At 32.5% G+C, this 66,041-nt stretch overlaps 4 protein-coding genes and 1 non-coding gene across 9 annotated transcripts; 2 read left to right on the top strand and 3 right to left on the bottom strand.

Annotated features, from left to right (window-relative positions):
- Positions 1-7,046: 7,046 nt before the first annotated feature.
- On the bottom strand, positions 7,047-8,597 carry LOC107874703 (nuclear transcription factor Y subunit C-1-like). 2 transcript variants are annotated; one of them, XM_047413950.1, is made up of 2 exons: positions 7,692-8,597; positions 7,047-7,221 (listed from the first exon to the last, which is right to left on the bottom strand). In XM_047413950.1, the coding sequence occupies exon 1, from the start codon at positions 8,431-8,433 to the stop codon at positions 7,696-7,698; it is 738 nt and encodes a 245-aa protein (XP_047269906.1). In that variant the 5' UTR covers positions 8,434-8,597; the 3' UTR covers positions 7,047-7,221; positions 7,692-7,695. The 2 variants fall into 2 exon arrangements, with proteins under 2 accessions (XP_047269906.1, XP_047269905.1); XM_047413949.1 differs by having other exon boundaries at positions 7,700-8,594.
- Positions 8,598-15,748: 7,151 nt separating this feature from the next.
- On the top strand, positions 15,749-15,830 carry TRNAS-UGA. Its single transcript has one exon. It is a non-coding gene; the product is annotated as a tRNA-Ser (tRNA).
- Positions 15,831-20,809: 4,979 nt separating this feature from the next.
- On the bottom strand, positions 20,810-21,865 carry LOC107875861 (copper transporter 5). The gene has a single exon (XM_016722728.2). It carries the CDS (start codon positions 21,574-21,576, stop codon positions 21,118-21,120), a length of 459 nt encoding a protein of 152 aa, XP_016578214.1. The 5' UTR covers positions 21,577-21,865; the 3' UTR covers positions 20,810-21,117.
- Positions 21,866-23,111: 1,246 nt separating this feature from the next.
- On the bottom strand, positions 23,112-30,815 carry LOC107875860 (CBS domain-containing protein CBSCBSPB5). Of its 4 annotated transcripts, none has more exons than XR_007056795.1 (16): positions 30,435-30,815; positions 30,155-30,306; positions 27,748-27,916; positions 27,456-27,588; positions 27,208-27,378; positions 26,973-27,054; positions 26,769-26,882; positions 26,594-26,660; positions 26,263-26,368; positions 26,119-26,177; positions 25,157-25,263; positions 24,941-25,074; positions 24,054-24,139; positions 23,858-23,947; positions 23,454-23,680; positions 23,112-23,352 (listed from the first exon to the last, which is right to left on the bottom strand). XR_007056795.1 is itself a non-coding variant. In XM_047413951.1 (15 exons), exons 2-15 carry the CDS (start codon positions 30,304-30,306, stop codon positions 23,519-23,521), a joined length of 1,632 nt encoding a protein of 543 aa, XP_047269907.1. In that variant the 5' UTR covers positions 30,435-30,815; the 3' UTR covers positions 23,112-23,518. The 4 variants fall into 4 exon arrangements, 2 of the variants coding, with proteins under 2 accessions (XP_047269907.1, XP_016578213.1); XR_001675898.2 differs by having other exon boundaries at positions 30,155-30,313; positions 30,435-30,814; XM_047413951.1 differs by having other exon boundaries at positions 23,112-23,680.
- Positions 30,816-48,597: 17,782 nt separating this feature from the next.
- On the top strand, positions 48,598-49,068 carry LOC107874702. The gene has a single exon (XM_016721460.2). The coding sequence runs from the start codon at positions 48,763-48,765 to the stop codon at positions 48,970-48,972; it is 210 nt and encodes a 69-aa protein (XP_016576946.1). The 5' UTR covers positions 48,598-48,762; the 3' UTR covers positions 48,973-49,068.
- Positions 49,069-66,041: the final 16,973 nt, after the last annotated feature.

The following is a 66,041-nucleotide window of genomic DNA, read 5'->3' on the forward strand; positions in this document are numbered from 1 at the left end:
GTGGAAAATAAGTCATATAAAACCAACTGATTAGAAAGAACAAAAAATTTGACATACGCAGGCATATTACCAGCTTTTGTCATCTTCACGAGATTGCACGAAAACAACAAAACTATAAACACTAATCAAGAACTAAAAGTTCTGAAATAGGAAAAGTAGTAAGGAACGAAAAACGGGTATATGTGAACATAGCTATATCAGCATATGGCACTGGCAGTTAGTAACCGTAAAAGATTTTTATCGAGTGAAGTCCAGGATTACACAAAAGAGTCGATTTTTATTTAGACACAGATTCAAGTCGTTAAACCAGTACATACACAACAACTTTTTAATGATTATCTAAATTTGGCAGATTTGATTAAACAGTTTAACCTATAGTATTGAACATTTAGAAATCACCTATGTGAGGGATAAGTGAAAGCTACTTCAAGGAGAATGTTACTAAAGGCATATTCTCTAAGCTCTCATGAAATCGGGACACGTTCATGGCTGAAACGAACAAAATCATAAGAAACATACACAATAAAAAGTTGGTTGTGTGACATGTATTGTCTAGGTGTACAATAAAGTTCGACGGTTCAAAGATATCTAATCTACTGATTGACCGAGTGCATCCGATGCATGTTCACTACGGAAAGTTCAAAGGAAAATTCACTTATCCTAATGCAATCAATCTTTGCATGTAGATCACATACTTGTCTGTAAGGTTTTATAAAGAGTAGTTATTCCCCATTCATGTAGGGGATTGTTGGTTCAATTGGTGTGAATGAAAAATGGAGGGACGCAACCCTTCGAGGAAAAGATACATGGTTTTGAAAAAGGGGTGACTGTTTGGTCGGATGTGACTGTTCAGAAAAGTCATATTGTTTCTGAATGGACAGACATGACTGTTCCAAAATGATACCCTTCCATTTACCATTGCATTCTTTCTGAAGGGACATTGGATGGCTATAAATACCTGAACTTTTTTCCTTAGGAAGTACGAAATTTTTGCATTAAAAACATTCTTATACTTCTAAAATACTCTTTGTGAGAATCTACCATTGAATGTTTTCGAAGAATCAGAAGGTTTGAGGTACCACTACATTCTTATTGTGGTATTTTATCCTTGGAGAAAAATATGCAACCTCGAGTACTTGATGGAAATTAATTGTTTAAGGACACTCCATGAAATCGGAGGACTTGGTTTTATTTGTTCTTCATCTTATTTCTTTAAATAACATACTTCTTTGATAGTTCTTGAAGAACTTATGTTGAAGGTGTTAAAAACTTCATAGGTATTCTTGATATAGACTTGAACTTGTGTTGAAGTGTCTGTGCAAACATATAGATTGTGTACCCAAAAACAACAGAAGCCTAAGCCAAGAAGGTACGAATGAAATGAAAGGTGAACAAAGTCCTAGTTTTAAGAGTTCCCTGGGTTTTTAGGCTGGAGATTGCTCAAAGTCGTTCGAGCTTTTCCTGGGAGTTTTGAATGGGTAACTTCAGCGTTGTAGCACCTGGTATTTGAACATTGTCTGAGGCATTTTATCTACCCCTTCTTACCCTGAAAAAGCAGGGACAGCTAACGTTCTTGAACCGATAACCATCTTTAAGCTAAGCTAGAATTCTCCGTCCCTCGGGACTAACAAGGGGCAGTGCAGGATTATTCACCCGTTGTCCATCAACTACTCCTTTCGGCCTGATCTTAGGCCTTAACTCACCCTCAATACAATGTTAAAACGCTGTTAGCGAACAAAAATATAGTGGCACTCCCCCATTTTGAAATAGTTAATTACTAAACTTAGATTAACCTTCCAAATCCTCCAAAATCTTAGATACTATCCAACTATACACTTCGAAATCCTCCAAAATCTTCTTTCTTTCTAGAATCTCTTCCCTTCCAAAACCTCCAAATCATAAAAACCCTAGCAGCTAGAGGTTCTATTGACACAAGTCAAAATGTCGGAGACGTGGTAATCCAACAGATGGTTAGTGACATCGATCACAGCACACAAGCTCTTGTACGTTACCATTTCTGAGACTAATTTGTAAAAACCATCTACCGTGGAAAGATGGTTGCATGGTAGAAGAGCAATTAGAGGGTCCCCGTCGTTGATGAGTGATATTCATTAAAACTATGTATTTAAAAGTTCCAAGCTCCACCCAAATCCATAACCATACAAGAACGGGTGGGTGTTATGAAAACGGCCAAAAAGTAAATATCATAAGATCAGTAAGCTAAGCCCTACACACCGGTCACCGAGTGTTAGCTAGGTCTGGGTACTGGATATTCTGCATATTAAAGGAAGTGGTATGGCATGACATGCGAACAATGTGCCGTAAAAAAGGCAATAAAAATAAGACCTCATTTTCAGGTGCTTTGAGTGTCCATCATTGTGGCTGTTAGGATTCAAACATAATAAATAAACCACAAGTAAAAGAAAAACAAGAACAACACACAGATTTATGTGGAAACCCTTGCAGGAAAAGCCACGGGCAGAGGCAGAGGAGGTTTCACTATAATGGAAAGAGAGTACAATGTGGAGAAGGCTAAATTTTCTGGATAATAAAATAACCCACTAAATTACACTTATATATTACGTGCGTACAAATACGTCCTAGGCCTAAAAACAGAAAGGTCCATCAACAAAAAATCAAGTCACAACTCTAACAATTTCCACCTTGACACGAATTCTAATTCAGAACTCAAATCCATTTCAAAACAAACTCTCCACCTTGACACGAATTCTTATTCGGAACACAAATCCATTCCAAGACAAATTCTCCACCTCTTCCACAAAAACCCCTAAAGGCTCATCTTAATAGCTAACACTAACCAAGTCCAAGCAATTCTTAAACTTGTCACTTGGTTGTGTCTTGGTCATTATATCAGCGGAATTATCATAAGTACTAATCTTGCTCACCACAATATCACGATGAGCAATAATTTGATGCACAAAATTATACCGAACATCAATGTGCTTTGTCCTCTCATAAAACATCTGATCTTTCGTAAGGAAGATAGCACTCTAACTGTCGTAAAAGACCGTAGTAATCTGTAAGTCTTTGCTAAGTTCACCAAACAGACCCTTCAACCAAATAGCTTCCTTGAAAGCCTCTGTAATAGCTATGTACTCTGCCTCAGTAGTTGACAAAGCAACCGTAGTCTAAAAGGTAGCTTTCCAACTAATAGCACAACCGCCAATGGTGAAAACATAGACTGTAAGGGACCTCCTTTTATCACGATCTCCTGCAAAATTAGAATCAACATACCTAATTACTCCATCACTATTTCGCCCAAACTGCAAACAAACATCAGCAGATCCATGCAAGTATCTAAAAATCCACTAAACTGCTTTCCAATATTCTTTGCCAGGATTTGCCATGTATCTACTAACTACACTGACGGCATAAGATAAATCTGATCGAGAGCACACCATCGCATACATAAGAGACCCGACGGCACTAGAGTATGGAACTCGAGATATATAGTCACGCTCATCATTTGTTTTTGGAGATAAAATGGCCGAGAGTTTGAAGTGAGCTGCCAATGGAGTACTTACAGGTTTGGCATTTTGCATATTGAACCTGTGAAGTACTTTCTCAATATAACTTTTTCTGATTCAAATATAACTTACATTTTTCTCTATCCTGCATAATTTCCATGCCAAGGATCTTCTTTGCTGCTCCTAGATCCTTCATCTCAAACTCCTTACTGAGCTGGGATATGACTTTTATTATCTCTTTTATATCCTTTGCTGCAATCAACACATCATCAACATACAAGAGAAGATACATAAACAAACCATCACTTACCTCCTTGAAGGAGACACAACTATCATAACTACTTCTCTGAAATATATAAGAGTTCATAAAAGAGTCAAACCTCTTATACCACTGCCTAGGAGACTGTTTTAAGCCATAAAGAAACCTTTTTAGCAAGCATACATAGTCCTACTTTCCTGAGACTACAAAACCCTCTGGTTGCTGCATATAGATATCCTCCTCAAGTTCTCTATGTAAGAATGCAGTTCTGACATCCAACTGCTCAACATCAAATCATGCATGGCCACAATACCAAGCAAGGCTCAAATTGAACTATGCTTTACAACTGGAGAAAATATATCTATGAAGTCAACACCTAGGACCTGACCTTAACCTTTAGCAACTAGTCTTGCTTTGTACCTAGCATCTTCAACTCCCAATGTTCTTCTTTCTTTTTGAATACCCACTTGTAACGGACAGCTTTCTTATCTTTAGGCAATCTCACCAAAATCCCATGTACCATTCTTATGAAGTGATTCTATCTCCTCCTGCATAGCAATCATCCATCGACCAGAATTATCACAACTAACTGCCTCTGAGTAAGAAGAAGGTTCTTCACTGGAATCAATACCTTTTGCTATATTCAATGCATAAGGAACCAAATCAGCTTCAGCATTCTTCTGGGGAGGTCTAATATCTCTTCTAGGCCTGTCTTTAGCAATAGAATATTATGGCGTTACTGGTGGTGAAGAAGAAATAGTACCACTCTGTATCTCCGGGCTAGACTGAGAAGTAGGCACTGGTGTAGTCTCTGCTCCAATCTGCAATTCAACATAGGTGCTTGACTGCAGCAGATTCATGTCACTAAGCTCATATGGAGGCAAAGCACTAGATTCAAATGAAGCCTGAAGTGTGGCAGTTTCATCAAACACAACATCCCTACTAATTATAACCTTTCTACTTTCTGGACACCAAAGCTTATAACCTTTAACACCAGGCTTATAACCCATAAATAAGCACTTGACAGATCTAGGTTCCAACTTTCCATTATCAATATGAGCATACGCAGGACATCCAAATATCCTCAAATCAGAATATCTAGCAAGAGTACCAGACCATACCACTTGTGAAGTCTTTTTATCAATCGGGACTGAGGGAGAGCGATTAATAAGAAGACAAGTCATAGAAGCATCTTTGGCCCAAAAATACTTGGGTAAACTAGCATTAGAGAGCATACAACACACCTTTTTCCATTATAGTCCTATCATTCATTCGGACAAACTATTCTGCTGCAGAGTATGATGAACTGTCATGTGCCTCACAATTCCTTCTGACTTGCACGAAGCATTAAATTCATTAGAACAAAACGCTAAACCATTATCGATCCAAAGGCATTTTACCTGCTTCCCTGTCTGCTTTTCACTCATAGTCTACCACTCCCTGAAAGTAGGCAACACATCATTCTTTTGCTTCAGAAAGAACACCCAAACTTTTCTGAAATAGTCATCAATAATAGTCAACAAGTAATTAGCGCCTCCTCTAGAAGGTACTCTAGCAGGACCCCAGATATCAGAATGACTGTAATCAAGTATGCCCTTAGTTGAGTGGATGCCTTTAGCGAATCTGACTCTCTTCTGCTTCCCGAATACGCAGTGCTCACAGAACTCCAATTTGGTAATACTCTTCCCATCAAGATGTCCTCTCCTGCTTAGTTCAGTCATCCCATTTTCACTCATATGCCCCAGGCATATATGCCAAAGTTTAGCAACGTCACTTTCTGATAGAGAGGAAGTAGAAACATCTGCATCACCTGTAACAGTAAAGCCTTGCAGGATATATAAATTTGCAGACTTTCTATGTCCCTTCATCACAACAAGAGCACCTTTAGTAACCTTCAGGACTCCACCTTCACCGGTTTACCTATAACCGTTCGAATCAAGGGTACGCAAGGAAATAAGATTTCTCTTCAGGTCTGGGACATACCGCACATCACCAAGTGTCCTCACAACCCCATCAAACATCTTGATCCCGATTGTTCCAATACCAGCTATCTTACAAGGTATGTTATTTTCCATAAAACACAGCACCTTTAGAAACTGTTTCATATGTTGTAAACCAATCCCGATTACGACACATATGAAACGTACAAGCTGAATTAAGAATCCAATCCTCACGGGATTTGGAGTTACCATCAGACTACCAAGAGTTCTTCATCACTACTGCCATCTTCCACAAAACTGGCTTCACCGGACTTCTCTGGTTGGCTTCCCTTCGGTTTTGAAGCTTCTCTTTTCTCTCTATTATAGCTTCCAACACTCAGATTTGATATGGCCTTTCTTCTTACAGTAATTACAGGTTTTATTTCTGTTTCTGGATTTCGACCTATTCCTATCATCACCCCCAGAATTCCTCTCATGAGTCCTTTCTCCTCGAACAATGAGACCATCTCCTTGAGTCTCCGACCCATTCATAAGATGATTCATCTTCTCCTTAGAGAACAACACATCATAGACTTCATCTATGGTCAGGGTATCACGACTATATAAAATTGTATTCCTAAAGGTCGTGTATGATGCAGGCAGCGAACACAACAAAATCAACCCTAAATCTTCCTCATAGTTCTTAACCTCCAGAGTCTCTAAATCAGAAATGATTTTTGTAAAGACAGATAGATGATCTTCCAAAAACGCAGCCTCAGACATACGATGGGAATATCATACTTCATGGTTGCCATCCCCGAGAGAATAATCAACCAAGCTCTGATACCAGTTTGTTAGGATTCGGACAGAATAAGCAAACTACAAGTAAAAGAAAAACAAGAAGAACACACAGATTCACATGGAAACCTTTGCGGGAAAAACCACGAGCAGAGGCAGAGGAGGTTTCACTATAATGGAAAGAGAGTACAATGTGGAGAAGGCTGAATTTTCTGGATAATAAAATAAACCACTAAATCGCACTTATATATTACGTGCATACAAATAGGTCCTAGGCCCAAAAACATAAAGGTCCATCACCCAAAATTCGGGTCACAACTCTAACAGTGGAAAATAAGTCATATAAAACCAACTGATTAAAAAGAACAAAAAACTTGACATACGCAGGCATATTACCAGCTTTTGTTATCTTCACGAGATTGCACGAAAACAACCAAACTATAAACACTAATCAAGAACTAAAAGTTCCGAAATGAAAAAGTAGTAAGGAACGAAAAACGGGTATATGTGAACATAGCTATATCAGCATATGGCACTGGCAGTTAGTAACCGTAAAAGATTTTTATCGAGTGAAATCCAGGATTACACAAAAGACTCGAGTTTTATTTAGACACAGGTTCAAGTCGTCAAACCAGTACATACATAGTAGCAACACGGTGGATTTACAATTGACAAAGAAATTACATTCCCTTCCATAACTTCTAGCTTCACTTCTGCTGTTAAAGCCTCCAAACCAGCAGCAAACGAGATCATTTAACTGCAGCAAAAGAAAAGGGAGAAATTTAGTACTAAGTTTTAATGGTTACCCAAAATGTTAAATTTGTTGCCATGCCCAACTAAATAAGATACATTGAGAAACTACAATCAACAAACGGATAAAATTGTGAAAACCGAAAGCAAAATTTGAGACAACATCAACCTTGGTGTTCACTGCAGGTACACCTAAAGATAAAAAATGTTGATTCTTGTGCCAGTTTTGTACTTCATCATGTCATTACTCTTTCAATTATATTCAACCAATTTCCATTTCATTCAATTAGAGACAATTTCATTCCAACACTTAGTAAGTCCAATTTTAATAAGAAAAGCTAATGTACTTGACTCTAATACTCATGAAGAAACAAAGTGAAGGAACAAAATCACCATCTTCCAGTATACAAAATAAGCATTTTCATTCCCAAACAAAATTTTCAAACTCTAGCTAACTCAGATTTGAAAGTCACAAACCTACTTACATTTGGCTGTCATCGGTACCCTGTCCACTGCTACTTCCACCTCCACTAGGATACGAATGATCCTCTGATGTCTGCCACATTGATTGCCACACCTGGAACGGCAGATGAGGCACATACATTGATGGATCAACACCGGGAACAGCACCAGGAACAACACCAGGAACAGTGCCCGGAACAGTACCAGGAACAACACCAGGAACAGCACCAGGGACAACACCAGCAGGAACAGCAGGCCTACCAAGCATTACCCCACCCGGAGCCGGCTGGCCCAACGGAGGGTAATAATACGGCACACCACCCGGCGCTAGCCCAAGCCCAACTCCCTCATCCTTTACTTCGTCCCTGGGGATAATGTCAACAAGGAAATCAAAAGTATCAGTGCGACTGATCGCGGCAGCGATATCATTCTTCTGCAACGTTTTACGCTTATTCTCCTCAGAGTGAATCCAAGAACGAAGAGTGAGTTCTTGAATAAACATCTCACAGGCTTTAGCAAAAAGAACAGGAGTTTCAGCTGAAATCATACGAACATCTTCATCAGCTTTCATTATCTTTTTAATACGAGCGAGGGGAAGTTGGTGGTTTTTGAAATCGGTAGCTTGTTCGATTTCTTGACGTTGGTAATTCCAGAACATTTGCAATTGTTGTTGAAGGACATGGTCGTAGGGTGTCTCTGGTGGATATGCGGCTGAAGCTTCAGCTGGAGATTGGTGAGTGTTGTTGTTGTTGTCCATGGTGTTTTTGTGGAAAATGGAAGCTAAAAATATTTGTATACAGAGAAAAATGGAGGTGTAGTGGTTCTCTGTTCTAACTCTCCACTACTACTATTTATAGACGGTTACATTTTTTCTATGAAATTTTATAAAAATGGACTTTTCTCAGCAAACTCCAAAGTAATCATGTCATTTCAATTTATTAGATATTTTTGCTTATTGCAAATTTATTTTGCTTAGGGAATGGCACAATCAAACTATATTGTAGGTGTTTAAACAATACAAAGTCTTAATTGAAGTGTATAAATAAAATTCCATTCCAATTTTAGATGTTTACCTACAACTTCAGCCTTCGAATGAATTTATATTATTTACTTAAATCTACCCTCTAATAAATTCGATATAGCAACTTTTTTTTTATTTCTTTGTTTGACATGTGGTTTGACACGACTTTTATTAACATTTTTTTTGGTTGTTCGTCCTGTGAAAACTATACAAGTTCTAGGAACTCTTTTGGGTTGTTAGTCGTGTGAGTGATGATTAATTTTGTTTACTCGATTGTTTGCACGCATTAAAATTTAATATTGAAAAGGCCAAAACCGAAAAAATAAAAAAGCAATAAATTCAAGATTGAAACGGTTAAAATTGAAAAATTAAAAGCACTAAGAATTGAAAATTCACGTGAAAAAACCTTGAAAATGAATATGCATTAAAAATTGAAAAACGAAAAAGTGAGGCAGGATGTCTAGCATGTCATGCATGCTTTGTGGTGGTAATAGGCACGCATGATGTGTCGTTTAGGGATCCACACCTAGAATGTAATGCAAACTCCCACGTGCTACCTTAAATATAATATATTGGGAATCACATTAATTATCGTGACCCCTTATTTGTTTGAGTCCCTACTTCTATTATGCACAAAAGCAAAAAACTCAAAATGAAAAACGAATCCTCTACCAAAACACTTAAATAGAAAAGCAGTAAATTCATGACTGAAACAGACAAAATCAAAAACAGAAAAAGCACTTCACGTGAACAACCTAAATTAAAAGCCAATAAATTTAACACTGATCGAAACAGCCAAAATCAAAAATTGAAAAAACTCTTCACGTTGAAAATTCACGTGACCATCCTAGGAAATAAGCGTAGATTGAAAATTCACGTGAACAATCTAGGAAATAAGCATAGATTGAAAATTCACGTGAAAAAAACCTCCGGAATGAATATGCATTGGAAGTTGAAAAAGGAAAAGTGATGCAAGATGCCTAGCGTGTCGTGCATATTTTATCATGGCAATAGGCACGCATGGTGTGTCGTTTAGGGACCCACACCTAAAATGTCATGGAGGCTCCAATGTGTTGTCTTAAATATGACATAGTGGGAGTCGCATTAATTGTCGCGACCCCTTATTTGTTTTAGTACACTTCTATTATGCACAAAAGCAAGAACCTCAAATGAAAAAGCACTAAATTCTAAATTGAAACGGCCAAACTCAAAAACTAAAAGAGCACTAAGTATTGCAATCACGTGAACAAACCTCGGGAAAGAATATGCATTGAAAGCTGAAAAAGGAAAAATGATGCAGGATACATAGCGTGTCATGCATGTTTTGTCGTGGTAGTAGGCACGCATAGTGTGTCGTGGAGGGACCCACATATAAGAATGTCATGCAGGCTCTCACGCATTGCGTGAAACATGACATATTGGGAGCCACATTAATTATCGTGACACCCTTTTTATTTGAGTTTCCACTTCTACTCTATACAAAAGCAAAAAATTTAAATGAAAATATTGTCCTCTTGCAAATAACTTAAACCAATAACAGCACTAAATTCAAGACAGAAACAATCAAAATTGAAAAATGAAAAAACACTTAGCATTGAAAATTCACATAAACAACCTAGGGAATAAGCATGGATGAAAATTCACGTGAAAAAAAACTCGGAAATGAATATGCATTGAAAACTAAAAAAGAAAATGTGATGCAGAATGCCAAGCGTGCCGTGAATGTTTTGACATGATAATAAGTACGTATAGTGTGTCATGCAGGGACCCACACCTAGAATGTCGTGCAGGCTCCCATGTGTTGCCTTAAATATGACATATTGGGAGGCATATTAATTGTTGCAACCCTTTATTTGCTCGAGTTCTCACTTCTATTCTACACAGTACAAAAAATCCAAATGAAAAATTTATTCTCAAACTACTGCCAACTATGGGATTTCTTGTTTAACCTTCATTGCTATATTGAGGAATGTTTTTTTTTTTTTTGGTAAAAAGGAATATTACTATATAGAAAGGTGAAGAAGTGACCGACCAAGGGCATAAATGTAATTTTATATTTCATGGTATTTTTAAGGGTATAAATGTAATTTTATACTCCATGATATTTTAGTTTACTGCACTAAAACTCTAGAGAAGTATCCAGATCCATTCTCTCTTAATTGATGAACAGAGTAATTGATAGAAATATCGAATTATCATCTCTTTCAATGGCTTCTGCAAATCTCTCCTCTCTTTGTACGTCCAGAATTCATCTATCTTTCTAATCTTCTAACCTTCTCCCAGACTGATTCATCTTCTTATTTTCTCAAAACCTGTTGCTTATCAAATCGCTCTTTCAATTTTCAATTTCTGGTAAACTCTTTATCGATTTTTTTATTTTCTTTCATGTTCAATTTTTTTCACGTTTTTATTTTTTTATTTTTTGTGAAATTTTATTTGTCATTATTTAGTACTTTCTTCGGTTCAATTTGTTTGGTTTATTTTTTTATTTTTTGGCAACATTTGTAATTTTAACTTTTCACAAGTCACATTCAAGATTATAAGATTAAGGAATATTTTAGTATATTTTACATATCTTTTATTTAATATCACAATATTAAAAAATATTTTACTTTTTAAAATTTCGTACCAAATTAAAATGACCAAACAAACTGGAACAGATAGAGTATTAACAGAATGGTGCATTTCTAAGAAGAAAAATACAAAACTTGTAGATGTTAAATTGTGCTTCTGAATATGTATATATGTATTTTCAAAATTCAAACTTCTAAAATTATGTTTTAGCCAAAGGCTATTTTCATAAGCTTCTAATAATTATAACAAACTTATAAAATTCATTGAAATTAATTTATAAACCATTACGGATATTATGTCATACCAAAGTTGAATTTCTTATTTAAAATTTAATTCATTATATAATATAGTATTATTGATGAGTAAAGTTTTAAACTATGGCTTGAGATTACTTTTAATTAAGATATTGCAATGAAATAAAAAATTACAATGGGATTGAACTAATATGGAAACAATTGACACGTTTAGTTCATAGTCAGAGAAAAGAGTTTTATTAGTCAGTGTTATTTATTTATCTGATTTTGATTTGATATTGAATTTTAAAATTTTAAAAAGAAAATTGAATCTTATATTAATAGGTGAAAGATATGTATACTGTATCAAAATATTCTTTAATTTTGCAGAATTGATTAAAAAATTATCAAAAATAAAGAGACGTTCTCCTTTTAAATGGACCAAAACGGATGGAGTACTATATTAATAATAAAAAAAAAATACTGATAAATGATGAAAAAGTATTCATTTAATTTTAAAATTATATATACTAAAGATAATTCTAAAACTATAATTTATTTAATTTAATTGGTACATTTGTTCATATTATATCATGACGTTATAATTGATACACTTAACTACACATATCTTTTTACAACAGATTTACAATCTTCAAAATAAAATATATTATTTTGAGGTAGTATATTCTCTCATCAGGTATATAAATTATTTTTTAAAAAAAATATACTAAATTATCCTCTTGATTTTATAGTATATAAAACAAGTGTGAAACAACAACTTTTCCATTTTTAGCACTTTGTAAAGAATGATATGATTAATTTTAACTTTCATCAAATAGGTTGAATTTCATTTGCTAAACCCCTTCAAAATAAATTTATAGATGGATCATTTTTTATTTTTTAGTTGTTTTGTATGTTTCTATTAAAAAAAAAAAAAACATTAATATAATTGACACTTTATTATGACGTGTATCTTTATCATTATTTTTTATTGTGCTAATTTGAAAATATTGATGATCATTTAAAAAATTAATTAAATATCTATAAATATTTATTACAGAAATTAGCATCCTTAAGATTATAATTACAATAAATACCAACACTTTTTCAAAATTACAACTTATAACAAAAGTAGCAATATTTTACCCACTTCATAGTAATAGAAGAATATGTATTTTTCAGTTGTGCATATGTATTTATGAATAATACATATATATTTGTATATGTATTTATATAGCAACATTTTACTTAAATACAAATACAATTTGCTATTTTTTATAATTATGAAATTGTTATTATAAAAGTTACAATTAAAACTACAGAATTACTATTTCTCAAATTTTTCCTTTAAAATATTAGTATTAGTTCCGTAGAACGGTCCTTCATTATCTAGTGTTATATATACAATTGCATAGTTACAGATGTGACAGCGTAACATTATTATTGATAATAGTACCGGGGGTATAAAAACAGATTACTAAAACAGACGAACGTATTAGATGTAGACCATAAAATATATAAGTACATGTTTTATGTTTTGTATGTTTATCTTGTTTAAATTTAAAATATAGTATGTACTATTTTTATAATTTTGTGGTTGCCTTCTTTTTTTTTTTGTATTTAGATATTTTATATCAAGCTCAGCAACTAAAGCTACTTTGAGGTATTTTGACATTTTATATGTTTATTATCTTGTTTTACAATTATAACATGGTGTGTATTATTTTATATTTTTAAAATAAATTTAATACTCTAGAATATAGTTTTCTTGTAAATCGCTCATTATATATATTATTCTGTACAATAAAATGAGTTTTTTTTTTCTTTTAATGTAGTAAGACAAATGATTTATTATTATTATTATTATTTAAAAAAAAAATGAGAGAGAACTTTTCGGGGTCTTAATTTTGTCTTGAAAAGTATATATTTTATGTGACGTAGATAAAGAGTAGAATATAAAATTCTTTGTTATATAATTATACTAATTCATTATTATTCATCTTCATCTTATTATATGCAAATTACAGGGATCAAGTGTTATTCAAGTTTCAAATATGGCCGGAGATGTTTGTTTGTTCATGCTTTCATATGGTGAGATTTCAAAGGAAGAATGATGAGCTTAAAAAGAAGGTGAAAGTGGAATTGTTGCAGAACCTCATTAATAATGCAAATGATAAAGGATGGAGACATCAACTTTTCCTGCATCTGGAGAAAAAAAATCTCTTACAGACACCTTCGCACCTGTCATTTGAGATGTATAATCTACCTCCAGTTTTCCCAAAGGAAGTAGAGATTGAATCTCTGCATAGGAATGAGAGTCAGATGCATCGATTGCACAGATGAGACAACTCCTACAAAGAAAAATATCTTGGAGTGGTTCTTGAAGAAGTAGAGCTTGAACCTCCGGCTGAAGATGAGGATGAGCAGCTTTCTTCGGACAATAGAGATTTCAATGATGGAGAACCTCAGAAGAAAGGAATTAAAAAGAAAAGATGTACACAGCAGAAAACAAAGAAGCAAAGAAGAGTCGAAGTTGTCGCAATCCTGATGGTATTTTTAAGCTCCTCCTCTACCATATCTACACTTACATATACCTAGAAAACCTTCAGTGGCTTATTGGACTAAATTTTGATAAGTTCAGGATAGTTTTGGCAAGATGCATGAGAAGGAAAAGCAGGTTGCAAGGACAGCTAAATATCTGGCAAAACTTTTTCAGATATGTCTGAATTGTGATGATGCTCATGGATTCTTCTGCAAAGGTACTTTTTGAATATATGCCATTTATCTATATTTTCCTTTAGTTTATTAAGTTAACGTCACTCTTAATTAAGTACGCAGTCCTAGTTTTACTTCCAATTCATTTTACCATCTCTTCCTCTCACTCGATGAACTGCGATTAGAAGGCACTGGACTGGATGATCTGGAAAATTTACTCGTTAAAGCATTGTTTGAGGTGTGATTTCTTTCAATGAATATGAATAAGTTCGTTTGAAAACTAGTAGTGCTATATATGTGGGATTTCTGTTCCTTTCTTTTTTTCTATATATTTTGTTGTAAACTTTAGTCTTTCCATTTCATTCCAATTTTTCAGGTTGTATCCAGAGAAGGTAGAAATTCGCCAGTCATACTGAGAAGACTATGGCAGGAAATTCAGGGTCATATTCAACTTACAAAAGTCGGCTTGAGAAGATTTCAGATAATGTGTTGGAAAATACAGTACAGATATATGAATTATTTGGTTTTAGGCACCACAATCTCGTCGTCTAACCTTCATATTTATTCTGCATAAGAAGTAGGGCTTGAACTTATGGCTGAAGATGCGAGGGACGTCAATAAGATGCTGTAAATATGATGCACCAATGCGTAGATGAGACAACTCCGATCCCACAAAGAAAAATATTCCCCAGCAAGTAGTAGAGCTTGAACCTCTGGCTGAAGACGATAACGAGCAGCTTTCTTTTGACAATATAGAGGTCGATTTCAGTGATGATGGAGAACCTAAGAAGAAAAGATGTACAAAGCAGAAAAGAAAGAAGCAATGAAGAGTCAATTCAAAGAAAAAAAGGAATTTGTTGGATAGGGATCAAAAGAGCTCTAATTGACTTTCTTCGGTTTAATGGTCACACTCACAATACTAGAGAAAAATTATCCCAATATGATGTGACATTCATAGTAGGTAAATATGTAATAAAATATAACCTTTGTCATCTAGTTAAAACATACACAAAATATTTGTTTGATGGGTGCCAACGATATAACATCTCGTAGTCACACCACTTATAACTCTTCTCATTGAAGTTTTTCTCCCCATACGAGTTACGACTACTCCCGGATGATTGCAATCTCGAACCTCTCGTTTTGATAACATGCCCGACGACGTCTTCAAGTGGTACTGTGATATTAATGGGTTCGTTCTTCAAGTACCCCAACCTCGAGTCTGACCCTTTATATTTGAATTTCTTTTTTGTTTCGTTTTCCTCTATTTGTAATATTTTAAGATGATAATAATATCACATAAAAACAATTGTAAGGAAATAATAGTTTATGTTGTATGCTTTGGGTTACCTTTTAACCTAGTGTAGAAAGTTATTTGTCCTATTTTTTTAGATTAAAAATTCTATAGATAATGTGTAAATTCCTTTACTTAGCAAAATTACTTATTAAAACTCAATTCGTCAAAAGCCATTGAAAGTGGATCTTGAATTGAATACTTTAATGTTATTTAGCAGTCGTGATAATGTGAAGTCGATATGTCCGAGTGGTTAAGGAGACAGACTTGAAATCTGTTGGGCTTCGCCCGCGCAGGTTCGAACCCTGCTGTCGACGTTGCTTTTTCGCAAATTCATTCTCCTTTTCCTTTTTTGTGTTGGCTTTTTCTTTCGATCATATTATAATGGGCTTTAAAGGCAAACAAATTGAAAACAACGAGTATTACAAACAAAGTTTTCAGTTCACTTCAAATTTTCTATTATATAGAACTTCCAATTACCAAAAAAAAACCTCAATTACTTTCAGATAATTATATATCATGCCCCAATATATAATAATTTTATTATTTTATCGTAATGATTTAAATATTTAATATTTTATTAATTTATATTAATTAACTATAACTACATATTGAAAGTAAAAAAAAAATATTTATTTAATTTTTTATCATGTTCAAAATTAATTTGTTGTCACAAATCACAATAATTAATAACTTAAAATATTTAAAAGACATATAGAAATTTTATTGACTCTTACCAAAAAAAACCCTCTACTCCCACTTAATTACATATCATGCCCCCAATATAAAATAATTCTATTGTTTCATCATAATGATTTAAATACTTAATATATTCTATTAAAACCACCTCTTCCAATTACCAAAATACTCAATTACTTCCACATAATTACATATCATGCCCCAATATATAATAATTTTATTATTTTATCATAATAATTTAAATATTTAATATATTTTATTAATTTATATTAATTAACTATAACTACATATTGAAAGTAAAAAAAAATTATTTATTTAATTGTCTATCATGTTCAAAATTAATTTGTTGCCACAAATCACAATAAGTAATAACTTAAAATATTTAAAAGACATATAGAAATTTTATTGACTGTTATGAAAAAACCTCTCTACTCCCACTTAATTACATACCATGCCCCAATATATAATAATTTCATTGTTTCGTCATAATAATTTAAATATTTAATATATTCTATTAATTTATATTAATTAACTATAACTACATATTGAAAGTTATCATGTTCAAAACTAATTTGTTACCACAAATCACAATAATTAATAATTTAAAATATTTAAAATACATATAAAAATTTATTGACTCTCATTATTTTAGCAATGCCACATAAATTGAGATAAAAGAAAAAGTACTGCAAATCATAATAATTAACAACTTAAAATATTTAAAAGATATATAAAAATTTTAGTTGACTCTCAAAATTGTATCGAAGCCACATAAATTGGAACACAAGGAGTAAATATATTATTTGATAATTACGTAAAAATTATTATAAATCACAATAATTAACAAGTTAAAATATTTTTTTAAAAATAGATAAAAGTTCTATTCAACTCTCAAAATTTTATCGGTGCAGCATAAATTATGATAAAATAAAAAATTATCTTAATTAATTGCAACTAAAAAGTTAAAGTAAATCAATTTTATTATTTTAATTAACTTTTATATAAAAAATAATCTTTTTCTTTCTTTATTTATTTTAATAAATTTAAATTTTAAAATTACTTTTTCCTTATATAGAAATACTAATATTTAAACTTAACTTTAAATTTTTAAATTACAAAATTAAGAAATTTAATTTAATAAAATAAATTTCTAATGAATATTTTTTTAGAATTTGTGTTGGGTCAACATGTATCAAGTTAAAAAGAAATAAAGAAAAATATATAGTAAAATTTTATTATTGTGAAAGATATATATAATGCACTATCCAATAATGTTTAATAATATCATATTTTGCATATGCAAATATAGCATCCCGTATTTAATTAATATACTATTCCGGTGAATTATCGATGATTACTTTTGGATATGATAAAATTATATTAATTTTTATAGTAATAACATAATTAATCGCTTTTAATTAATTATTATGAATCATCTAGGTATTAGGAAAATAAATAATATTTAATGAAAAATAAAATAGACATAAAATACGAAATTAATTCTTAATGTTTTAAATTAAATTTTCGTCTTTCGAACGATGATTTTACTATATCACTCCTTATTATAAGTCATTTATGTATTAGAAAAATAAGAATAACAAAATGATATGTCAACATAAAATATTTGATTGACTATCAAAATTATATTAGTGTCGCATAAATTGGGACGGGACTGAAGAAGATATAAAACAACATATATTATTTGAAAATGAAATAAAAAGTACTGTAAATAACAATAATTAACAAAAAAAAAATTGACTGATTCTACTTCAGTTGCTTCAGTCGTGATTTTACTATATCACCCCTAATTAATTATTATAGTCATTTAAGCATTGTGCCACATAAGTTGAGATAGAAAAAATATTATAAATCACAATGATCAAAAATTTAAATTATTTAAAAAATATAATTGGTTGTCGTCGACACAAAATTCTGGACAAGGAGAGTAGCATATACTATTCAAAAATTACATAAAAGGTATTATAAATTACAATTGTTAACAACTTAAAATATCTAAAAATAATTTAATATGTTATATATTTCAAAAAAATTACATGAAAAATACTAGAAATCACAATAATTAACAACTTAAAAAATTTAAAAGATATAAAATATTTGATCGACTCTTGAAATTATATTAGTGTCACTGAAATTGGAATAGAAGAAAAGTACTATAAATCACAATAATTAAAAACTTAAATTATTTTTAAAATATAATTGACTATCAATGTCACAATAATTTGGACAAGAAAAGTAACGTATATTAATTTGAAAATTACATAAAAAATATTATAAATTAAAATAGTAAACAACTTAAATTATCTAAAAACATATTAAAATAACATATGTTGAAGTCATGCTAGATTTCGGATGAATCCTAGAAAACATATGCAATCCTTTTTATTAAAAAAATTTATTTAAATATATCAAGATTGAAAAGACAAATAATTATCTTAATATTGGGCCCGTGTTGACACGGGCCATGCTCCTCTCGTATTTAAACAAGAAAGAACACATGACCAAAATAATCTTCATAATAGAAAGATAGTTTTGTAAGTTTACCAAATGTATTTCACATTTGAGGCTCAGCAACTATGACCAATTTCATAATTGAAGACAAAAAGAAGAAGCGTCTCCTGAAACTATTAAGTCGCGAACATGTTCTTCACAAGATCACATGAAGAGGTCCTTCACGAATACACACATTCTTAAGTGGTTTGCAACAATGAGCAGAGGTGGAGCCAAGATTGGAGCTTGGGTACTGAAATTTAAGACGGGAGAACGACCTCAAACTGATATATAATAACTGTCAAACTAACGAATGAGTACCAATAACAACAACAACATAACCAATGTAATTTCACAATTGGGGTCTGGGTCTGGGCGGAAAATGTACGCAGACCTTAAGAGGTTGTTTCGGCCGATGGTCACTGAGTACCTCTTTAAGCAAGTAAAGACAATCCAACTATTCTCTTGCAAGTATTTTACGGCCTTTACTTTTTTCACCACGGTCATGTAAGATTTGCATCCATGGATACAAAGCTTCTCATCAGAACAAAGTACAAAAGGATAGATCATTTTGTAAGTCGTATTTCGCCTCCTTCCATATCAAAGACAGGTTTAAGCAAAACTTGCGAAATTGTAGCAAACCTCTTCAGGTAATGCGATACAATTTAAGCAGTTAACCAACTCTGTAGTATAAGTAACTTTCTCAAAGGACTAAATGTGTACCTGTTGCACTTAAGATGAAAATTAGCAAAAAAAATAAATATATCATCATTTTGGTAACGACAATTACCAAGATATGACCATGGCCAATCAGTGCAACTGTGGGAATTATATGTTGTTAGCTTAATCTCATTAACATAAAGACTTGATGATGTAAAATCAAGCTTATTACCAGAAAATAAAGAGGCACACAACTAAGTAAAATCACAAAATCTGCAATTTACAGTTCTTTTAGATTTGTGTCTTCTCTTCGAATGTTATTTGTTATGTTTAAGTAACCAACCAAAATCGGTAACTTATTATATAAAGATATGGCTTATTAATTCGCAGTAGCTTTTAAGCACAAGGGAAGTCGCCACCAAACAGGTCTGCACTTCTCCTGCTGCAGCAAAGAAGACAAATAGCTATAGGTTGACACCGATGATTTTTTGTGAAGAAAGAAGATACAAGAAAACACATATGAATTCAGCATGAGTGTGATCGCGACTATAGTCATGGCATTGGCCCGTAGAAGACAAATGGCGAAACACATTTGAATTTCACTTTTCTCTTCTTTTTTTGCGACTATAGTAGCTGTGGCATTGGCCTCTACTTTGGATAACGTAGAGGCCCTAAGCCAAGTGGTAGATATTCACCGTCCAAGGCCACAGACCAGCACTGCTGGTCATCGCATTCCACAATTGGACCGTCTTAGTTGGCTCCTCGCTGTGGAGACCAACAACCTCAAGGACTGGAAATTGGTGCCTAGCACCTGCGAATACTATGTAGGTCACTACATGTTGGGCAAACAATATCACCGCAACTGTGAGTTTGTGTCCAAGGAAGCTATTGGGTACGCCAAAGGCCTCAAACTCGGCGGAGATGGAAAGGATGGATGTTTGGATCTGTCATATTGATGAGTCCACTCCAATCTTCCTTACTGCGCTCAATTTGATCTTTCTTTTGGGTAAAAACAATCATGAAAATCATTTCTTTTTTCTTTTTGGGTAAAAACAATCATGAAAATCATTTCTTTTTTTTGTTTAAGTACATTTTCTAGTAGGGTACATATGTAAGCAAGTGGTGATATCATACATAAGGTTTCAGGGCTGCACCGTACAACAATACAAAATTTAATGTATCATGACACGAAAAGAAAAAGCAACAAATTGAGAGGGAAAGAAAAAGCAGCAAATTGGGGTTTACTGATCTGACTCATGAAAGAAAAGAATTTCCAAATATAGCCATACAGAACCTTTATTTCCTATTCAACTGTTTTGCTTCATCGGTTCATCCATCACAATTCTTTACAGAACCTTTATTTCCTATTCAACTGTTTTGCTTCATCGGTTCATCCATCACAATTCTTTCTTATGACCAAACACCAAAGTAAAAAAAAAAAAAAATTAATTTTCCTTCAACAAAAATAATGAGAAACAGATGCAAAATTATAGTATTACAACAACAATATACCCAGTGTATTAGAGTGTATGCGTGCAGACCACACACCTCTACCTCAAAGACAAAAAGGGTAAAATTATATTGAGATCCAGAAGTACAACAACAAAAGTAAACATAAAACATTACCATAGATCTAATACAACCTAAAACCCAAAAAAAAAAAAGGAAAGAAAAAAAAAAACACTTCCACTATCAATTTTCACTATTAAAAACAACAACCAAATCCATTAATCAACATCAAGCACAGGCACACGGATTATCAACGACGACATCATTTTCATCACCGTTCCTAAAGAACAAATACCCGATCCCCAAACCCACAACAACCGCGATAAAAACTCCGCCATTAAACGACATAACAGCCAGCATAAGCATATATCCAATTGCAGAATTGACTCCAAATAGAATCGCCGTAGCAAATCTGGCCGAACTCCACTTACCGCCAACCGACGGGAAGGTGTAAAGAAGGGGAGCATTGACAGCGGGGGGAGGCGGAGGCGGAGGCTGAGAGTAATTCCTCTTGGAATTTATAGAGAGGATTCTGAATCGCTGACGACGATCTTCCATGTATTGATAAAACAAGGAGAAGATAAAACAAGCGAGCAAAGCGATTGCGTAGCTAGTCCATGAATCCGTTCGCCAGAAATCGAATAGTAGGGTAACTTTTTTACCCCAATAAAAGGTCATGTGCATCATTTTTTCTTGCTTTGAAGATTTATTTAGGTTTTGGGGAGAAGATGAGATGGGAGTTTTGTTGATTTGGTTGGGGGAAGTATGGCCTTTCGATTGGATGATGATAAGCTAGGTAGCGTGTGAGTTGACAATGATGATAATATATATCCAGGGTGATAAAGAAGAATATCATGTGTTGAGAGTTGGTGGGTGGGTTTAGAATAAATGCGAGGGTAGTACCCTTGTACTATACTCTCATCGCCTAAAAACTTACAAGCACCTGCTATATATATAAATTTAAGTATTTTTTTATCATAACTAAATTTAGTAAAATACATAATAAGTAATCATACTTAAATAAAATGAATTATAAATTCAAATATATGACATATATATATTGAAGTTGTTTTAAAAATTTTGTAAAAACGAAAAGATGAAAAAAAATGAAAAATAATTTTTTATTATTTTTCACTTTTTCAAATACAACTTCAATTATATTTGGGTGCGAAATAAGTAGTATCTGTTTTTAAATTAAGTTCCTCATGCTCTTTCAAATTTATTACTTGTATTTGGGTGCTAAATAAGTAGTATCTGTTTTTAGATTAAGTTCCTCATGCCCTTTCAAATTTATTACTTTTTAAATAAAATGTAAACAGTGTAAGTAGCCGTCTGGCCATAGAAATTTTTTTCTTTTTTCCGAAAAATTATTTCATTTTAATGAAAAAAAGTGAATACACGTTCCATTTGCCATGAATTTTCCAACTCCAATTCCGAAAAATTATTTGGAAAAGCAAAAACAAGTTTTACTTATTTTTTCTTTTTTCACTCATATTCTCTCACAAAATTTCAAAAATAACTTTAATTTATATTCATGATCAAACACAACTCCAACTTTATTTTCAACTCCAACTCCAACTTAAAAAAAAAATAATTTTCATAACAAAACGGGTCTTAATTTGAGAAGAGATAAAGTTTAATGAAGTATATGTTGATAAAATTATCTTGTACTTTTTAGGAATTACCACTAATTTGTTAAAGGGTAAGATGAGAATATCAAGGTGAAAAAGGACAAAGTGAAAGATGAGAATTACCAGTAGTTTTTGTAATGCGTACTACCCTTGTACTATGGAGAACCTTTTAGGACAAAGTTTGACTCTACTTTAAACTTGTACTACTTGTCTGGGTCTGGTGAAGAAATAAAATACGGCGATTTTTCAGCTGAAGGGAAAGTGACGTGTGTCATTGATCAAACGGCCCGAAAACGCGCATCTGGTGGTGATTGCAAAATCGACCGGCTCGAGAATTAAACAACATTTTTGATACACTTTAACAGAACATATCAATATACATACATTTATAACTTAGCCATGAAGAAGTTTACATTACCGATATACCCTTCGTTGTAGAACTGACATTTAGAATGATAAATATTCTTAATCTATGTTCTTCATAGTACTTCGACCCATTGGCTTGTAATCCCTACATCCCGTCAGAACAGAATCTAGAGTCTTAAAAAAGTTAAAACCATTGAAATCTACCATAGCACCGAAAGAAGAAAGTTGGCAAATGTTGTTATACACAACTTCAATAGCCAAGCTAACAACACTCTTACATTACAGCAATTGTTATCAAACGTAGTTGTTTTAACAAATCACAGCCCCGCATGACATTTAAATTCCTGACAACTCTTGCCACTAAAATCTGCATAGCAGTTGCCAGTTCATTCTTGAAGACAACTTCAAGGTAAGGGAATTATACTTATAGGGTGTAATTTACATCGCGAAAAAAAAAAATCAAAACCTGCAAATGTGGATAGCAGACAAAAAGGAAAAGTAAGTGATTCCAATATAGAGCAACGCAATTCTATAGCACCAACATTCGTTCTAATCAAATTGACCCACCGAGCTCATTATCATTGTGTTGCTCCGTTCCTCGGTTTATCAAGAGTTTAACTTCTTTCAAGTAATTAGTTAGCGGATCTCCTTAAGAATGCTATTATGCCTAAACCCGCAACTAATGCAGCACCAGCTGCAACAGTGCTATAGGCCGAGGCCCAAGCAGATTCAGTACGAGCATAGTCCAAGCTATCACCGGTTGTTCCTGAATAGTCTAGGTGCAATTTGAGCCCCTGTTCAGGTTTAGCTTTTGTCATCAGTCCTTATTTCGTAATCAAGAAAAGAGACCAACAACATTTATTAACTAATCATAAGTCAATCTTCTTTCCTGTTACTAGGGTTAATGTTCATTCACATTAACTAAATCATGCGTCAAATCCCAAGGCCAGGGGAAAGCCAATCATACATACCTTCCAACCTGAAGATCTTGCATGCTCAACAGCTGCTTTAAGATCACTATCTGATGCCAGCACAACCTTGTCATGATCTTCATCTTCATACTGCAAGAGAGTAAATGTTCTTGAATCAAAATTATCAACTTGCTCAGACAGGGAAAACCAAGAGAAAAATCATTCAAATGAACGAGGAAAAATTAATGCATTCAACCAGAATCTGAGGAAGATTGTTTCTGTCAATGTCACCCCCCACTCTCTGAATTATTGCAGCTATTAGATCTGTCATGTTCCGAATATCTGAAATATTATAAAAATAAATAGGGCCATCAAGCGTGTCGAAATTATCATAATTGTTGAATTATGAAGCTCATCAAAGCACAAACATTACATCAATTTCCTAGAGTTGGTTTTCAAGAGAATAAAAGAACAAATTCCACTTTTTCCCAATAAGGGTATAACCAGAGTTCAATGTCTCGCTAATCATAATAAAAATGAGCAAGCAACACACTGCTGAATACACAATGCCTGATGGAGAAACTCAAGAGCACCAACATAAGGAACAAAAGAATAACACAATGGAAACAGTTGAAAGGACAGAACTAATGTAATAAATTTGATAGAAGTCGAGACCCCTGGGAAAAGTATGATAGTTTGTGAGGCAAGTCCCAATATGCCTGAAAGAGAGAAAATGGAGGTGCACATTTTCTTGTTTTGTTCACATATATCAACGTACTGCATGATTAATCCTGAATACATATAGAAACAAATGGGCCAATGGAAACAACAATTTCCAGGTACAAGATACACAAGTTCATATATGATTCTTAAATCAAGTAATAAGATTTTTAAAACAAAGAGCATAAAACAGCTGCAAACAAGAGGTATATGAAAAGTAAAAAATTTTACAAAAAGATGTGATTTTCAATGAACGACACCAAATCTTCTATACCTACAGGGAAACCTCATGGGTGTACCAAAAGAAAAAAAGGGATAAAAGGCCATTCCTTAGGTGTGCATAAAAAGATACAAAAGGTCATACATGATAACATTGAAAAGTGCCTAAACTTTTTGTTAATTAAACACATTATTTAAACATACCACAGTTGAATCTGTGCATCCTCCCCTTTTTGTCTTTAATCTTGAATGAAAAACTATTTGGCTGGCTAGATGAAGGATAGGGAGTAGATCTTCCTGCTTCTGTCCAGTCAGAAGCCAATTTCAAGGAATTCTCACTGAAATGTCAACTAAAAAATGTGAGAGATAATACAAAAGGAAAAGAAAATGAGTTCACAGATAAGAGATTAAGGCCTTAACCTCCGTGTCTCATCATCATCATCCGGAGTCAATGCCATAGCTGAATCCCAAAATCTTTGCATCATAGAGTTTGCAGCTTCATTATTTACTCCAGCAGCATTTCCCACCTGATTAGTGAATAACAGTTCTTGAAATAAATTTCCAGAATCTTTGGGAAAAAAAAGAACAAAACAAAATTAGATATAGAAATTAGAAACTAAGATTAAAATACTACGCGGCAAAAATTTTCAACATTCCACAAGATTGTTTGCTACTTTAAACTTAATGACATCCTAGAATACCTATTTTGACATAATATAAACAATCGAAGAGGTGCCTCACAAAATTTAACCCTCATGAAGCTTCTATCAAATAATGAAGCAAAGGTGAGTTTTTAAAAATACATATGTAAATAAATTGAGCAGCTTCCAACTCAAAGCGAGTACAACAACTTAACCAATTACTCATATTTAATTGTTAGATATACAAAAGACTCTGGAACATAAACATACTTCCCAGGAAATACATTGTACATAAAGCACAAACAGCAGCGACAACGGCTAAAGGATTGGTTGAAATATTCATGTTTCAAACTTAAGAAAAAAGTTAAATATTAAGCTTGAGAAAATTTAAAACGCAACAAATATAAAATAAGCCTCCTTCAATATTCTATTCACACATTCAGCAAAGTAGGAACTTCTTTTACATAGGTAAACTGACAACATATTTTACTTTCAGCAAGAGTCAGTCTTAACAAAGTGGTTAGCAGGATTTCAACTTGAAAGATCAAACTAGAGTTATGTCTTCGAATATACATGGATACATGGCAAAATAATAAAATAGTCAAGACTTGAATGAGGTAATTACATACAAGGCCGTATTCAGAAGGTGATTTGACCACCAAAATGATAGCCCTAAAGATAACAGTTGCTTATGATGAGTTAAGAAGTAAAACATTGATACATTCACATGTACTGCCTTACCGTGGCTACAGCTGCATGAGTAATATGAAGTACATCAAGAACTGAAACAACAGTTCCCGCTGCCACAAAGAAGAACTAAAAATTTAAAGAAATCTGGAAAAAAGAAGATACTGGACTCAAAGTGTAACTGGAGGTGAATGATACCTTTGTCAATAACAGGAAGGTGTAAAAACTTCCCATCATGCATTGTATGTAAAGCATCAACAATAGGCATATCTATTGAAGCACATTCTGGATTCGGGGTCATTACCTGGATGTTAGATGCAAAACAGCATGAAAGTTATTAGAGATCATACAACTAATCTCTAAAATCTCAAGAAAGGAAGGGAAACAAAAAAGAATGAAAAAATATAAGTTCCAATAATTTAAAGAACTAGTATAGTTTAAACCCTTTACTTTGATAATGACCAGAGAACTATCCCGAAAAAAGATATCACCTCAATTATCAGGAGAGAGAGAGAGAGAGAGAGATTACCCTCTCGACAAGAGTGGACTCCGGGGAAAGATCTTGTGCTATGACTCGCATCAGTAAGTCCTTTGAACTGCATTGTCCATGAAGCAAATCATCTAATGAGATGATAAATATGCCATTACATTAAAGCTCAGAATAGATAAAAGTAAAATTGTGGATACAAGGGAAAACTACTAACGTTAAAATCCCTCGTGGTTTGTTGCCAACTGTTATGATTGCAGAGCTTGTGCGACATTCAAGCATCTTTTTGGCTGTGGCTAGAACAGTATCATTTGGTTCTACTGTAACAATCCTAGGAACACCACAAATGCACAACAGATACTGACTCGCCTGCAGATGACTTAGAAGGTTAAACTATTCTAGAAATGAAGGTATTACCTACTTTGAATTTTCAGGAATGATGGTAGACAGTGAAGGCCTGAACAATCTCTCCCGAAGTGTTTCTATAAATGTATTGGAACTTGCTAAAAGCAAAAAATATGGGAAGGTTAATAAATGTACTTCAAGACCAATCAAAAACTTTAGTCAATCACATGAACTTGACAAACACAGTCAATAGATAGACACTCCTACACTGCACCAATGAAGAACAGTAACACACAAAATTCTAAACTAACCGGAGCCAGATGTCCCCCAGTGCTTTTCAACTCCTTCAACAGCAGCTGCAATGGCCTTTCCTTTCTCAGCTGCCCTTTCGAGGCGAGCAATCGCATCATAAAGGCATTTTGCTATATCAAGCAAGGCAATGACCTCTCCATTATCTACAACTGGCAAATGTCTAAATTTTCCTGTTGTAAAGACAAACATAAGATGTTGGAACGTTGTTAAAAAAGTTAACAGCTTTAGTTATTTCAAATACACCAACCTAGCACCATTTTCTGCAAAGCTTCCACAGCAAGTGTGTCAGAAAGCACAAAAACGGGATTTTTCGTCATAATCTTTGAAACTGGTGTTTCCTGTATATTAACTTCTGGAGCAATAACCCTTGTTGCTATATCCTTCAATTTGCCCAAAGGAAATAAAAGAAAAGGATGCATGAAGAATTAGTTAAAGATATCACCTTAGTGGGTAAAGGAAAAGCATCAGCGATATAGGCAGCTTTACAAACTTCTATTTGTTAAATATTTTACAGCCTTTTTGCAAGATTAAAGTCAAACCTTGTCTGTCAGAATACCACATAGTAATGTATTTGAATCGGTCAATAACAAAGCATCAACTCTGCGAGCAGCCATCTTGCGGCAAGCTTCATAAATACTTGTAGCATCAGGTACTGTTAGGGCCTTTGAGAGCCGTAAGCTCCTCACTGTGCGCTCTCCAGTCAGTCCCCTGTTCCAAATGTGTGAGAAAAAAACTACCAAGACTCAAATAAGCACATATAAACGATGATTACTTCTTGGAGTGACTATTATTGATACCAACTTGAAAGCAATATAACAATTACGTCTCAGTAAAAAACAAGTTGGGGTAGAAAGCAAAACAAGTTATTTAAAGTTACTCTCACTAGCAAAAGAATCTCTAGCTATGCTTAGTTACTAAATTAATTTTCATTGCATGTATCAAGAACATAACAAAGAACCAAAGACTTAAATTGGTAAACAATATCCAAAACTTAAGTTGGAGACAAAAAAAAAAGTTAACCAACCTAAAAGGGAACTGAATTCAAACCCAAAAACTGAACAAAAGAGAACCTCAAGGAAGCTTGCACACTGTAGCCAATTGAACCACTCAAAATGAATGGTGGGAGCATTTGCGTAATGGACATGGGTGTATTGCCAACAAGCGCTACTTTGTTTATTAGAAAAGCTATATATGTAGGTGATTATGACAAATAACCGAGTAGAATGACTTCTAATGTGACACTTGTTAACTGCAACTCATCTATAGATGATTGCAGCATGCAATTAAGCACTTCCATCATGCAGTTTTTCAACTTCAGATAAGATTGCAACAAGATAACAGTCATTGAGCTGAGGTTCCAACTATAAAACCTTTTTTATCGCCAAACATTATAAGTTCGGAGTATAAACTCTTTCCTTTTTCCTCGGCTATAAATAACAACAACAACAACAAACCCAGTATATTCCCACATAGTAGGGTCTGGGGAGGGTAAGATGTACGCAGTCCATACCACTACCTCCGAAGAAGTAGAAAGGTTGTTTCAGATAGACCCCCGGCTCAAGACAATGAATAATAATCAAATCCATAATAATAAAGCATGAAACAATACGGCATAACATAAATGCGACACTCAAAGATAATATTAGACATGGAAGAGTAAACAACTTCGTAATAGAGCATGAAACAGAATGGCGTAGCAATAAATAGTACACCCCCCAAGTAATACCCTACAATGGCGACCCAAACCGACACTAGCCTTCTATCCTAATTCGCGACCTCCAGATCCTCCTATCTAGGGTCATGTCCTCAGTAAGCTGTAACTGCTCCATGTCCCACCTAATCACCTCTCTCCAGTACTTCTTCGGCCTACCCCTAGCCCACCTAAAACCCTCCAAAGCTAGTCTCTCACACTTACGAACCAGAGCGTCCGTGCTTCTCCTCATCACGTGTCCGAACCATCTCAATCGGACTTCCCGCATCTTGTCCTCTACCGAAGTCACTCCAACCTTCTCCTGGATAGTCTCATTCCGAACTCTATCACCCCTAGTTGACCCACACATCCAACGCAACATCCGCATATCCGCCACCTTCATTTTTTGAATGTGATCGTGATCTCATATCCATCTCCAATGTTCAAGTTGGGAGGGGAAAAAAGCACTTTACGAATCAAAAATAGCTTAATTTCACATGGCTATCATTTCGCGCGAGTGGCAAAACAAAATCCAACACTATTACTAATATGTGATGGACACAACGGTGCGTATGGCACCAACAACTCCCCCAAATTTACAAGCGCAAAGTCCAAGGATGTATGAGAAAACGTCCATACTTCTACATACTTGAGTGTTGGAACCAATACATTTCACAACAAAAAAGATTGATTTTGAATTCAATCCTTCCTGTAAAAACAGAGCTAAAGATATTCATGAGTCATGACGCTACAGAAACCTAACATACTATAATCCAACAAGTGGAGTCCGGGGAGGTCAATGTGTATGCCGACCATACCACTACCTTGTGGGGTAGAGAGGTGGTTCCCACCAGACCCTCAGCTCAAGTAAAAACATTACCAAGCACTTTATAAAAAGGGAAAAAAAAACGAGAGAGAAGAGCTTAAGACAAAATACTAAAGAAACCATGACAAAAGCATACTAAAAGGGAATAGTCACTAAAACAAAATACTACATAATCTCACTGCAAGAAACTTGCAAATATTCACAGAAATAGAATAACAAGAAATCCTCAAAATAATACTACTACAACTACTAATATGAAGGAACAAAACGAGACAATTCTCCACAACCTAACTAACGATCTACCTAATCCGTATCCTCCATAACCTCCTATCTAAGATCATATCCTCGATAAGGTGAAGCCGCCTCAGTTTCTAAAAACAAATTCATCATATCCAAATTAACCTTACTTCAATAAAGGAATTAAACATACATAGAACGCGATGCAGAAATCGACTTCCGACGAGCAGAATCCGGTTGTCCTCCTCCATTTTCCGCAGCTGCTTTCTTCTTACCAAGTGAAGAAGAGCTCGTCAACGATATACTTCTCCTCGATGATCCTCCTCCTCCTTGACTCGTCGGCATCTGAATTCTATAATAACCAAATTATCCATACAAAAAAAAACTTAAAATCGAAATTCATATTTTAAGAAGCAATAATCACGGAACCACACGATGAATAAACTAGCAATGGTCAAATAATTAAGAGTTACCTTATACCTATCCCGTGGAATTATGTCGAGGTGCGCTAAAGCTGGCTCGGACACCGCGATAATCAAAAATAATAATAATAATAATGAAAAAATAGGAGCTAAAAAATGAAGAAAATTGATAAAGCTATGGGATAAACTACGGCGGATAGGGATTTTCCGGCGAATAGCGGCGAGGAGATGGAGGGAAACCTTACGGAGTGGAAGAGGGAAAAAGGAGAAGATTAGGGACTCGGCGCTTGAGCTGATTGAATTGAATGGAATGGAACAATTTGGAAAACGCCGTGATTTTGTGGGGCCTTAGCCAATAATATTGTGCCACGTTAACCAGTGACGAGGATTCCAATTTCACTGGAGCAAAAATAAAGCGTTGAATTGAGAGAGTGAAATGCAGTTTTTGGATCGTACTGTTACTCCTTTGGAGTTTGGGGCATAAATTTCTTCTTTTATTCCGTTGGATTTTCAGTTCATTAATTTCAGTTACTTTACGTATGTCTACGTCTAATAATAAAAGTTGTATTAATTGTGAGTTTTTATGTAATTTGTGATATCTAAATTTTTTATGAGGTAAAATTTACTATATAATATTTAATATTTGTATAGTGAATTATCGTTCAATAAAATCTTTATTTTGAATTAACTATGTACCCAGGGACCTCCGTTTACACCAAATGGCTTTTCTAAAAAGTGCATGGATTCACGTATAAATTATGGTATTGCAAATCTCCTCCCCTCTTTTGGAGTGCAAGACCTAGAAGTAATACTAGTAAGAAGCTAATTCGACTCAATTCTTTCTCCCACGTACACCAATTAGCCCCATTCCGCTTATATTCTCCGTATGTAGGACAATTTTGTTTTTCCTTCTAAGTTCTAAGACAGATTCTTTATAATATATTAAGGATTCGATTAAAACTTTGACCATCAATAACTAGTTATTTCTAAGTCAAGTAGGAGGCTTCAATCACGTTTCATCAAACTATTAGATCTTTGAATCATAGGCTCTAATATCACTTGTTGGGTTCGAAATTGAGAAAGCGTCATGCGGAAGTTAATATAGTTTGCAAACTATAGAATGATAATTCAGATGATAAAGAAAAACATATTATTGATATTTTGGTCAAACGATCTACATATGAAAACTAATATTGAAAAAAAAAATAAGAAAAATATAATATTAAAATATAATTACTTTTACTTTTTCTGAAAAAAAATATAATTTTTTTTCATATTTGACCAATCTCTTTCTTAGAGAAAAAGTTTTAGAACTCTATAAATAAAAGATTCATCTTCTCATACCTTAGTACGATAGCATGCACAAAGTAGTCATTAAAGGATTTTGTTTAGGGAGAGATTTTCTTCCAATAAATTTTATATTTTTCAATATTAGTTTCTTATGTAGGTCATTTGACCAAAATATCAATAATATGTTTTTAGTATTATGTTTGTCTTTGTCATCTGAATTATCATTGCAAATATTGTCTTGTTGTAATAATGTTTTCCATTATTTTATTGAATCATTGAAAAGGGTAGCACCAAATTTTGTGCCCTCTTCATCAATTAAACTTCAGAAGCTTTTGAGTACCCATTATTGCTTTATTATATTCTTTTGTTGGGTCACATCCTATCACCAAGACTTTTAGTATGGTCATACAATTGAATGACTTCAATGCACTAATTGGAACAACTTCGGTAATTGGATCCATTGCAATAGCAACCCATAGTAATTTCTATCGTTTGTAATTTTTCATCGTCAAACGAAACAAATCTCAATTTTCTTGTTGGTTGATAAGAAATTAGGATTGGCAGGAGTAATGTTCATGATATAACAAAAATTTATTTCATTTGACGATGAAAAATTGCAAATGACAGAAATAACTTCGAGCTACTATTACAATGGATCCAATTACTGAAGTTGTTCCAATTAGCGCATTGAAATCATTCAATCGTATGAACATAATAAAAGTCTTAGTGATAGGATGTCGCCCAATAAAAAAATATAATAAAGCAACAACTGGTACTCGAAAGCTTCCGAAGTTTAATTGATGAAGAGGGCACAAAACTTGGTGCTACACTTTTCAATGATTCAATCAAAAAAATGGAAAACACTATTACAACAAGGCATTGTTTGCAAACCATAGAACGGTAATTCAGATGACAAAGAAAATCATAATACTAAAAGACATATTATAGATACTAAAAGACATATTATTGATATTTTGATCAAATGACCTACATATGAAAACTAATATTGAAAAATATAAAATTTATTGGGAAAAATCTCTCCCTAAACAAAACTCTTTAATGAAGGTATGAGAAGATGGTATTCTATTTATAGAGTTCCAAAATATTTCCTTCAAGAAAGAGGCTAGCCAAATATGAAAAAGAATTATATTTTCCTTTAAAAAAAATTAAAAGTAATTATGGTAATATTATTATTCCTTTTCTTTTAAGAAAAATAAAATTTTAATTTGATCAGAAAATTAGGACAAAAATCCTAACAGCTTCTAGGTGTGCCTATATGTTATTCTTATAGGAACACTATGAACATGCAAATTATATTTACGAGATACCATTTACGTGAGTCCAGTAGAAATTGAGCTAATAAACATCTAGGACATAGAATTAGCAACAAAGCGTCATTTGAATGTGAGTTACATAATAGAAGTCAAGGGATCGTTCATGCACAAATCGATAAAGCAAGGGGTATAACGTGCAATTTCTGAAGTTAGAGGATGAATCTGTAGTTTAAAGAAGTTAGAGGACGAATCTGTAGTGCCCTCCATGCTACTCTTTCCAATTGACAAAACGGAAGTATTCTTCTTAGACAATGTATCCACTTTATGGGCAAATCATGCAAACCTCTACAAGATTATCTCATTATTTTAAGACTAAAGAAAAATAAAAGTTTTAGAAGTTTCAAAAGAAAAAAAAAGGGATTCCAATTTTTTGGATTAATGAACAAGAAAGAAACGAAAAAGTATATATCAAACAAATTAGCGGAAGGAAGTATATTCTAGCATATATGTTATAATCTTTCTATGACCATGTTTAATTTAATAAAAAATTAAAGACATTAATTTAAAGTATCTACTAAATAGTTCTATAAGTATCAGTTCTTGTACCTTGTTCTATATGATATATAACTTGAGGTGTGCTAGTTAATTATACCCTCATCATCTATGATTTTGCATTCCACATTTGAATTTTATAGGTTCGCGATATCACTGAACTCATTGTTCATTTGAATTATCAGAATCAAGATCAAATATCTATATATATGTAATAATTTTCTTCAACACATATACAGAATTTGAGTCAAAATTACTGAATTCAGTTGAACCTGTTGTGAATGGTTGCACAAAAGAAGATGCTTTGCCCTCCATCCCAAGGCTTTAGCCATGCTTCTAGCTAGCTACTTCTCTTGAGAAACAAGCATGGAATCAATTTCCAAAACCATAAATTTCTGGACAAATGTTAAATTGAAACAATACTACTGTGCAATCTTGTTTACATTTCCCTGCAACATTGAAGTATATATTTCTCTATATATTGATCAAAGTAGTGAGAAAAAATGTTAGATTGGGCACCAATTATTATTGGTTATCTTCTGTTTGTACTTCTTTCACCTGGACTTATATTTCAGCTGCCGGGAAATCAGCGGCACGTTGAATTCAGCAGCTTTGCTACTAATGGCAAAGCCATTCTCCTTCATACGTTACTTTTTTTCGTATTTTTTACCATCCTCATTTTGGCCTTTCGCATTCGTATTCGCTTTGGTTAGCAGCTAGCTAGGGGACGGAAGGAGGTTCATCTGACTATATACATACAAAGTCGAGATTTTATTTACCTATAAATAGTTAATGTTTGAATTTTTTGGTGAAAAGTTCCACCTCTACAGCTGGTAGCTGCTTGTTAAATTTGTTTTGTCTTCTATTTTTTAAAAAATAAATAGTGGAGTATTATTGTTTTGTTTTCCAATCTATTCATGCTTTGTAAATGCAAGGGACATTGTAATTAATATATGATATAATGTTGTCTACTGAGGGATGCTTGTTTTGTGCATCTAAAGTGGTATACATTTTATCTTTTCCGTTTGAATTCAGAGTATACATAGCACTTCTTGTTTGGTTTGATCAGGGACGGCTCAACCCTTTGGAAAAAAACGTGGTTGTCTAAGGCCTTCAAAATTTGAGGGTTTCATTTTTTTTAGTAATAATAAATTATAAATTTTAAAAAATATATTAAATACTATTTATAGAAAGAATAATTTTTTTATATAAAAAAAAATTAAATGGAGTTTGATATATCTAGTCCAGAATACTATGTGTCAAGAAATTAATACATTGACTCTATTATTAATTAAAAAAATTATTAGAAGAAATCAATTATATAATTTTAAAAATAGACTTTATAAAAATAATTATTTTTTCTTAAAAATGTAAGGCCTCCGTTTGGTTTTGGCCTTAGGCCACGAATTCGCTTAAGTCGCCCCTGGGTTTGATCTCCATAGATGCATGGAATAAGTTGATTAGTGTGTAGTATCTTATTGAACAATTTAAATTAAAGAGTTTTTGCTCGTTTAAATATGAGAATTTCATACAGTGATTCAACTTCGTGGTCGTTATAATTGAAAATTTTTGAAAGAATGTATTAAATTTGTGATTATACTATTTGAAATATCTTTTGAAATATCTCTTAAAGTTACGCGCTTAATTATCGATATCTGGTATTTATCGCAAATTAAGTAATATTTTATTAATTTAGATTCATACCGAAAAATTTCAAATTAAGAATAAAATGGTTCCTTTCAAAAATGATTCTATTCTAAAGCTTAAATTTAAAATCTTTGATTACGAAATAAAAGGTATATTATACACTTACAATCCATAAAACTCCAATTAAAATTGGATCTTGTACCTCTAGCTAAGAATTAGGATAAGATGAATCTCTAGCCAGATCCGTCTTTCTCTTTACAAAATTTATTTCATTAAGTTGCTTTTTAGAAAATAAATACCGTACATATTAAAAAATTAGAAACACATATATAATAAGTTCTAATCATAATGAATGCACATAATTTCTATTTTAGAATCAATATGATGCGATCTAGCAGATTTATTGCCAAAGGCTAACTTACTTCTCTAAAAGTTTATTGATTATAGTTTTAAACTTTACTTAATAAAACGTTTGTCTATTAAAGCAATTCTTTCGTTACTTGAAGAAACAAGATTATAGTAAACAAATAAGAACTATTAATTTTTAAGAATTTCATATTAAATGTGATTTTAAATAACTATTAATGAAATTTTAGGATTCAAATATGATTAATCATAACATAGTAAGGTAAATATAACAAATAAATATAATAATATTGAGGCAAATTTTGTTTAAAAAATTCGTTCAATTTTGACATACATTTTGCACTAATTTCTCTGCAAACTATAATCCTTTTTTTAAACAAAAATTATAACATCAATATCTTGGGACATCAATATTTTAAGGGTCAAAGTAAAGGTTCTAGTACTTTTTATGATACTTTTATTTTAGTAATTCTTTTCTAAATTGTGTTGTAATTGTAGTAGTAATTCTTTTTAAAAAAGAATCTATCAAAAAAAAAATTATGATAAAATTGCTCTGATACCACTTGTTAATGATGTAATGACACTATGACATCATTTAATAATACCAGTTTAATCGCACGTATAATTTTGTAATATTTTTACCGACAAAAATTGAGACGATAATGAAAATTTATTGTGAAGAACAGATAAATTCACTAACAATATAATAATGTAGAAGACAAATAAAATTGGATGTATTCGGAGCCAAAAAGACTAATTTTTTAAATCAAAAATACCAAAGGGGACAACTAATTTTGGAAAAAAATAAAGCGGTTAAATTACTGAGAGACAACGACTTACTAGTCATCGAACCCACAGCGACTTGTAAGTCGCCGGGTCCATAACGACTTGTAAGTCGCCAAGACTGCCGCGACTTGCTGCTGTGTCTTTGAAAAAGATATTGCCATGAGAGATTCCCTGCAGCCTTTGAAAATTTTGGCATGATGTGATTGATGCAGACAACCTTTGAAAAGGAGATAACAATTCTACATATTGCATGAATTGTGCATGTTGCATGTGAGTTGTTCTAAAGTTTGCATGAGCATGTTCCAACGCCTACATATTGGGGTTTTCATGGAGAGTTTTCACACTCCAGTTTCAACTCACAATACAGTTTCACTCAAATATTATTTCTATTCAGCTTACAAGTTTTTGTATTAAAAATGAATCAAGATACAGTAAAAGTAAATTTATATTGGGGTGGTAAAATTTTATATGAAGTTGGTTCTGTAATATATAGTCAGCCTCCTGTAGTTGTACAAATATTTCCATTATCTCTTAAATATGAGTGGTTGCAACGCTTACTAAGAAATAAAATAGGTATAAGTGATCCAGAAGATGTAATGGTTATCACGGAACGATATCCAACGTTTTTTACTCCAAATGGAGTTATAACGTACGGTGAAACTTATATTTGGAATGATGATTCTTTATCTATATTTCTCCGTACTATTAAGATTTTCGGTAGTCACATTAACTTAGCAAGTCTTGATATATATACATCAATTGAACGTTGTCCTATCGTTTAAAAATTCACCGACAATGAATTTGATCTTTGTGATGCTTCACATTTATCGAATTTAAATGTTAGTTCTTCAAGGGACATAGTCCAACATCAAAAAGTGGGAGAATTTGACAGGCACTCAAATGATATAAGTAATTTGAATACACAATGTGATGGTTGGGTTGATATGCAGTATCATAACTCTGATCGAAATGTGCACAATTTTGATATTGGGGGACCTAGCAATGCTCTTATGCACATGCAAAATTTGAATCTAATCATCAGCAACATTCTTTTTCGCTGGAGTCAATCAATGGGTAAATATAACAAGTTTTTAAACTAAATTAATTTATAATATATATTGATTATGTTTAACTTTTTTTTTTGTTTTATAGATGTAATGGTTTTGTAGGTACACTAACTCGACTTACACAAATTGTGAAAAATAATGATGACAAAGCTGATAATGGAGTGTGGATCAGACAGTGATGAACCTTCAGAACATGAATCAATGGATGATGGTGAAACGTCCGGTGATGATAATATCATTAGAAAAGATGCAGCTCTGGTTGTTCGTAGTGTTAGTCATCCATCAATGAAAATTTCGTATTTAGATAATACCAAAAAAAAACACAGAAGATTTTGCGTATACATGTGATGATAGTTCCAATCAAGCTGCTCTTTGGAATTTCAAGAATCCGAAATTCATTCAGACAGGTTAAATTTTTGCTAACTACAATTTTTAAAATAATTAATTTCATTTTTTTTATCGACTAATACTTATTTGAATCTATATGAAATTAGGTATGTTATTCATAAACAAAAAACAAATGAAAGTTGTTATGAGAATGTATAGTCTTAAAAAAAAAGGAGTATATTTGTGATAGATCCAAAAATAAGAGCTGGAGGGTTATGTGCAAGCGTCCTATGTTGGGGAGGGTTATGTGCAAGCGTCCTATGTTGGGATGCGAATGGATGATTCGCTTTCGAGAGATTACAGGTGGTATGTGAAAAGCAGGAAAAATGATACAACCATATACTTGTCTGACTGATAACTACAAGGATGATGTCAAAATGGGGAAGAATTAGATTGTGTAATGTTTATAACTCAAATAACTAACCTGTTTTGTTTTAGTATCCTTGTGCTTAATCCCTTATTGAGTATCTCAGAAACTTAAGAGAAAAGTTGTGATGTTGTGATGCTGTGAAATATGTGTTGGTTTGTCATCATCAAAAGGGGAGAATTGGTTAGAGAAATGATGTTTTGATGATTGACTTATGAATGAAATATGTAAGTCATGCTGGTCCTCACAGGAGAAAGTGTTGAGCAAGGCTAATGATAAAATCATGATAAAATAATAGTTGAAGTCAAAAGTTGATAAACAAGCAAATTCAGTATTTGTTACGTACAAAAAAGAAGTTTGGAAAGAAGATAAACACAAAACTTGAAGATTGAGTTAATAAAGAATTCTACCTAGGCAAGGAGATATATTGCAACAAGGAGTAAAACTAACTGAGAGTCCTATTGAAGAAAGAAGATTGCATCATCTAAGGACTCTATCAAGAGTTGGCTTAAATAGAAGAGACTGCTCCAAAGAGTTTCACTCAAGCACTAAGAAGAAAAGCATCAATCAGCAAATTCATTCACTAACTTGAAGAAGAACCTGTTTCTTTAGATAGAGAGTCGTAGACTTTGTGTAGTAGGTTAGTTATTTGAGCTGTAATAAGCTTTAATTCTAGTCTCAGTGAAATATAAACTGAGTTAGGAGTCGTGTCTTCAAGTTAGGAAACTCGAAGACTTGGAAACACTTATCTTGAGAAGATTTGTATTATTGTAGAAATAGGAGTTAGAGATTAATTCCTAATTTACAAGAGTGTTGTAATTTGTTGATTGTTGAGGCTCAAGAGTTTTAGTGAAGTTGGGGTTAAATCCTGTAAAGGTATAAGTCGTGGTTTTTTACACCTTTCTTGAGCCGAGTGTTTTTCACGTAAAAACATTGTCTTCTCATTTACTCTTCATAAGTGAACCACATTAGTATACTTGTTCCACTGATAGGCAACAAATAGAGCAAAATAGTAAAATCAGAAGGATTTTGATATTCTGTAATATAATAGTGGCCTCACCAATTCGCAAGTGAAATGTGTGAGTTTTGGGGCGCCACCTCTCAAGAAACTCACTTAAAAGTCCATCATCGTAAGAAATGTTTCCTACTTCTACAATTCCTCTAAAACTTAAATATTGAAGGATTCGATAATGCAATGAACGCTCCTTTATGTGCAGCCAAAACTCAGTATCGACACGACGTGTATTTAAACACATATCTTGTCCCTCAATGTGCCAAACTTTTTGGGATTGATATTTAGCTTGTAATTTTAACTATGGATTCATATCTACATAAAAAAAAATTGTTATGATCAAAAGTAAATTAATAAAGATTATTTAAAGAATGTAAAATTTAAGCTTAAGAATTCGATGTAATATTTTTATACTTCAAAATAAAAATAACATTAAAACTATATATTAACATACCTTATAATTGATGCCTTAACTTATATTTTGATTAAATATTTGTAATTGTACTTTCAGTTTAGAATATTTTTGCACTGCATTCCTACACTTCTACACTTGATAGAAGATATAAATTACATTGCAAGAGAATATATAGACACAATTCACATGCAAACAATAAGCTCATACATTCACGTGCAAACATTAAAATTAAAAAAATGCAACATACATAATTGTTGTCTCCTTTTCAAAGGCTGCCTGCATCAATCATATTATGCCAAAATTTTCAAAGGCTGCATGGAATCTCTTATGGCAATATTTTTTCAAAGACACAGCAGCAAGTTGCGGCAGTCCTGGCGATTTACAAGTCGCTGTGGATCCGGCGACTTGCAAGTCGTTGTGGGTCCGACGACTTGTAAGTCGTTGTCTCCTCAACAATTTATTCGTTTTAATTTTTTCCAAAATTAGTTGTCACCTTTGATATTTTTGATTAAAAAAATAGTCTTTTTGGCTCCGAATAGTGAAGTTAGAGAAGATGATAAGTGAACTTTCATCAAATGTACATATCCTTTCTAACTACAGAAAAGATAGGAACAAAGTTACTAAAATTGTGTGCCACAATTTATATGAGTCTGTTATACTTTTTGAACATTTATTTTATCTTAACATTGTTTGTTCAATATCATAATCCATTGAGTATCGCATCTATCAAAACATAATAAGATAAATATGACAAATAAATATAACAAATGCTGAGGCAAATTTTGTCTATAAAATTCGTTTACTTTTGACATACATTGTGCACTAATTTCTCTGCAAACTCTAATTATTTTTTTCTTAGAAAAAAAGTTATATAACATCAATATCTTGGGACATCAAGATTTTAAGGTCTAAAGTAAATGTTACCGTACCTTTTATGGTATTTTTATTTTAGTAATCCTTTTCTAAACGTGTTGTAATTATAGTAGTAATTCTTTTTTAAAAATAATCAATCAAAATAAAAAAAATTGAGATAAAATTGCTATGATACCACTTGTTAATAATGTAATGACGAGTTCGGAGTCAAAAAGGCTATTTTCTTTATCAAAAATATCAAAGAGGATAATTAATTGATGAAAAAATTAAAACGGACAAATCGCCGAGGGAAAAACGACTTATAAGTCGCCGGGTCCACAACGACCTGCACATAATCTTTAAAAAATGTTGTCATGACAGATGATTTTCTGCAACCTTTGAAAAATATTGCCATGATATGATGATTTCCTGCATGTATGTAAAGCAACAATTGATCCTGAAACATTTTCAAAATATTACCATGATGTGATGATTTCGTGCATGTATCTAAAACAATAATTGACAAAGAAATATAGAGATCCACAAAAATAGTATGTAATCATGGGCTGAATATGCACAAAAAAGACAGATGCATGATGTGATGTCTCAAATTGCTGCATGTAAAAATGCATAATTGCAAATGCATGCTTTCAATTTTACTGTTTGCATGTGAGTTGTATGCTTACTGTTTGCATGTCAGTTGTGTCTATATATTCTCTTGCACCGTAAAATTATATCTTCTATCAAGAGTAGAAGTGTAGAACTATAGTGCAAAAATATTCTAAACTAATTTTTTTTTACAAATATTCAAACAAAAGACAAGTTAAGACATCAATTAGAAGGTACGTTAATAGATTTTTTTATGTTATTTTTATTTTGAAGTACAAAAATATTATATCAAATTCTTAAGCTTAAATTTTATATTCTTTAAATAATCTTTATTAATTTACTTTTGATCATAACAAACTGATTTATTTTATGTAGATATAAATCCATTGTTAAAATTACAAGCTAAACACCAATCTCAAAAAGTTTGAGATATCGAGGGACAAGATATGTGTTTAAATACACATCGTACCGATACTGAATTTTTGTTGCACATAAAGGAGCGTCTATTGCATTATCGAATCCTTCAAATTTTAAGTTTTTGTGGATTTAGAAAAATTATAGAAGTAGGAAACATTCTTTATAACGGTGGACTTATAAGTGCATTGATTGAGAGGCGGCGCTCTGAAACGCACACATTTCACTTGCTAATTGGTGAGACCACCATTAAATTACAGAATATCGAAATTTTATTTGAAATAGTTGTAGATGGAAGTCCTATACTTCTAGAAGGTTCTATCGATTTAGGGATTGCAGCTAGATGATAAATGATGTGTGACTTAACAAGATGGGAACCTCCTTTAGATTTCTTTTGTGGAATTATAAGAATACTTGTATCTAAATTAGTTGCATAAGTAAAAGAGTTAGATAATATTACTGATGATACTCCCAAAATTGAGGTGCAACAGAGAGTGTATTTTTCATGATTGTGCGAAGGTACATTATTTTCGGATAAGGCCAATTTCTAAAATTTTCTTGGATTAATTAATTGAGATGCAAGACTTAAATGCAATGTTGACAGAGGCTTGGGGCGCAACCGCATTGTCATTTTTATACTATTCTTTATGTCGTGCATTCATGTCTTCATCTAGCGATGTATTCAGACACATGAAACTTAATATTTGTGTTTTAAAATTTGTACTAGTTAATTTTATTGTGTTATTAAAAATAGTTGATTTTATATTTTTTATAGGTATGGGCATGAGAGCGTATTATTCTACTTTAGCCAGCACCGCTCCCTCTGGGGGCAAACCATCATGAGGCCTCAGCTCCACTTGCACGTAAGTGGAGACAAGGTATAGTTCATGAAAATGAGGCGAGAAATATACTTGTCATAATCAAAGATGTCCTAGATACCCTAACTATTAAGCAGGTAATTGAACTTTTAATACTAATGAATTGTCATATTGATTAAGAAAAATTACAATGTAAGAATTGAAAAGTACCATTTTTTGTTACTAGTAGACTTTCTTATGTATAATTGTAAGTATAATATTATTTCTATTTGAAAGGACCAATATAATTACTGTTTTTTATAATGATCTATTTATTTTATAGTTTATTTGGGAGCCCTATTCAGAAGAAGTACGTAATGAATTACCCGTGTGGTGCCAGAGGGAAGAACCTATTTGGATGGCTAGAGTGCCACTTATTTATGGAATAGTCCGCGAGTGGCATATGGTTGATCGTGTTGTTAGACAATTTGATTATCTCCAGCATGTACCTGGACCATGTACTCACTTTCACGAACAACATTTTAAGCATGATAACTGAAATAGAATAACACAAGAAGTTTTAAATATGTATAACGAAACAACAAATATGTGCGCAGCACGTCGGGAACATACTTTTATGCCCCATCATATAAACAATCAATCAGAGTACATGCATTGGTATTATAATCATGCTCGCATGTTAATTGAAAATCCAGAGCTTATTGGTCAAAGAGGATACCAACACATGGCAAGCAGACATGAGGTCTTGGTACGTATATTCAAAAAAACTTAATACACGTCAGTGGTCTTTTTAATACATGTCAATGACCATTTTTGTTTTATATTTTTAGGCTATGGGACATGAAATCATTTATCGGATGGCTCAACTGTTTTTAGATGATCCAACAGCAACTGGCGAGATGTATGTATTTGCAGAGGTTGTTCGTACTTCATCGGAATCAATAAATTCTGCCTATTTAGGTACACGATTGAGTTTTGCTCCTAATTATGCACCGCCGACTCAATCTGCGGAATCACCAACAGTGCAAATTCACCGTCAGGGATGTCAATCTGCATCTAGAGATAGTATGCGTCAGGGTAGAAGAGGTGGCCGTAGAACAGATAGTATGGCAGATCTTGGCAAAGAACCACATGATAATTTTGGCTTGTCTTTGCCTACTACTATCGAGGTCTATTATCCCACGTTTGACTTTGGTGAGCCCTCGACGGCCGTCATTGATTTTTCACGTGAAGAAACATTTGGTTTGTAATGCCACCCGTTGTGCAATATGATTTTGCACAATTAAGTGGATTTCATCATTCTCTCCAACTCGAAATTCGTGAATTTTTCATGAATGACTCTCCATTTACTGAGGCGTTTAGCCTTTCTGATGTGAGTCGGTAATTTATATAGTATATTTAATAATTTATGATTAATTAATTATTATTTATTTAATTATATTTTATATTATTATAGGCAACAACGGCCAGTGCAGAAACTTCTCAACCACATGTATGATGTCGTTTCTTGATTTACATACTTCATTTTATTTGTAGTCTTAAATAATTTTACCTTTAAAAATATTTTTTGTAGGTTGCGAGAGAAGATGGTCGTCGAAGATCAACTAGACCACACGTACAAACTTATTGTGGCATGGATAGTCGTCATGATCACGTTGGAGAACAAAATTAATCAAAAGTTTTGTTGGTAGTTTCAAAAGGCCAAATATACGTGGGCTAATTTTGTGTAGTGGTATTTCCATGCAGTATCATGGATGAATGAAGAGTCCACTATTTTTTTTCTATCTGATGTTTCATGTAATAAATGAAAACGTTCCAGGAACTATTAATTACTCTATATTAACTGTCAATCGTCAGTTCTCTTTTTCTTTTGTACTAGCAAGCATACTCTATTAAGTGTTGAAAATTCATGAAGTCAAATAGAGTAAAGATTTACTAAGGTGTAAAAACGCTTTTAAGATTCTGAACTCGTACATAATAGAATGTGAATGACTTAAGAGTGTGAAAAGACCCTAATGCCCTTAATATAACAAAAACAAAGAACTATCGATGAAAATGGAAAGAGTTTGTGGCGCGACCCCATCGCGAATCCTAAGGTTCGTGAGGCGACCCCCATCATGAACCACAGGGTTCGTGGGGGTGAACCCTATCACGAACCACAGGGTTCGAAGGGCGAACCCCACTGCGAACCCGAGACAGTAGCCTATCGCGGGGGTATTCGCATGTAATATCTCGTATTAGACTTAGCCCAGTTTAGCTCCTAGTACATGCAAAGAGGTTTAAAGCCTGAAAATTTAGCTTAGTGTTGGGGACTTGGCCATTTTAAGACCTCCTAACTTCGAGGGTTTTTAAATTGACCTTTCAAACTCCTTGAGAATGGTATTTGAGTTAATTCATGTTCAGGTGTAAGGAGCATGTCTCGGGTAATTTTCAATTTTTTTGGATAAGGATTGAGTCACGTTTGAATTTTAATTTTAGAACCTCACTGCGATTGTGGTGCGTCGCGGTAGGTATAGCGATGGATGTCACCGTGGCCTTTAATTCAACATTCTAATTGAGAATTTAATCTTCTGAGGGGTAGTTAGGTCTTTTTCCATCACTCCAAGTCGTAAAAAGATGAGATTAAACGTCAGGTACGATATTATTTGCCCACATTCTCTACTTTTACTCTCAAGAACACACCTTAATCACCTTCCCCAAGTTCATCCATTCCATCATCTTTTCTTTAAGAAAAAAATAAGAATTTAAGTTCCTAATCCAAGAATTTCAAGAAAAGCTTTCAAGATCATCTCCAAGGCTTTCAAAATCAAGCTTTCTATGCCAAGTCAAGCCTATCAAGGTATATGAGGTTTATGAACAAGGATACTCTTTCATCCTTGTTCCCAAAACTTTCTTAAAGTTAAGATTATGTGATTTGCAATTAGGGTTCATACCCAATCTATCCTTTTTTTGAGTTTATGGATTTATAAAGTGATTTAAGTATTATGGTGCATGCTTATTCTCATCTATTTATGTTTTGACTTAAAAATTCTCTATTATGATTTGTGTATCATAAGTTTGATTCGAATATTGATTAAATATTTCCAATTGAGTTTTAAGCATGATATTGTATTATAAGTTATATGAAAGGAAGCATGGAGTTCAAGGCTTTAAGTGCATCAAGATTACATATGCTCATGTTTTGATTTATAAGACTCATATTGTGATTTTGATTTCATTATCTTGACTGAAATTACTGAAGTATTTCAAGAAGATTATTGAGCATGAAGTTTTGTTACGAATTTCTAAGCATCTAAGCATATATATTATAAGCCCCAAGTAAAAGTTTTGAGTTTACAAGATGATTATACTCTTAAGCACCATTGATAAGTTTTATGTCATGATTTAGAGAAAAGATTGATCTTTTGATCCTAAGATAAGATATGGAATTCACATTTGTTCATCCTGATTATGATTTGAAGAAAGAGATACATAATTGGTTTTCATTTTATAAACCCTTATGCTATTTTAAGGTGAATTTCCTAAAGTATGAGCATATAAGTAATATGGGAGTAGTATTTAGCACCGAGTTGGGTATGATTTCAAGGTCATATGCCTCAGAACTACGTGCCACTGTAGATTTTAAGTCCCAACATGGGTCAAGTATAGTGATCACTCAAGTTAGGGTTCTATTCTAATGGCAAGGGTAGAACAACTCTTCTCAACATGGGTAAGATGTTGGACTCCATGATAGCTCACATGGTTTATGTCGGTTAGAAGAACCTCCCAAAAGAAAGAGTAAAAGTAAAAGTTTTAGAACTAAGTGTCATGGATCACAAAGTTTATCATTTTGCTTTATTACTCATGAGTATTATTTCGCAGTATTAGTTTTATTCAAGCCCAAGGTGAGTCATTTACACTTAGCATACATTATTTGAAAGTCTATATGCACATTGAGTTATTATTTTACTTATGCATTCACCCCCACATACTCATTACATTCCAGAAGTACTGATCCACATATATGTCTATGTGCTACATTGTTTCATAATGTAGGTTTTGGTAATCAGTTCCAGCAGCGTGATTGATTACGAGCATCTCCACCTACATCCTGACGCTTGGTGAGTCCTCACAGTTCGAGGACCCCTTTTATCAGACTTTGATATTGATGAAGTATTCTAGTCATTTGATTTCAGTTTGAGTTTGGGTCAGCTGGGGTTTGTCCCAGTGGTTCTCTAGTTAGAAGTAGAGGCTTGTCCGACTGAGCTTAAGACTTTCAGTTAAGATATCGATTCAGTTATTTCAAGATTTCATATGTTGAGTTTATTTTTATCACGAGTTTCAAGTTTAGCAGGCTTAAAGGGTTAGCTCGAGACTACCCGTAGTCTTGAGTATCGTGTGACTTCCAGGGTGTTCTATCGGTGCTTTACATCGCGTCGTGGGGCTGTTGCAGAGTGCCCATTTCGCGACGCAAAGGCCTTTGCCCATTTCGCGATGCAACGATCTTTTCTAAGCCTAAAAATGCCCTCAACTCACTCAAACCCAATCTTAGGTGTTTTTTTTCGAGATTGAAGTCTTAAAGACTCGTTTCATGCTCTTTTTAAGCATCAAAAGGATGGGGGGTTACAATAAGCTTGAATTGAGACTCGATTGTGGATATAACAATAATTAATCAACACAAATATTTGACTTTAATTAAAAAAATCTTTGATTTATATAACTCTAAATATTATAAGATTTAATCAAAATAAATTAATTAATATTACAAAATGATTATTACTCAATTTTAATACCTTGTTTAAACCAATACTTTTAATATTAACTTGATCTAGGCATAATATTTTAAAGTAAAATAACCATGTGTCCTATTTTTTTAATGAACACAAATATAATGATCACTCAGTTAATTTAATCATTCATGATTTGTGCATAATAAAAATACTACTACTACAACATAAAGTGATTATATAAAATTACAGATATTTTTTATACTAGATTAACTGCACATGTTTCACATGTATAACGTTTGATCATTTAAAATTAAATAATTTTTATTGCATAAATTTTTAATAAAGTAAAAGTTTAAATCCCTTTTTAAAGATTATTTACACTTTAATATAATAATGTAAACATAAACATGTATTTTAGTGTAAGCACATATATATTTTTACTACCAAAAGTTCTAAGTGGTTGATGGATCATCGTTTTTGTATTTGTCACTCAATACCTCTTTTCCTTGCTGTTAGAGGCTAAGAGAGACTCATCAATTTGAATCATATTTATGGTATGATTTTTTTTTTTTATATTTAAAATCTTTCCTTCTTTTGAAAGTCAATGTACAGTTATTTTTTTCTATTTTAAATTTTTTTCTTGTTTTTAAAGTCAAATCTTTACAAAATTATTGATTACATTCTCATTACGTACTTCAAACTTTTAAACATTTGGCATTTATTAAATTCTTATTATTCTAACGTTTTTATATTTATTCTCATTACGTATTTCAAACTTTTAAACATTTGGCACTTCTTAAATTTTTATTATTCTAACGCTTTTATATTTATTTCTAGATTTTTCAAATCTTCTTAAAATCAAATTAGCTGAATTAGAATTCTTAAACTAATGAAAAAAATGTTAATTGTCATTAGTTTTGATGATTTCTAATAAGAAAATTTTTTACCTAAGATATTTAATTAATTTTTTAAATATTTTAAAAATCAAATTTAGTTGATTTAGAATTTTAAACTGATGGAAAAATATTAGTTGTCATTAATTCTGATGACTTTTAATAAGGAAAGGTTTTATCTTAAATATATTTAATTAATTTTTAATTATTAAATATTAAAAAAAATAATAAAAAAATGATTTTGACTAAAGCAAAATTTTTGAGGGAAGGACACAAAGTTTAAATGATATTTCTAAGACTTCACACTTTTAATATATTATAGATATAGATATAGATTATAAATATAAATATAGATTATAGATATAGATATAATATAACCAAACAACAAAATAATAATTTATTACTTTCTCCGTCCCATTTTATCTATTCCATATTTTCTAATTTGGTGTCCTATTTTACTTGTGTTTTTTCACTTATCAAGATAAGACAATTTTTTTTTCTATATTTTACTCTTTGCATTAATTACTTTTAAAAAAAATTAAAATGTAAACATTATTTAATAGGAATATTATGATAAATTAGTCATGTTATTTATTATTTTTTTAATAGTTGTGTCATCTCGGACGAGTAAAATAGAACAGAGGGAGTATTTTATAGTGTGTTTCTGACATCAGTCACCCTTAATCTTCTACAGTATGATTCACATACCACTTTAATTGACTGCTAAACTACTACTTATACAGTCAGCTAATCTGACTTAGATCTGTCCCTTTCGTCTCTTTTACACTTTTAGCCAATTTTTTTCTGGATCCTTAGCTTTTCCCATTTTTCTTTTACACTTTTAGCCACTTTTATTCTCACTTTCCGCCATTTCTTCCCTGGGTTTACAAAGCAAGGAGCTAATTTTGTTGAGTTTTAACAATGGCGGACTGGGGCCCAGTGGTGATAGCGGTGGTGCTATTCGTTCTGTTAACTCCGGGACTATTATGCCAGCTTCCTGGCCGTGGAAAAGTGGTTGAATTTGGCAACATGCAAACAAGCGGGGTTTCTATTTTGGTCCATGCTGTAATTTACTTTGGACTTATTACTATTTTCCTCCTTGCCATTGGCGTCCATGTCTACACTGGCTAAAGTAATTTTACCTTGTAAGTTTGTAAAACAATGTCTCTTCAGATATTTATTCTCTGTCTCTCTCTTGATTGTATAAGAGTTGCAATTAATCTTCCATTTCGATTGTATCAATTGTAAAAGGTTATTAGAATCTGCAAAAAGTTTTATTAAAAAGTTATTTGGATTAAAAATTGAACTAATCTTCGTCCCCTTGCCCCATAACCCGACAAGGGAGTAAATAAATGGAAGAATGTGAGAGATTGATTTTTGTAACAATCCGGAGTGTGAAATATCTGGTAAAATATAGAGTGTGTACCTTTTCATGACTACTTTGATTTGCTACAGTTGAGTCGAGGATCCTTCAGAAACAGCCTCTCGGGTGAGGTCTGCTTACCCTCCAATTTTACTCGATATGTTGTTGTTGCTGACTTTTCGTTAGATGCTGTCCGAAACATTAGACTGTATATGAAGGAGAATGACTGGTGGTCAATGTATACTTTTGTAGCCATAGGTTATTTTCGTAGTTGATTTTATTTTCATTGTTGTCAATGCTTGATATTATTAGCTTCTGCCAATACGAGATCTGCAAACCATAACTATGAATGGATCTTCTGAACTGGAAGCAAAGGATTGCCATAGCTGGTCCAACTAATTTGATTGTGAAGAGTCGTTCAATTGTCACTGCTTATTGCTCTTTATGTTGTTTGCCTGAACTGACACTTAATAATCGTTCAACGGTCAAGCCATTCCATTTACCCCAAACTTCCCCTAATTTGAATCTTCAACCTTGTCATATATATCTAGAATCCTGTTCTTGCCTAGTTGAGGATGGGCATGTTGTCCCCTTCCATGTTCTACAATCTACCATCCAACATGTGGGCTATTTTGAGTTCTAGAGTTTGGTTAGATAGGAGCAGACACATCTGGCTTTGATTATAGTTTCAAGTCGACTTTTCATACTGACACTAGAAAACAAGGGTTAATTTTTCAATTGTGAATCAACCATTTCCATATGGTTATTCTTTCTTCGAGAATGAAATTAAGACAAGCTGAGGCGGCATTGAAGAAAAGTAATGAAACCTACAATGGCTACTGACTTCTTTCACTTTCTCATTAAGCATGTTGTCTGAATGCTAGCTCATAGTCTCCCATGATGCCGTCCCCATGGGGTTTGCCATGAGATACCTGCGTGTTGTTTATTCTATTTGTTCCAGTACCAAACTATATTTGGCACCATAAGCTAACATATCATATCTTCTTTAAGTTGTACTACTCTCACTTCTCGAGTTAATTCACCTATGGTCACCGAACTTTACCCATAATAGCAATAGAGTTACAAAGTTATTTTGTCATCTTAAAGTTACGTTACTTGGTGCATTGCTCAAAAAAAGGTACAAACGACCAGGAGGTCAAACTTTGGGCGTCGGGGCATGATAAGTCACTCGCCAGCGTTCTTACTCTCTCCCATGACTTTGAAAATTCCAATGACTATACTGGTTTGGATTCCCTGGTGATTCTGAGAAGCCGGTCTCTCTCATATCCACCATATTTCATCATCAGGAGAGTCTCTTCGGGGGTTGCTGGTGCAGTTGCTCTAGCAATAAAAGACTATGAATCGAGTGAAATGGGACTATAGAGCACAAAGTAGATCACTGCTCTTGGTCAGTGGACTGATCCCTAAACGTGGTGCCATGGTGTCGACGCTTATGCGTAGCGAAACATATTCCTTGGTGTTAGCAATCCTAGCTTGTTGACTTTATTGACCTCGAACACAAGCTTTGCCAGCCGTCCGGATTGGCCTTTGAGACTCTTTTCTCTTACTCAGTGTATCAGGCGTACTCTTAGCTCTTCACGCATTTGGCTAACACGGAAAAATCATACCTTTCTTATTTGGTGGTGTGAGCAGTGTGATTGGAGTCAGCTATATTTCTATTAACCAGTAAAAAAGGTTTTTAAGTGTCAGAAATGAGTTTATTGTGCTGTCTCTACTCTGTTTATCGTATCTCAGCTGATCAAATGCTGTTCTCTTGACTAGTTCTTTACCGCTGTATAATTCGGGAATAAGCAACTCATGCTGTACAATTAAAGGGGCTTCATTTTAAGGTGAATACACTCATTTACTTATCAAAGAAAGTGGGGAAAAAGAGAAAAAGAAAGAAACCCCTATTCTTTAATTTGCTCAATATCTTCTGGGAGTCCGACTCGGAATCCCAATACAGCAATCACATATGGTCAATATTTGGGCTGCTCCCAAGTTGTTGTAATCAGATTCCTAGCCGCCGCTTCTTTTGGGAAGTACAGTAAAATAAGAGTCAAATTATTGCTGTATGTATGTATTATTTGCTAGGCCTGCCAGCAGATTACTGTTGATGCATACCGTCTGCTACATTCCTGCACAATTGAGCATGAATGAGTTATCTGCCAGCATCACTAAAATGAGCAGTGTTACGAGATAAAGGTCTCCTTATATTCTCCAGAAATTTCATATACGTTTCCTAATTAATACTGCAAGACATTTCGAAAAATAAGTCTTCTAGTATTTGGTCGTCAAAATGTATTTCTCAACAAACACATTCTTTCGTTCACCAAATGGAGGAGCATCTATGTATGTATACACCCTCTGTCATACTTTTGGGTACACATATGATAAATGATACGTATATACCCCGGCATACTTTGAGCACACACATATGCCCCTACCGTTAATATGAGGGGCATATACGTATCATTTCATTACCGGTAGGGTCATATGTATACCCAATGTATGACGGAGGGTATATACATATCATTTCTTAATGTATGACGGAGGGTATATACATATCATTTCTCTATATTTGTCCATTTTTTCGTTTTCGATATGGTCTTTAAAGCCTAAAGGGGTGAATCAGCTGTAGTCCGGATCATGAAATATTGGTGGAGCCAGAATTTTCGTTAAGTTGTTTAAAATATGAAGAGACATACGAAGAAACAAAGAGGATACAACATCGGGTGAACCCTCTGCGCCCCTGTTATGAAATGGAACAAGCCTAATGAGGTTCCTTGTTCGTTGGTTAATCAACTATACAGCAAATGTCAAAAAGAAAGTAATAAAATGATTTTTAGCCCCTCAATATTTAACTAATACGACTACATGAAATTCAAATTTGTTTCTCTATTGACATTTTGTTGTAACATTTTCTCTATTGGTAAATTATCATTACTTCAACGTTGTTTTCCTCGAGCCACTATATAATACATTAGTCCATCATCTTTTTAAATTTGTGTCTACTCAAATATCATCATATATAACTCAGACAGCGAAGATTTAAAATTGTAAAGATGTAGTAGTACAATTTTTATTTGCACGAGGCATTATATGAGCCTATGAGGTGTATGCAAAAACGAATGAGTCAATATGATCTCAAATGCCATCTTTTTCAAGCAAATTTCTACAGTAATTTTCTTTCAGTTGGATGTGAGTGCACCAAAACGTTGATGGAGTTAGGTGTATGTACATGCCTTTTTTGTGTCAAAAGGACTAAGGAATCATTAGCCTCTGAATGTCCTTTTTACTCCCCATCATTCAATCAACCAATGGGCAGGGGACGGAGGGAATGGGTAGCTCGGTGCATAAGACATCCCGTGTTAGGAGGGCGGGGAAGGGCAGAGTCGTAGAGAGAGGGGGTTAATTATGGGTTCTGTCCAGCTCAGTAACTTTAATTTAAATTTCGTATTTATCTTAAAAGTTCATTCATTATGTATAGATTACTACTATTATTTTAAAATTTAATTACTTAAAAAATTTTAAAAACTAGAATTTGTAAATTTAAAATTCTAATTCCGCTTATGTGGCAATGGGAATTGGAAATATCTCAACCAGAAAATGAATTCCAATAATTGTGTTCAAAACAGGCCATGCAATCTACTACCTAATGATTGTGAAGTTTTACGATACTACTTGAAACGGGACCAGTTATTTAAACCATAACAGTAGTAATATTTTATTTTTTAAGCAATTCCAGATATATACTAAAAAATGAAAACTAAGTTTTATAGCATGATACTTTTATAGGGGTTTGTTATTTGTTATGTCTCAATTTATATGATTCATTTTTATTTTTAGTCTGTCTGAAAAGAATGATATATTTTTCTATTAACAATTAATTAACTTTAAAATTAACATATAAAATGATCTACAATCACACAATATCTATGATTTATTATACATCACAACTTTCAAAATTCTTTCTTTTTCTCTTAAATTTTATATAAAGTTAAAGAAACTCATATAAATTGAAACAGACAGAGTATTTGTTTTACTTCTTTAAATATGTACTAATATATCTTACAAAAAAAATTCTTTATCATAAAGAGAGGGAGTTTCCGCTTGATATGCAAATGTTGATGCCAAAGCATAGTTAATAATAAGTAAGATATATAATTAATCCATAATAATGACATAATGATGATGATGGCAAGGATTATAAAGCAGACACACATATATATATATATATAAATGGAAATTAGGTTAACAAATGATTGAAAAGAAAGTCTTTAGAAAATGAAATTTGAAAGAAACATAATTGAAGTGAAATGGACCTTAGCTGGTTTTGTGTTATTTGGATGTTTATCATCAACCACTACCTATATATGTCGTGGAACACCATTAGCCAAAACCTAATTAATGTCAAAATGTCCTAAATTATTGCATATAAATTAAATCCACCAACTTAACTACTTTTCTTTCTTATATAAATTAGTCCATCTTTTTTCTCCCTCCAAAACTAGGGTTTCCTCATTATACAACCATGGTCATGGCAGCCAATTTGACGTTTTTCAAGAAGGAATACAACACGAGGACTTTCCTGAGGTTACTAATTTAGTACTATTCTCGTCCAAACATGCTTTACTTCTGAGTTCTGATGAAATTTGGCGCGTTGGTGCTAGTATGAACGCATGCTGCATTATTCTTGGACTTAGTTAATTAAATGATCTATGAAGAATATGTACAAAGGTATAAATATGAGTAGTAGCCTTTTATTATTCATAAGCTTTCATCTTCTTTCTTTTATCTCTTTTTCCTTTTGGTTGTACTACGCAGCTTCAAGTGTGATGTTGGAATGGCTCAATCTGATAAAAATTTCCAACATTTTTTGGTCATTTTAATTTGATTGAGCCGTGCCAATATCATATTGGCTTGCTCGTGAGTCTTGATGTAGTAGGTACATACTTATCGGCACTGGGTGTTCGCACCAAATCAATACAGCTTATCATAATCAATCAATTTAACCATAGTTAAGTTATAGTTATGTATGTTTCAACACATGTCATGCCTTTATTAATTTGGTGTAAAAAACTCTATTTAATTAGGTAAGAGTTTGGTTTCAAATTCCCATTCATATACTTTCGTTAGTGGCTTAAACATTTTTTTTTTTTTTTTTTGTAAATGATGGCATCAATATTTAAAGAATTAATTAATAAATGAATTGTCATGATGGCAAGGGATATCATTGTTCAATTTTATATCAAATATATTTCCATTTTTTCTCATTATCTATATAAAATTTAGATGCATGACATCTCCTGAGGCAAGGTATATCTGTCCAAGACTATTGTTAGTGAGATATTTGAAGGAAGCATCTTTCTTTTTTATTCTTGATTTGGCCAAAGTGTCCAACTTATTCTTCTTGGATTATATATAGAGACGGTATATTAATTTGTTTTCTCTTCAATGGAATTGATTATATTCCTAATTAGGTATCTATCAAACTGTCAAATGTGCCATATCTCTCTTGGTACCAGTAGGTAGTTTGGTGAATAAACAAGGCATAAACATAAATGTCTTATTTAACTTGGTCTCGGCTGGCAACATGACATTCAACTTTGAATGTGTATAAGTAGATACTTGAACTTCTATAAAGTTGAATAAGTAGGCTTACGCGTCCTACATGTGGCATCTTACGTGACATTTCGTGTAAGACGCCATGTAGGACGCATGTGTTTACTTGTTAAACTTTATACTAGTTTAAATGCCTACTAGTGCATAGTTGTCAGTTGAATAACATAGTTGTCAGTTGAGGCCAAGTTATAGGCGCGTTTATAAATTCAATTCTTCATGGTCTTTATGTATTCATATATGTAGAATCGAATATTTTTGTTCCAAACAGAGATTTGGTAGAAGCCTGAAATAATATTTGATTAGCCTCTTTATGTTAAGAGCTAATGAAAAATATTTAAGTTATATAACAAAAATTGAAAAATTAAAAGCTTTTCATATGTTGATATTTGATTGGATTTCCTTTTTTCTTTCTTAAGAAATAAAGAGATTCTGCATATCCTTTAATAAATAAACATCTAATATTGGATTTTTTTTTTGCTAGGATGCAATTCTTTTTATTTTTTTAGTGGTGTAGGTTGTAGCTAAATAAAAATTGAGTTTCTCGCGTCTTTGAATATTCTTCGACAAATAATCTATTTTAGGAAGAAGTCACATTCATAAATAGATAGCATATTCTATTCTTGTAGTTGTTGTTTTTTCATTCGTGTGTGTGGGGAAGCTTTTTAAATTGTGTAGGTCAGGCCCTTGATAAAAAACGAATGTGACCTAACCCATAAGTTGACTCACGAGAAAAAGATCAACATGGGTTGTGTTGCAACGGATGAAGTTGTTTCACCCTTAATCAGAGGTTGAGGGTTCGATCCTGGGCACAGAGAAAACTCTGTTGGGAGCGCTAACCCCCGAATGGGGCCTTACCCAGCGCAAATCCGAATTAGTCGAGCTCCAATGAGAGTACCGAAACACCGGATGGGAAACAAAAAAAAATTCACGAGAAAAAAATTGTCTAAAATTATATAAGGAGTTTAAAGATCTCATTTTCAACAAATATGGAAACTCATTGACACCCCGCAAACTTAGGATCGGAGCATTGAAAATATAAGATGGAGCCCTAGTGCCCTACATTGAGTATTAAATAATGAACTTTGATAGACTTTAACTCTGATATTCATATTAAAGAATGCGATCGCTTTTACTATGAGGATGAGATTCGATCTCATAACCTCTGCCTACTTGCATCCTTCCTTGACAATCGTTTTGTCGAAATGATAGTACACATGACGGGCCAATCCTTCGCCTGCTTTCAAAGGAGACTAATCCACACTAGGTGTTTATTAAACCAACAAATATAATAATTAAACTTTATTTAACCATATTTAAATTTTTATTTTTTTTTATTAAAATGTGATGTCTCCTGTATGAAGATTTGGGACAAATTTGCAATGATCTCAAAAAGTGAATGTGAGTTAATTGATTAATGGTAAGAACTATGTCTTGGTGAAACTTGGCCATATTTGCTAGATATCTCGGATATAATGTGTGTTATTCGAACTTGGATTAATTGACGATATCAAATTGTAGTGCATATATTCATTTGTTAGTTCAGATTATAAGTGTGTGTTCATAAGATACATATGTTTTACCAAATATAAAATGTGAACGCTTTTACATAATACATTGATATGTAGCTTTAGCCCGTGAAAGGATATAGATTTAGCCCATTACTGAAAAATGAATTTTATGTATTGGGATTCAATTAATTAAGAATCTGAGATCATATGTGTATATAGTATGCAAATTCAAGGATAATTTTTTCCTAGTATTATGTGTTGCCGTATCTTAATTCTTGGAGATGCTAATATCCCATTTACACAATTAGTGAATGGGTTTAAACATGTAGAATGTAAATAAGACTTTAAGGATAACCTGAACAAATGTTCAATCACATTGTCTATTATTTCAATTTGGTTTTGAGGCCAAGTTTCCTATTTAATGTAAATACTGGTTATCTAGTTAAATATTCTAATGTAATATGAAAGTATTTGCGTAATTTCTTACAATTGACTCGTGGTCTGAAAACTTACAGATGTCATTATTTATTACATGTCCAGCTTGAAGTGCATCACTTCTTGCCTGCTAATTGCTATTCTTTCTTTTTTTACAATTGATTATATGATATTGTTATCTTTCCAGACAACAGTTAAAAATGGGTCTGAAATTTTGGAGTTTTCACATTTTCATCAAGTATAGTTGACTACTTGGAGGAAGCATCTCTTGTCATTAGTTACGCAGGTAAATTGCAGTTCGATTAATTTAACTTGTGTCAATTTAGTTCGGGTATCATTCATAAGATTATATCTTGCACGATGGCAGAAACACATGTGTCTCTGTATTCTAGATGCTCTTTCTAGTTTAATATGTAAAAAGAAAGAAAACCTCATAAATATTGAATCACAAAAAGAAAACCTGTATCTTATACTTTTGTTTTGAGCCGAGATTCTAGGAAGCAGCATCTGTACCTTACAAAGATAGGTAAGTTTTGCGTATATACATCCTACCCTCCCTAGACACCATTTGTGGAATTACTTCAAAAGCCTATAATTTAATTAGATGTAGAAATAATCTCTAATTCTATTAAAAAATTTATTATAATACTTGAATAAAACGTACAAAGAGAATAAGCAAAAAGGTTAAACAATCATAAAAACTTACATACCTAACTTCTGCTATGTACTTACTATAGCAAAAAATAACTTTTATTATCTATTTGACTGGAGGAAAAAAAAAAGCTAAGTACAACAAATTGATGATATTTGTTGAGCCCTGATTTGCAATTTGGATCAGATTAGCTTTAATTTACACTCAAATTACGATAAACTTCTTTAAAAACTACATTAGCTGTTACATTTGAAACTTCTCCTTCATCATCATATGTCAAAATCTTTAATCCTTGTCTTCTTGTTACCCGTGATTGTGCAACATATAGCTGGCCATGTGTGAAAACTGCTTTCTTCAAATATAACCCAACATGAGATAAAGATTGTCCTTGACTTTTATTGATAGTCATGGCAAATGATATCACTATTGAAAACTGTCTTCTCTGAAACTTAAAGGGTATTCTCAAATCCGACGGAGTCAGTGACATTCTTGGTATAAAAACCTTTTGTCCAATCATATTTTCTGATAAGATTTTTGCCTCGATAACCCAATTTCCAATTCTAGTGATGATTAACGTTGTTCCATTATAAAGTCCAGAAGATTGATCTATATTTCTCAATAACATCACGGGTACACCAACTTTTAAAGTAATGGCATGATTTGGAATTCCAGAGCATTTTATATTATTTAGGAATTCAGGAGTATGTACTTGTTCTAAACCTGTACATGTGTCTTCTGAAATACATATTGTATCAGAATTGAAGAAGGTTGTACCTTCAGTTTGATTGAGCGAAACCATATGCTCATTGATTGATTCTAATATGTCAAGAGTGGGAGCTAGAATTCCTCTTTTCTCTAGGTATGTTACATTACTACAATGTGAAAAAAAATCTGGATATGTACTGTTCACAATGGCAGTAATTGGATCTTCATAATCACTGATAAGAAGATCATCAGGAATAGAAACTTTTCCAATTCCATCAACTGAATTACCAATTATACCATCTCCTACTGCTAAAATCCAATTTGCAAATTCTTTTCGATCATTCAAATCTGATTCTACATGATTATCTTCTAACCTCATATTATATGTTAGCTTTAGCAAATGACCGTTAGCCCACAAATATGAAGAAATAAGGGTAGTATTTACAATATCTTGTCTGTTACCTTTTGTAATGACTGGTAGAATTTGTCTAAAGTCACCACTAAGTACAACTGTTTTACCTCCAAATGGCCGATCTAAATTAGATATATCTTTAAATCTAAGAATGTCTCTTAAAATTTTGTCAAGAGCTTCAAAACAATATCTATGCATCATTGGTGCCTCATCCCAAATAATTAACTTCGCCTTCACTATCAAACTTGCAAGAGGGCTTCCCTGTTTAATATTACATGATGAATCTTAATTTGCATTGAGTGGAATAGCAAATCTTGAATGCACTGTTCGACCTCCAGATAATAAAAGTGATGGGATTCCGCTAGACGCAACTGTTAAAACAATATCTCCTTTAGATCTTATTGCTGAAGACAAGGTCCTCCAAATAAAAGTCTTTTCAGTTCCTCCATCTCCATATAAAAAGAAAAAACCTCCTTTATTGCGCTTCACTATTGTTATCATTCTGTCATAAACTGACCTTTGCTCATTTGTTAATTTATTCAAAAGTTCCTCATGTTCTTTGGATAGAGAGCATTTATTGTAACGCAATTCCTCAAGGATTAGTCTATTGGTAACATCAAGTTGTTCTGCATTGTAAGTTGGCTTTGGCATTATCGAAAAATTCTGAAAACTTCGTCTACTGTCTTTTAATAAATCATCCAACTTTTGCAGACAAGGACTTTTTATTTCATCATTTGTTAGCTCAATCCCTATAAAAAAAAAGGTATTCAGTAATAGTTTTATAAAAAATATAGAGAAATCTATCAATAATTAAGGTACTTCTATTATAAAAACACTTTAAAAACATTTAGATAATAAACTGATAATTTTTCTGTAGGTTTACTAAAATAATTATTTCTTATGATAGAATGATTTTTAAAATTATATTTATAAAATGATTACACTAGAACTTTATTTTTAGTCAACTATACATTGTAAAATTCAAATTTAAAGAATATCTTAAGCCTTTAAATTTCTAGATATAATTTAAAGATTATATGTGTAGAAAAAGTATAATTACATTATTAACATTTGTAAATTATAAAATTATATTAAATTCTAACTTTCTGTACCTGGATTGTCCATCACTCGTCGTACTTCATGTAGGATATCTTCGGATAGTAACATCCATGTCGCCTTCCAAACAAATTCTGGCCGAGACATTGAATTGGATAACAAAAGCATAACAAATAACTGTATTAGATACGATGGCATTCCCCAGTTAATTGCTTTCTTTTTGGCATCCACATATTCTTTGTCATCATCTAATAAACCCAATGCGTAACATGCATCTCTAAATGTTAGATGAACTGTATTGTTCACTGTGCGCAGATCTTCATAACACTTAGGACCTTTAATGATATTCAGCAACATTCTGAGATAGTATAACTCTCCACTACCTGGTGGTACAAAAAATATTCTACCAATAGAAAAAGCAGAATTATTTCTTTCTTTCCACTCTTTTGATTTTTTATTCCATACAAATTTCAATGAAAATTCTGCGTAAGTTAATTGTCTTGCTTCTTCATTTGATTTGTTTGCCTCAAACCAACTTAAAAATTGTGATTCTCTTACACTTGGTTTATTGACAACAAAATTAATTGGATCACTATCAGAGAAAATAACTGGTTGTTCATTAGGTAGATGAAAAGAAAGTCTTTCTACTGCGGGTTCTCTATGGTGAATAGGAAATCTAAAAACTCTCCAGGCAGTTTCACGGGGAGAAATATAACGATAGTCATAATACATGTCAATTTCATCAATATGTACTGAATCTTTATCCTGCGCACTTCATGTAAAAACTGCGGTTACACGATCATTTCCCTTATTTATGTACTTAAATAAGTACTTTATCGATTTTGCTTGATTGCACCATTCAACATTAATATGTGGACCATACTTTAATAACAAATACCTATTATGTGGTACCACATACCTGTTATCCAAATGAATACCTTCTCTTTTAATAGTTCTGCCATCCTCCCTTCTTTTATAAACTGGATATCCATCTTCATCGATTGTGATGTTTTCTACGTACTTCTTTGGAAAGTGTTTTGAACATCGGCCGTTTTGCATGCATGGAGATGTTTTTCTTGCAAGACCACATGGTCCATGTATCATGAATTTTTCCACGGCCTTGTAATAATGAGGGTCAGTCAATTCATCTGGTATTTCTGCTGAAATAATTTGATCTATGTCTCTCACAGTTGGACATTTATTATGAAGAAACAAAAATATGTGCGCATGAGGTAACTCTCGCTTTTGGAATTCAATAGTATAAATCACTGCATCAAATGGAATACATTATATGTAACGATTTCGGACACAAATTTAAAATCTAATAGCGGACTATCTAGAAATTAAGACCAAAACATCATAAATTTGAATAATAAAAAGATTATTTTTAAGTTTTAATAATAATTTATTATGAAAAGTGAAATCTGTACCTGATTTAACTCCTCCAAATATTTGTTTCTCTTTCAAATCCTTTATCAAGAGATCTAATTTGATTTTGAATACCCTTGACAAAATGTCAGGCCGGTCTTCCGGTTGTAAGCCTCTACTCTTTAAGAATCTGATAATTTCAGGCCACCTTGGATTGCAAGTAAATATGATAAACAAATCTGGATATCCAACCATTTGCAGATTGCCATAGCATCTTGATAATTTTTAATCATATATCGTGCATCCCCGGTGAAGCTGGATGATAAAATTACCCTTTTACCATGAGAAGATGGATCAATTTCTCCTTGTAAAACTGCATCTTCTAATCCTTTGTACATTGCAACACGCAATTGTTTTTGATGAGTTCTAATATATTTTAACCTGGATGATTCAATTATTCTAAAAGCATCTACCAAGAATTGTTGAAATAACCTTTTTGAGTTCACAATTGGTGGTACTTCACCATTCTTCTCTTTAATTTTGTAAGAAAAAAACTCACGCATGCTAATGAATTTTCTTCCTCGACTTGATTCATCCTTTTCATTTAAAACAATGTCCTCTCTATAACCATCTGCACCATATGGAAAAAGTAATGGATATTGGAGTGCTAAATAGGAAGCATTTAACTCATTTATTTTTTGGAGCAATCCAGATTTGGTTTCAACAACAATATCTCTGTCACATAGCGAAACTTCAAAATCTCCAACCACTAAAGCAGCGACTTCTGAAATAGTTAGCAAATTGTATCTTCTTCCATCATAGTTTTGCTTTCCTATTAATCTAAGTCTAACATTGGTGTGAGAATCTTCCTGAAATCTATCTCTTACCATTCTAAATGAATTTATCAAGACATTGTGCTCATCAAGCATTTGTTTCAAATCTTGAACAATTTTAGCATGGTTTTTGTTTATGCTCTCACCTCGACTGTATAAGAATAGGAAATAAAATAAGTTTTTTATTTAATTACTTAGACTATTCATAAGTATATAAATATAAAATAACTTAATACTAACCTTAATGCTTGAATTCTATTTTGCACTTCATTTTCAGTATCATAGATGTATAACTGTACAAATTTTGGAGTGGAACCTTCTAGGGGTAATAAACTTTCAATTTGATGATAGTTTTGCCCAGATAGTGTGAAAGTTTTTGATCCCCTTATTTGATTGATCGAAGCATCAACTTTTCCTCCCATTGATGTAAATGAGAACATGGAGTTATAACTTCTAATATTATCTTTGAACTGGTTGCTCTTTGTACCTGAATAAATAACAATTGGTGAATGAAGATGTATACTTCATGATAATTATTAATTAAGTGTGTTAAAAAGATTGATTGTCACCTGATCCGAATAATAATTGTCTTAAAATTGGAGGAGGCTCTTTTATTTTTGGTAAGTTTATTTTTCCATGAAGACAACACAAAGAGAACTCTGGTCTTTTACTTTTTAACTTCTTGTTGATTTTTTCTTCATATTCTTCATACCAGAAGTAACCACCACAATGTACACATGCAAAAATTGGATCACCTATATCCCAGTAATCTATAAATCAAATAGTAAAATATAATATTGTTTTGAACTGTCAAATTTTCATGAATATCTATTACATATAAAAATCATAACAAATTTCATACCTTCATTGTCAATCATTGCATTTTCTACATCAACCTCTATAAAATGAATATAAGAATCATATTAATGACACTCAATACATATAGAAAGTATGCTTATTAAATTGTTCTAATTTGTGTTATTATAAACATACCTTCATAAACATCTACATTTTCATCCATATCATTATTTTCTGCACTTGTAATAAAGTATCATAAGTAGAGAATTCAACAAATTCACCTTTACCTTATTTAAACTAAAATAAATCAATTGAAATTGAATATTTTATGTCTTAAATCATTTATTAACTAAAAAAGATTTACCTGGTACATCATCATCAGTATTGTAGAGTCAACTTCTATTCATACATAAAAAAAAAAATGCATGTCAATATTTTTTAGTGAATTATGATATATATATATATATATATATATATGGTTAATTTAAACACTAACCTTGTAACAATGGTAATTTATTTAAATCTGGTAAAAGATGAGTTCTATGCGCAGTTGAAGATGATGTCACATACTGGAAATCAATATCCTGTGTTAGATTTTGATTTTTTGACTTAGCATGAGATGTTGAAGAATGATCATTGCTCTCTATGTCTGCAATATGTGAAGCATTGGAACTTTGACAATTTATGAAATTTTTCATTGTTTCTTTTCCTTTCCATTTTCTTAAATAATTCCCTTTGATAGGGGCAGATTTAAGAAGATCTGCAAAAACACAAATAATGAATATCATATCATAGTTATAAGTATTTAAAAAGATTAAATAACAAATAAAAACTATTTTTATAGAATAATACATATCAATCATGTAATTATATTTATAATGTTATAAATTTAATGAATAAGATTTGTGAAAGGGTATTGATAAAACAATCTTACCATTGTTATTGGAGGATGTTTTAAGTCGTTTTTGAATCCGTATGCTTTTTCTATTCATTCTCGCAAGTTTTTTTCCTTTGTCCATATCAAATTACATGAAAACTGAATATGAAATGAAAAGTTACAGATAAAGTTTGAAATAAAATAACATTCACTTAATAAATATTATAATAATATGCCAATTGACGGATGACACTTGGGTTAATCAAGAGGCAGTATATTTTCTGTACTAATTTAGAGATGTAAATTGTTAAAGACAGAGATTACCAATAGATGTATACTACTGCAACTATCCCACTTAGATTAGAAATGAAATGTTGAAAGGACAATTTTTAAAGTTTAATATAAAATTACAGTTTTTCTGATGTAAGTGTAACTGCTTTTATTTTTTTATTTTTGAAAACTGAAATTTTAATTAAACTTCACATAAATTTCCTCTCTTTTATTGCATATTATTCATATAAAATTAAATAATTTTCTTCATATCTTAAACTTGTGCACATATGCTTTTAAAATTATGTGTTATTGATGTGCTGATTTAATATATTTAAACAGGGTCAGTCTTTGTAATTGGTATAATGGTAGCAAAATACTATTTTACTACCTCTCCAAATATATGCCACCTTTTTGCACTAACTTGAAGTTGAATAATGCGCACAATGAAAGAGTTTTTCAGATTTAAAACTTGTTGAGATTTTTATCGAAATGTTTGATAGACAGAATGGTATGTCATGTTGTTTAACACTGTACATTTAAGTTACAATTTCGGTTGCTTTTGTACAGGATATACTGAAGTTCTCTTATTTGGTGCTATCTTTATTTGACTGGTTGATACATATGGTGAGTGATTTGTTAGTTTTATTTTGGCCGAAAATGTTTTGATTATGAATCCTTTGGCGCTACAAATTTGAGCTTTTTATGATAATAAATTCTTAATACTAGAACAGAGTTCTATTCTCTTTTCGACAGATGGAAATTAAAGTTGCATAACTGACATTGTTAAAGTTCCAAGTACTATATATAAATAATATCACTATGTACAATTATAAATACAGTTTGAAATGATATGAAATATGTGAAGGTTGTTGAAAGTTCAAAAAATGTTGAAATCCTAACTAATCCATTATCTAAACTTCCAGTGGAAAGAGATAAACGGCCCATTCAAGATGATTATTCATGAGAAATTTTGATGCTACAAATAATCAGGTCTTACATTGTAAGAGCCCAGTTCATTGTTACGAAGGGTATGCTTCTTTTTATGTTGATTTGGCTTTAGAATTCCTGAATTCTACCGTGTTTACTGCATGCTAGGTGTGCTTCAGATTATCTTTTGTAACTCGAGAAAATTTCCTTTCTGTACTACAATAAGCTAATTGGAAACATGTATATTTGCATTTTCTGATGCACGTGGTCCTTTGATTTCCCTATAATGTTGAATCATCCATGTATATATGTTTTTAATAATTGAAAATCATCATGCTCTTGTACTGTTGAATCAAACATGATATTTTTTTGTATTTGGTTGGTCATATAGTATTAGAAGAGTTTTCATTGTAGAGCTAATGCAGATTGTTAGTTTGACGCTATACTGTTGTTCCAGAACAGTTTTTATGTTTATTTTCCATTTTCTGTCACAATAGTTTAGCGTATGTGTTTCTAGAAATTGGCAAACAATTGTCTATAATGATATGTAAACATATAGTTAAAGGAACTTGGTTATAAGGTGTCATCTAAGTAGTGATGTCTAGAAATCGTATTGGTAAATTTCTTGCATAATTTGCCATTATTTTTCTATTTCTATCAATTTGTCGAGTCTTGTTCCCACAGAAAATTTTAGAAGATTTTTCTTTTGTATCTTGCAGATATTGTCTTACTTGGTAAATGTTTTTCGAAATTTTCCAGCATTTATTTATTTGTGTCGATTTGTCAAGTCTAGTTCCCTTAGAACATTTAGATGACTTGTCTTTTGTATCTTGCATGGCATTCCTTTTGGCTAATAGTTTTCTGTTGCAGGACTTTCTTAATACTCGTGTTGTGGAGCAGTCAAATTGGAAGGGCTAAGTGAATCATTACATCTTTACCAACTCAGACGTAGCAATGGTTGATGATTTGGGCAGATATTTAATGATCACGCTGATTTTGATGTGATTCTACATTCGGTAACAACAAAGATCAACCTTTAAACTTAGGATTTATAGCAGTGAGGAGTAATTCTGAGGGAATTTTAAGGTTTTCTGATTTGTATTCTATTCTCCTTGAATTTATGGGGGATAGTGCTAATAGGATATGTAAATAGTGGTGATTTGCATGTGTGTTTTAATTTTTTGAATTATATTATAATAGCAGGGGAGGGCACTCCTCAAATTTAGATTATAAATTTGAGCTTTATATGATAATAAATTCGTAATACTGGAAGAGAGTTCTATTAAATCTTCGACAGATGAAACTTTAAGTTTCATTGCTAACATTGCTAAAGTTCAAGTACTATATATAACTAATGTCACTATGTAT

The sequence above is a fragment of the Capsicum annuum genome, chromosome 6 (assembly GCF_002878395.1).
Source record: "Capsicum annuum cultivar UCD-10X-F1 chromosome 6, UCD10Xv1.1, whole genome shotgun sequence".
Lineage (NCBI taxonomy): Eukaryota > Viridiplantae > Streptophyta > Magnoliopsida > Solanales > Solanaceae > Capsicum > Capsicum annuum.

Excerpts from the sequence above, each read along its gene's own strand:
- LOC107874702 (XM_016721460.2), top strand. The coding sequence starts at position 48,763 with ATGGCGGACTGGGGCCCAGTGGTGATAGCGGTGGTGCTATTCGTTCTG.
- LOC107875861 (XM_016722728.2), bottom strand. The coding sequence starts at position 21,576 with ATGATGCACATGACCTTTTATTGGGGTAAAAAAGTTACCCTACTATTC.
- LOC107875860 (XM_047413951.1), bottom strand. The coding sequence starts at position 30,306 with ATGCCGACGAGTCAAGGAGGAGGAGGATCATCGAGGAGAAGTATATCG. Across the intron at positions 26,883-26,972 it reads ATCATTCCTGAAAATTCAAA|GATTGTTACAGTAGAACCAA; the intron begins GTAGGTAATACC and ends TGGTGTTCCTAG. Across the intron at positions 25,075-25,156 it reads GATGATGATGAGACACGGAG|TGAGAATTCCTTGAAATTGG; the intron begins GTTAAGGCCTTA and ends TTGACATTTCAG.
- LOC107874703 (XM_047413950.1), bottom strand. The coding sequence starts at position 8,433 with ATGGACAACAACAACAACACTCACCAATCTCCAGCTGAAGCTTCAGCC.